Here is a 72,089-nt window from a genome sequence, read left to right on the forward strand (position 1 = left end):
AAGGCTTATAGAATGTTCGTTCATAAAGATGATTAAATATTATGGGAACAAAACTTTTTCTTTTCAAATGAATTGTGAGTTTTATCAAGAATTTAAATAATGAAAATCACTATTATGTGAGAGGGAAATATCATTTACAGAATTAATACCAAATAAATATTACCCGTCTAGTCAAATTAATAACAGTTTTCTTTGCTTCTCTTAACATATTTTTTTACTGCAACAAAAATTAACATTTTCTACAAAGCATTCTAATGATGACCAAAGCTAACAAGGCATGCTTTTGCATTGCACAATCCATTTTCATTACAAAGCGTTTATATTACTTTATACACTCAAAAGAGGCCTCAAAAAATAACAAAATCTCTACTTATATGAGAAGACCCTTAGGTGAAGCCACCAAATTCTCAATGAATATGACGTTAATGTTCAAATCCTATTAATATCTTTGCCTTTAGTTCTCTTGATCACCTTGAAATTTTTTAAGCATGAAAACTATATAAAGATAATGTAATCTAACGGTAGATTTGTCAAAATTCATATCGAATTACAAAATATAGGGTTGGGTTCAAGTTACGCTTGATGTAACTCTAAAAAATGTTATATCAACCAATAACTTATTGTTGAATTCATATTTTGAAAATCCAACCGTTGGATCACATTTTCTATATGTTCTTAACATGCATGCCAATTTTTATGCCAATCGGATGTAATTTACCATTGAGTTATTTTCAATTACAAAAACTTGAATTTAAACAATTGATTGATGACATGACTATTAATCTTTGATCACCTTGAAATTTTTTAAGCATGAAAACTATATAAAGATAATGTAATCTAACGATAGATTTGTCAAAATTCATATCGAATTACGAAATATAGGGTTGGGTTCAAGTTACGCTTGATGTAACTCTAAAAAATGTTACACCAACCAATAACTTATTGTTGAATTCATATTTTGAAAAACAACCATTGGATCACATTTTCTATATGTTCTTAACATGCATGCCAATTTTTATGTCAATCGGATGTAATTTACCATTTGATCTTTAAACTCATCCTTTATGCGTTATTTTTAATTACAAAAACTTGAATTTAAACAATTGATTGATGACATGACTATTAATCTTTGATCACCTTGAAATTTTGTAAGCATGAAAAATATATGAAGATAATGTAATTTAACGGTAGATTTGTCAAAATTCACATTGAATTAAGAAATATAGGGTTGGGTTCAAGTTACACTTGATGTAACTCTAAAAAATGTTACACCAACCAATAACTTATTGTTGAATTTATATTTTGAAAATCCAACTGTTGGATCACATTTTCTATATGTTCTTAACATGCATGCCAATTTTTATTTCAATCGAATGTAATTTACCATTTGATCTTTAAACTCATCTTTTTTGCGTTATTGTAAATTACAAAAACTTGATTTTATACAAAAACCTTACCTATAGCGGCGGTTACAAAAAACGCCGCAATAGATCTCATCTACTGCGGCGGGCCAAAAACGCGCCGCATTAGGCGACATATAGCGGCAGTTTTTGCACCCGCCGCAATAGGTCTGCTGCAATTTCAGGGTCTATTGCGGCGGGTCATTGACCCGCCGCTATATCTAAACCAAAGGCCACTAAAGCAGGTCTATTACGGTGGGTCACTAGCCCGCCGCAATAGTACGCCGCAATATACTAGGTCTATTGCGGCGGGCCATTGACCCGCCGCAATAGATCTCATGTACAGCGGCGGGCCGAAAAAGCGCCGCAATAGGCGACCTATAGCGGCAGTTTTCTCACCCGCCGCAATAGGCCAGTTTTCTTGTAGTGTAAGTGTGTAATTTTAGATTTGTAAAATATTATATATACTTTTACTTTAAAATGGATACGCTAAAAGTTTTGTATTCCAATTAGAATTTTTGAGTGTTTCCAATGAAAACGTTTAAGTTCAAATCCCCTTCCCTCACTATTGAACTATTAGAAAGAAAAAAAAAAAACTACAACTTTGACATGGATTCTCTAGATTTGAAAAATAAATATAATGGACCCCTTTTTCAGTTTTCATCTCAAGCTAATGTATGGTGGTTAAAAAAGTGGGTCAAACTTGTGACGTGCCAAAGTAATGGGAGGCTCTACTTCCATTCTCTAGGCCAATACATTTTGGTCTAAGCTTCACTAAAATTAATTTAAAAAAAATGTTAGGGATACAACAAATTTTTATGTGGCAAACTGTTAGTGGTAGATAAAAAAATAGTGTCAATTATGAGCCGAAATGAAAATCAATAACAGATTGCAACTTAAAGTTTGTTGTAAAAATATCGTGAATGTAGCATTTCTCTTAGTCTAAGACTCAATTTTATACAAAAAGAGCCCATCATTTTTGTTTTTGTATTTTTTTTTTGTGTGTGTATGCAAGTTAGAGTGTTTATATGAACGAGGGGTATATTATGCATCTAATGCATGCATGATATATTTTTCCCATGTTTCCCATGTGAACAGCTAAAATTGCATATAAAGTCGTCATTGCTTATCAGTTTCATTAATATTATTTTCTTCTCTAATGGGGGAGGGGTTTTGAATCCAACTCTCTAGGAGAGGCTGGATAATATCAAATTACAACATTTTTGTCATTTCTTTAATCTCAAGTTAATTATTTCAAGCTATGATTCTTTCATTTTGCTTCTTGCATGCTTTTGAGGTTTCTTTAATATTCTGTTTTTTAATAATAATATTGCTTACCCCTTCAAACCAACCATTATTGACCAAAGGTGATGGTAGCAGTATGCACGCATCAAAGCGTCTCCGTTTTGACTTTCACTAAAATCTCCACAATGACTTGCAAGTTGCAGCAGAAATGGTCATCTGAGCTTGCTAAGTAGATTAGGTATCATTTGATAACATTTACCTCGTTTTATTTATCTATTTGTTTAAGACAAATATAGTGGTGACTTTTTTTTCTCCCTTTATGAGTAATTTTACATCCATAATATTTTCACAACAAATTTTAAATAATAAATTATTACTGATTTTAATCTAAGCATACTATCGACATTATTTTTTTTTTTCCTACCAGTAAGTTAGTAATAACTTACCACTAATTCAGATTTGTTGAGAAATTATTATAAAAATGTTTTGTATTTCTCTTTGTTTATGAGTATAAATTAAAACAATGCTATTTGATGTCTTGTGTAGGGTATATGTGGAAGTGTACCCTTGGGTTTGTACCTCCTCAAAACAAAAAAAAAAGGTTTGTATATAACAATGCTTATCTAGATTACAAATAGGGAACTGCCACATCATAAATATCGGGAAGTATTTGGGCAAGCTGCAATGAGAAAGCATATATATCTTTTTGCTAAATCGGCTAAGTTGACTCTCCAAATTTGGAAATAGAAAGCACATTAAAAAAAAGTTTATATACATATATTCTTTTTCATCATCACAAGTCTGTAAGGTATGAGTACAGACATTAGACAATAAAATAATGTCAATGATGGACTCATTTAAAAATCATGCGTGGAAAAATTATAAAAATTATTATATCATTATATGATTTAAAAAACTAAAAAAATAGTATTTTCACAGTATTTTAATTAATATTTCTACACGTCTCACCAGGGGCAACGTTAGCTTTGGTCCATGGGGATCGAATGAACCCCCTAAGTAGCAAATATATATATATATATATATATATATATATATATATATATATATATATATATTGTTTTGACTTCTTAAAATAAAAATTTGTACATCTTGAATCTATTCTTGCAAATAAAATTACAATTAATTTATACTTTTGATCGAGTTTGCAAGTGGAGTGGTTGAATTTGAATGTATTTTTAATTTGTTATTTGTTAAGTGAGGATTGAGGTATGTGCCAGTCAGTCAATCAGTAGTTAATAAATGTTAACACTAAAGGACAATTAAATAATTAGACAAGAGGTGATTCTAAATAAAAATAAAAAAATTAGGCAAAGGGCATGGGACAGGGGAGTGATTGAGTGAAATAAAAAAAAAATGTTAACACAACAAAATTTTCTTAATAGAATTACAAAGACTAATAGCTGTCAAAGTTGAGTTAAATTGTTAAATAGAAGAATTGTATAGAGTAAAGACAAACTAATTGATAAAAATATTTTAAACAATAATAATTGAAGTTCACTCAACAACAATATAAATATGTTTATTGTATTTTTATTTTTTTAATTTGAAATAGAAATCTTATCCTAGCCTAATCTAAATGTATATGTATGTGAATTTCCCTTCTAGAGACTAGAATCCCGACCCTTACCCTCTCACCCCACAAGAACTTGTACTTATGTAGTGACCATCACGCCAAAGATATGCAGTGAAATTGTATGTATAAACAATAGATTATTTCCAATTTTTAATTTTATTAATTCTAATTAGTATGTTCATTATATGAATAAACAATATACCAAATGAACTTATAGTTTATTTTTTATTACCTTCTTAGTACTATGAACAAATTTATAATAAAACCATGTATATTACAAAATTCATCTCCTACTTAAGGTTTATCTTCTTATTAACCCCCCTAAAAAAAATCTTGAAATTATCAATGCGTCTCGCTTCCATACGATGAGATCCACATATAATTTTAGTGTGAAAAAGAAAAAATGTGCATTCAAAATGTTAAAAAGTGAAGGAAAAATAATAGTGCCACTAAAAAAAACATTTTATAAAATAAGTTACGTGAATAAAAGCTTAAGTAGACAGTTATTTTAATCACTATTAATTAGAATGTTAGATAATTTTTTTTCTAAACTGTTTTGAAGAAAAATTTGTAAAGAAATATTCAATATTTAATCTAAAAATTGCAATAAATGTCTTAATTTGACGTCATTGTTGATTTCCATGTGGCTAAACTTTGACCAAAGTCGGTGCCTGTATGACATTTTACACCTATGAATCTTCAACCTGACTGGTAGATTAAAGTTTTTTTCAAAGTTTACAAGGAAGCGTTGAAATTTGAATATATATATATATATAAATATTTTTTGTTATTATTAATACTTAAATTTTGTGAAGAAGCCAGCTATATATAATAAAATAAAAACGAACTTTTGTTGCTTCTCGAAGTGTATTTACTATTATTTTTTACGCTGCTTGACATTTTTGTCTGAGTAATTAACATGCAAATAAGGATGAGTCTTGGTGTTTGAATTATTAAAAAAATAAAAACAAGAAGAGAAAGTCAAACTCTAGAGGTTTTCCTGCTTATATAAATAAGAATCCAAACTCCTACGGAAATGGCAAAGCGCTAAGGATTAATTGTTACAAAAGCTATGGAGAATACTACTGCTTCGGAGGAAAAGTCTTTTCTTGGAAATACAATTATGGAAGAGAGATCAATGAAATCTAATGGTAAAGAAGAGAGCACTTCAATGGAGATTAACAAGGTGATTTCTTTTACCTACTGCTTGCAACTGATCATACTTTGCCACAATGGTTTTCAACATTACTTTTTTTAAGTTGGTTTTTTACATAAAATTTTTTGTTTTGAATGAGTTAGTTTCGTTTTAGATCAATCAATGGTTTTGGTTTTTGATATAGGATTGTGTTTTAAGTTGGTGTAATTAACTCTATATGTGGGTCGCTAATGCTCAATGATGTCATGAGTTTCAGTGCTTTGAGTGTTGCCCAAGAGGCCAAGATATAAATCCATGATATACATGAATATCTTATGAGGAATATTTATACAAGTTCTTGAACATTTTCAAAATTTTATTGATAAATCTTCAGATATGTTTAAAACTCTTCTTTATGTAAGTTTTTTTTTTTTTTTTTTTCTGGGTTACTTTATTGATTATGTATAGCTGACTATATAATTTTGGGATTAAGACTTTTTTTGTTTTCATTCTTGTTGTATTTAACCTTCTTTTCTCTTTCGAGAAATCCATTGTAAATATTCTGAATATTGTTTCATACTTTCCTTATATATGCATGGATGATGAACCCTATTGTATTTCAGGAAGAACGAGGGAAGCATACTGAAGAAGAAGAGAACAGTTCGATGCCTTTTTCTGCTAATGGAAATACTCTAAGAATTACGAAAAAGGTAAAGAAATCATGAAGTTCACGAATAAAAATGAATAGCCTGAATAAAGAAAAATATTTGCTCATTTTTATATAATAAATTAGACCCTTTTTCGCTTTCTGTAATTAATTAGCTTCAAAGAATGAAGAACATACATATCTTTGTTTCTTTTTCCTTTTTTTCTGTTTTCGAAAAATGGGTTTATTACTATGAGAACGTTTTGGTTTTATCATATCATATGATTCATATCTAGCCAAGAAGAGAGGTGGAGAGATGATAAATTATCTTAAATTCCGCATGATAAGCACGGCACCTTCACAAAAGAGCAAATTTTTACTGCTACAAATCCATGAAAGAATATAAAATATATCTCAAAAAGCTGTTTTTGTACAAAGGCTATTTGGAATTTTGGATGTTGAACAGAAATTATGATTGCTCTTAACTTTATGTGCCTTAATTAAGTTAAAAAATTTTGTCTTCTAAGAGACAATATAAATATATATTGCCAGCCAATCTGTGATTAAAATTCGTATGATTTAATCTATAATCTATATCATGTTGCTTCAAGAAAAAAAAAAATCTATAACATGTGACAAATTTGACTTGTCACAACCTACGACTTGAGACTATGAATCTTACAGACTGGTCTACAAAGTCAAGAATCAATATAAAATTGTCATTAATTCCATTTGAAAAGTATAGGAATCTTTTGTTTTTATTATCGACGTCCAATAATTTTATCTTACTACGCAAGACTACGTATGCTTACATCTCCATTCATTATTTTATAGAATTGTAAAACCAATATACTACTCCAATGATTCAGTAATTAGTTTCTCCAATTCTTGCAGGTACCTTTGACAATGGAGAAAAATACAGTAGACTTGCTTTCAAGACGAAAGAATCAAGTAAGATCTTCTATATTGTTCATTGTTATGTATGTATAAAACAAGAAAATCAATAAATTATCAATTGTCTTAGAATATTAAGTTACTAAAAATAAAAATTATCATTTCTCTGAACTCTCTCTCAATAAGTGTAACCCAATATGTGGAATTTCTAACTTTTTAAATGAAGGTAGAGTTGAAATATGATTTGAAACTTACGATTATATGCTAAGATATCATGATAAATTACTATTATTTCAAAAGTTTAAATTATTAGAAAGAATGATGATCCAAATAAAATCACTTTTAATCATTATCCTAACAGAAATGATAGCATAACATTATAAAAATGTTGCTCATTTATCTTTGTAATTTACTAGAGTGGCACTACTTTAACCTTGTGAGTTGTGAATGAGAACTAAAAAGTCCAATCAATTTTGATTTCCTCTACTCTTTTATGTAATTCCATTGTAAGATTATTCCTAATTTAGCTCACATTATTTTTTGGCACTTTCAGGAGGATCATCTAAAATTAGCTGAAGCTGAAATGGGAGAGGTTAAAGAAGAAAATGAAAGGCTAAAGATGTTATTAGAAAAAACTGTAAAGGAGTACCAGTCCCTACAAATGCAATTCGTTGACATTCTTCAGCAAGAAGCCAAGTCTAAAGATACAGTTCCTAGCCATCAGGCAAAAGAAGAACCTGAACTTGTCTCTCTTTGCCTTGGGATAACCTCTACTGAACCTAAAAAGGAGGATAAAAAGAATAACAGCTTTAGAAATGGCCAAGAGGAAGAGAAATTGAATGGAGCACTTTCACTGGGGTTGCAGGACTACAGATTTGAGTCAAGCTCAGCTGAACATGTGAGGAATACTTCATGCTCAAACAATAGCTTTGAAGAACAAAAGGAAGAGGAGCCCACTGAAATTTGGCCACCAAGTAAAATTCTAAAGACTATGAAAATTGGAGATGATGAAGTTTCACAGCAAAGTCAAGTGAAGAAAACTAGGGTTTCTGTTAGAGCTAGATGCGATACCCCAACGGTTAGTATCAAAATTTTATTAAGTCTGTGTTAGAATAATGATTGAAGGATAAAATTCATCCATTCCTAATAAGAATTTAATAAGTTTTTGAGAGTAATGGTAATTTATTATCTAAATGATCTAGGTACATGTATATAAAAACTATATATTGAAAATGTTCAGAGTTGAATGATACTATAACTTGAAAAGAAAAGGGGGAAAATTCTTAAAACACCCTTTTAAGTTTCACATACTAATCCAAAATCAAAATATTCTATGCCACATATCACTTGATATATATCAATATTTGTATTTAATAAATTTGTGATAATTAATTAAGTTTATACGGTTACATAGAATACATTTACAATTTTCTTATAGATATGAGTTTCTTATATAGATGAATGATGGATGTCAATGGAGAAAATATGGACAAAAAATAGCGAAAGGAAATCCATGCCCTAGGGCATACTATCGTTGCACAGTCTCACCATCTTGCCCCGTGAGAAAACAGGTATATTTTGCTTGCCTTTTTTTTTTTTTTTTTTTTTTTAAATTTGAAACTTTGTCTAACCTCTTAATATTGCTATATATAAACTTTGTAGGCCTCACAATTTATAAGTTATTATTCTTATGTATTTTTAATTAATTTTAAATTCTATTCTATTTCTAAATATTTCATTAAAATTTTGTTATATCATATTTTCTATAAATGAAAGAATAGATAATTTCATATATAAACACAATCACAATCACAATAAATGTCTATTAATAATAAGCATAATTAACCAATTTTATATTTAAAAAATGAATAAATAGAGATTTTTTTTTTTCATATTTGGATCATATTTCCGTCCAACTGCATGGATTATTAACAAGTTATGATAATAACATATATAATTAATCATTGAATTTATAATAGAAGTATATGTCCAGTTATCATAGAATTTCAAAATATGCCATCATTTGTACAAGGAAAATGGGCTGCTTATCTTCCTTGGATCTCATACTTCTAGAATATAAACAATGCACGTTTTAAAGCTGCGTAAGTTTAAACGTGATTATCAATGGCCTATAGTAGGAGGGGGCCGGAACTTAATTTCCATGATTAGCACAGTGAAGAAGTTGAAAGATGGTCCTTGGGCGGTCAACCCAAAGAAAATTATTATTTTCAACCTTAATTCCATTATCCATAGTCCCTTTCATTTGTATTTCCACATGTAATTATGAAATCTGTTTCCTCAAACGAATTTGAAAACAACAAATATCATTTGCCGTTCATAGAGTTTTTCAATTGTTAATGAAAATCTAATTTGAACATGAGAAACCTCATTATTCTCTTCCCGAAAATGACCGTGTTTTCGTAAAATTCCTTCAGGGTTCTTTTGCAAAGGCATTTAAACAGAATGGTTTGGCTTTCAATTTCTAATTTTTTTATTGATTAAATTTTAGGTTAGATATGAGTTTTATTAATATATAGATTTGAAATGTGATTATGTGCAAGATGTCATCAATAATATCAAAATTATTATGTGCAGATTATAACTATATTTGGTTTTTTTTTTTTATAATAATTTTTCTTAAAATCCCACGATTGTGAATCTTCGAATCCAAACACAACTTAACTATGTTGATCCTGAAGTACCTATCAAATGCATTTTCTATATGTCAAGGTTTAAAAAAAATAAATGAATAAATAAGAGAGAGAATGAGAGAAAAGTACATGAAATTCATTCATAATATATAACCATAATTTCTGAACTATATCGAAAAAAAAAAATACATATATTGTTTCACTATATTTCATGTTCTCAAGAATGCAACCAAACTCTGAAGGTCATTACATAGTTATAAAAAACCACTTTACTGTGATATAAATAAATGTAGTGTTTGAAAGTAGGAACAACAAAAATTGATCTATATAATTTCTTTCTCAATTTTCAGGTGCAAAGGTGTTTTAATGACATGTCTATCTTGATCACCACCTATGAAGGAAAACACAACCACCCACTTCCAGTATCAGCCACGGCCATGGCTTCCACCACTTCTGCTGCTGTTTCCATGCTTCAATCTCAATCATCCATAAGTTCACAAGGAGGCATCAACACCTCAGCTATTGTACCCATTTCTACCTCTACTAATTCCCATGGATTCAATTTCACTCTATCCCAAAATCCAAGTCCACAACAACTCTATGGTCTTCCCAACTCTTCAATCTCAACTTTAAATTCACACCCAACAATCACTCTTGACCTCACTACTGATGCACCATCCAGGCTTTCCTCTAGTTTCTCATCTGCACCAAGATATCCCTCAACAAGTCTCAACTTTTCCTCATCATTTTCCCCTTCTTTAGAGCCTAATAACATTTTTCAAACGCATTGGAATAATGGTCCTACTAGCTACAACAATCATGGGACTGTACCAGCTTACAATAAAAACCCTATTGGCAATTTGAACAGTATTGAAAAGCAACCATTTCAAGAACAATTGTACCAACCATACATGAAAGAATCCATAGTAGCTGCAACTAAAGCAATTGCTTCAAACCCGAAATTTCAATCAGTTTTAGCCGCAGCACTTACATCATATGTTGGCGCTAGTAGTGGTGGTGTGAAAGAAAACCAGGGTGCATGTGAAAGCTCAAGCTCAAGCATGAATTTCAAGTGGGGTGAGTCTCATACAATGAATCCTATCTACTCGTCTAGCCAGAATGGCATAGGATGTGGTTCAACTTACTTGAACAAATCTTCATCTTTCAATTCTCCAAAACAAGGCGTCTTGGCTTTGTTTCCACCTAATTCATTGCAACTTTCTGCATCTAATAATTGTGCTTCTGCGGCCCCCCCTGACAATAGGGACCATTTCAAGTTGTGAGGTTTAAGGTTAAGTGTCTTTTTCATCATTTTTAGCTATTTGTGAAGTGAGTTTTTTTTTTTTTTTAATTGATAATTTGATAGTTGGAAAAGGTTGCTAACCAGTTGAGTTTTGGCAAAAGTGTCATTTTATTTATTTTCTTCTACCGATAACTTGTACATTTCATTTTACACATTTATAGGTTAAATTATTAATTTGATCCATTAACTCTCTTGGGTAAAGTTTAATTTGGTCTATTAATTGTTAATTGTTTCAATTTAATTCCTTGGTTTTGAAAATAAAGTTTATTTCATTATTGTATTTCCTCTTACTAAATTTTTAAACAAAATTAGCTGTGACAATTAAATGAATTATACATTCAAAGTGTTAACTATTAATTTCTTTTTTCTTTTTTTTTCCTAGGCATAGGTACAAAGAAAAAATAAATTACATAAGGGCCTTGTCCCTCTTAAGGGCAATTAAAACCCTCTTGGGTAGCACCCCAGATCAAAACCCCCTTACAATCCATAATAATTAATACCCCACTAAGCAAGCTCATGGGCAACCAAATTGCCACATCTCCCAATCCAACAAAACAACGGCTTACAAGAGGAGCTATCAATAGAAGTCTAACTTCTTCTTAGATAATACCATCCATTTCCCAATTCATTAGCTAGCTTGCCAACTTCCGACATTTCCTAATTAGCTTCCACTCGATGTTTTCGTTGAAATTACTATCATTTAACCTAAAAAAAAATACAAAAAAACGGAATATATGAATATAAAGAATGAAAGGGCAATGAGTGAAGTAAAACGAATGAAACTAAATTTTTTAGTTTGGATATTTTAAAAGAAAATAAAGAAAAATAATTAACATTTATTGAGAGAGTAAGAGCATCTCCAACAGATTCTCCAAATTTTTGTATTGTTTGAAGAATGAATAGTGACTTTTACCTTTTAATTACCTACTTTTTCAAATATACTTTCCAATATATTCTTTATCTATTCTCTATTTCATTTAAATATTATTTTTTTATTATTTTAATATTTCTTTATTCTTCCTTTATTCATTCCTAACTGTTATATTTTTCAAATTCCCAACTACTATATTTTTTTAATTTCATAACATTTTCAAATTTTGTAGCAGAAAGAGAACAAGAAGAGGGAATATATAAATATATATATACATATATATATATATATTTCTTTTAGTTGTTTGATTTTGTTGGTTGACTTAAATGATCTTACGGTGTTGGAATTTGAGAAGACAATAAGAGGAATCCAAGAAAAAATATAAAGGCAGAGCCTCCTTTCACTTGTTCTGTGAGAAGCAACGGAGAGTGAGTATGAGAGAAAAAAGAAATCTGGAAGAGAGAGAATTAATTGATATAATAGTAGTCGATATAATATTTTAATCAAAAAAATCTAATTGCTAATGTACAGTAGCCCATCAAACTTGATGAGCTATTGTTCATGAGCAAAAAATAAATTGTGATTTAGAGAATCCACTGGAGACCCTTTTTTGGTTTAATTTGTTGGGGATATTACACAAAATAATAATAGAAGAACAAGATTAACACAAAAGACAAATAGAAAATAGTTAACTTAGAGGCGCAATATCGTTTTCCTTAGACAATATTTGTCCCCCACACTTTTGTTGCTAAAGGGTTATCGCAAATTTGTCTTCAGGATACAACTAAGATGTTGAATTCTATAGATAGCAATTCTGGAGAATGACCACGAGATTTCTTGTGTTTCTCTCAAACTTACTCTTTTGTGGAGTTGATTATTTTTCAAGTGAACATAAGCCTTTATTTATACCCATAGGGTTATGTTTCATGAAAATGCACGTATGGAGACTTAGTTATTTTTCAAGCGAACATAAGCCTCTATTCATGAAAAGGCACGTATGGAGAGTTAGTTATTTTTTCATAAAACGGTTAACAAAGATTGAAACATCTTCAATCTTTTTGAATAGTCACCAGGAATTTCTGCAGAAAATTCTAGAAAATTTCAGAAAATTTAGATTTTTGAATTTTCACTTAGAAAATTCCAGAACTTGAATTTTCACTTTATGAAAACATATTCTCCAAACTCAAACATCATTATTACAACCTATCTTTGTATATACCTATGTATACAACAATCCTCCACTAGGTTGTAATAATATATGTCTCACTTGATTGATATCCTATCATGCATAATAAAAGATGTCTTTCAACTTAAACTTCCCTTTAGTGTAATTGCTCAAGAAATCAACATGGTTAATGGTGGCTTGGTGTTTAAACCAAAACTCTTATGTGTTAAAATCGGAAACAACACACACATGAGAACATCCACAACACATTTAGATATCCAAGTTGTTAGCACTATTATGGCAATGTGTTCTACCTGGTTTAGTGAACAAGTACAAGAGAAACCCTTTTATTCTTGCTAGAAGCGACACCATTCCTATGTTCACAAAGGTGAAGTTCCTTTTTATGTCCCTGTTATACAGAAATTTATAATTTATGAACTTCATTAAGAGTTTAAAACTCATCCTCAATGTCATCATAACAGTCTACACTAATCCATCCTAAATGAAACACAAATTTAGTGTTCTTACTAACCACGTATCAATAGTTTGTTGTTACCCTTTAAACCTCTTAGATATAATCAGTTTGAGGTTGGGTTTCCACTATTGGTGATTCTCTTAAAAGAAGGGTTTTAGTCTCATTCCAATGGATGTTATCTGTATCAAGTCTCGAGACACACTTTGGTAAATGACCTATTTTATATATAGAATTACTTAGGTAATGGATTAGTCCAACCACATTTGACTTGTCTTACGTATTCTTGTCTTAGACTTTTAAGTCTAAGTTCACATTGTATACAACTCATGTATAACATACGCATTGTGGTTTCACAACTACAGTACAAGGAAAGGGTTTACTATGGTCGTGGCCACGACACTTTATCAAAATCTTAGTCATTTTCTTTCCTTGTCTATTACCATTATAATCAATGCTCTCAATTTAATTCTGTAGTAGAGTAAGAAATACACCTTATTTCTTTAATGCTTACACATAGCACCCTCACATGTAGTGATTATCTAACTAGACATAGATCTTATCACTCACATCATTAATAGAATTAAACTTGAATATTCTATATAATAGATATTCATCACAATTAAGTACTTTCTAGTGATCAACCTCAAATTTTAGAAACTTTGAAAGTCTACATACTGTGAAGGCAATTTCTAGTTTAGTTTCCATACATGATATGCAATATGTACTTAATACACTAGCAAACTCGAGCTGTGCATCCACCCTTCCAATAATCTCTTTATTTAATATTGGGATCAAAGTGTCTTTGCCTCTTTAAAGATATTAAAATCTAAGAAGTAAGTTCTCAATACTAATATCAACACAATGAGATAACACAATTTCCAAAAGAATGAGAAATCACTAATTTTAACACAATAAGATTACTCAAATCTCAACAAAATGAGATAACATAAATCTCAAAATGAGATTAATATAGTGCACATCTCCACTATATTTATTTACTTGATTCTCATTCATAAAAATATAAAAAAATAAAAAAATTCGTTTAATTAAGGAAATACAAACTCACAGGTCTTTCAAGCAAACTTCCTTGCTAAGATCACTTTTTTTAAGAAAGTCACTTCACATCTATATGATGCATACTCAAATTATATGTGGAGACACAATCCAATATTTCATTATTGATCCTTGAATGTTCAATTAATGAACTCACTTGTACTCTCTTTATTTCACAAAAAGGTACTTTCAAAATAGGATCACATTATGTGCTTGTTTAAACTCGAGACATCTACCACATATGACATAATTTAATCACAATGAATTTAACATCCCTTGATGTTAATTCTCAATACCTTTATCAAGCACATCTTTGATGCACATTAACATTCTTATGAGTCCATGACTCGTTTAAGGGTTATACCCTTACACTTTCTTGGATATCATAATTCCACAATTTGAGTTTCTAAACCCCACAATTTGAGTTCTCAACCATTCCAAAATTCACATATAAACACACATTATAATTACATATATCAAAATGTAATAATAGAATATAGTGAATTTCCTTAAAATTATATGAATGGTTTTAAAGATATCAAACTAATAACACAAATAGTTATTAGTGTATAGACATCAAAAATCTATCTTTTTCCCTTTATTTCAAACCTTTTATTTTTAACCTTAGACCAAAAGATTTTATAATTTATTCTAATACCCACTCACAACCGATTGGTTTAGAAACTAGAGGTAGATCCATTAAGACCCAATTATTATTAAATAATATCGAGTCTATCTCATCGTTAATAGCTTTTATAATAGAAAACTACATCTTTTTAGAAGCACAAAACTTTCTCAAACTTTAGGATCACTTCCCTCAAAGAATACCGCAGGTATGTAATTAGGACTATACTTTTATTACCTTTAATAAGGTAAACAAGAGCTTCACATGAAATAAAATTTAGATTAAAATTCTTTTTATTTCTCAAACTTTGACTCTACCTTTGTTCACTTGGTGAACCACATTTAAATCTTTAATTTCACTAAATGTGATATTTAAGATTGGAGTAATTTACTCGTGTTTAAGTAGGTATCAGGGTATCCTTGAAATCATCTTTGAATTTAAAGTCAATAAATTCAATACCCTTTGATTTCACTCTTATATTAGACATTAAGTCTAATAAACTACATACCATCGAATCTACTCAAAACCTACATATAAACTTTATATAGCTCTTTGACTAATTAGTCCTCTTTGATCAATCATTTACAAAAAAGTTAAACACCCCCATGGTTTAAAATGATAAGTATTTGGTTACATTCTCATTTCATAACACATATGAAATACCTTTGGGATGGAACTCTATTATGCACATAGCATATACTAAGCAAAGCTTCTTCCCATTGATCAGATAAGAACTTAGCTAATTGCACTCAAGTTTATGACATTCACCATATCAAATAGAGTTCTCTCTTTTGACCAAACCATTTTATTAGGGTATATAAGGGACTGCACTTTAGTGTATTATGACATGTTCCTCACGAAAAATAATATACATTTAGAAATATTTATCATTTCTAATTAATATACAATTCAATTCAAATCATCATGCTTATATAAATTATATCATGTTTTGACATAAATTTCAAGAATTTGAAATTTAAAAATCTCAATCTAGCATGCCACAAATAAAGAATCAACAATATAAGCACAACCAAAACATATTGATAAATAACACTCAGGTAGTAACATATCCATTGATTACTAATATCTCATTCTTGGACAAGACCATTTTTAAATAACAAATTGGTTTTTCTTGATATTAGGTACATGAAAATATAGCATTGGTCAAGAGAACTTCTTGCCAAACCTTAATTTCACTTCAACAATGCACTTTCCATGAACTTTTGTCTTACAGTGAATGTCCATAAGCACCTCTAGTTCTATGGAAGACTCCTCATAAGTCTTGAATTGTGTCTTGTAGTTGTACACATGCAACATTACACTTGAATCAAAACACCAATTAGAAGGATTTGTAATTATAGCTGTAACATTTCAACCTAATTGCATATTTAATATGGGTTTATATACTTATGATTATCTTAATTACTCTAAGTGCATAAAGCTTTGCTATTGTGATATTATAAAACATATATGCTCTTTTAATGTTATGGAAAGAAATTATAAGGGTAATGGTTTATATGTAAAGTTATATTATTGTTTGGGCATTTTTAGAATATAAGCTTATAAGGGGGGGGGGGGGGGGAAGTAAATTTTAAAAAAGTTGAAAGGTGAGTCACCAACCCACTATTCCCCTTAGCTTACACGTGCCCCACAAAACATTTCTCCCTTATCTTTCTTTGGTTGCACCGGAAAGTTCAGCTCTTTTTCTTCTTTCTCTATTCCTTTTTCTTTGTTCTTGTTTCTTTCTTCTCTCTTTGCTCTTACATGGCAGCCCTCCCTCTCTCACCGAAACAATATATCCCTCTCTAAAGAAGAAATTAAAAGGTTAATACTAAAGTTTCAGCTTCAAGGTTGTGGGTAAGTAATCAAAACCTCATTTGATTTTGGGTATGTTGATGGTATAATTGTTTTGTTTATTTTCCCTTCTTTATTCTCTAATCTGATTTTAGAAGCTGAACTTATGATTCTGTTTTATTAATTTGAAATATTGATGATATTATGGTCAATTGGATGCTTATTAATGCATTTTAATATGTATAGTATAGGTATAAAAATACCCAATTGAAATAAAGGTCAATTGCATTTAGTTGATGATTTTGTAAGAAAATCTGTTAAAGCTGTCACTGTGACAGATTTGGTGTTTACAACAAGAAAAATCTGGATTAAATCATATTCTGTGAATTAGAATGCTAGGAGTAGTTTTCATGAATCCGAAGACACATATAGTTGTAATGGAAGTGGTCTCATAGCATTTGGATTGATATAAAAATAATGGTTTAATTTCTAAGTTGCATGAAATTCTGTTAGAACAGATTTGAGCATGTTGTCTTGTAGTATTTTTAATAAATCATGGTTTTATGCTTTGACTCTGAAATTGATACGGTATATACTAGACATCCAGGGAAATAGCTCTGAAAAATTTCATGACATTTGGATGCGTATGGACAACCCATTTGTATTTTTACAAATGAGGTATATGCTGCTGAAATGAGCAATAAACAGTGAATGATAACTCTGACTTTGCGGATTTAATTTTGAAGTTAGAGTGAATATTTTGAGCTATAATTTAATATGCTCACCTTTTGGTATGTCTAGATAGATGAATTTTTATGCATTGTTTTATCTATGTTTTGGTATGTAATGTGTTTGATGAATATACCTTATTTTTGGGGAAACTTTATGTGATGAGAATTAAGATTTTCTTGAGTTTGAGAGTTAGGTTGTGATTGAGGTATAAGTTTATCTATTTAGAAAGAATTTGTTAGTAATAAGTTTCGGTCTTTCATTTAGGTGACGAGAACGAGAACATGGACACTTGAGCTCCTTTTGTACAAATCTCTCGCGTCTTCTGTTTTCAAGTAAGGGATATGTGACATGTTCGTTTGATAAATCATGAGGTTATTTTAAAGTATATTATGCATTAAAAGGTTTTTTTGTTAGAGATACGGCATATAATCATGTTTCAGATAAAGATATGTTCATGAGCTTTTGAAAACTTATGTATGTTATTTAAGCATATTGATGCTATTGTTAATTCCACGAATATGATGTTTAAAGAAAAGAATGAAAATGCTATTATTATGAAATGTCATGCAAACTATGAATTTTAGTATTATTGAGGATGGCGGTACGTCCGCGCTCAATCAAAGCATTATTGAGGATGGCAGTGCGTTCGCACTCAATCAAAGTATGTACTGAGGATGGCGGTTCGTCCGCGCTCGATCAAAGCATAAGTTTATGTTAAAAGTCATAATATTTTATGAGAAGAAGTTATGAAGGAAATGAGTATTTTATATGATTTTAAAGAGTTAATATAAATTTTAGTGACTTTGTAAGAAATGAAATGAATTTAGTTTGAAAGATTTTGTAGTATTAATCTGATAAGGAAAAGGAAAACAATTATTTCCCTATGAAAAATGTGTATGTTGTTATTATGAATAGTATAAAATACTATGTATGAAAATATGTTCTCCTATCTGAATATCAATAAAATATTTGATTTACATGCATTCTTATTAAAAGCCCATGAAGCTTGAACCCTTATTGGGTTTCGCACCTCATCCTATTATATTTTAGTGCACATGTTCTTTCCAGGAAGTAGCGAGAGCATTAGAGGTGGCAAGGATTCTGTGATTCTCGTTTGTTAGAATGTATAGTTTTTTGTTATATAGTAGTTTAGCTCTTTTGTTGTATAGGAGGAATCAAGATGTTCTTGATCATTTGAGCACAAATGTAATTCGAAACTTTAGTTTGGTTTGAACCCCAGTTGTATGTCTTTGGGGTTGGGTTTGTAAATAAGAGTTTTTGCTAAATGTTTAGCTATGTAATATTTACATGAATACCCTAAGTTTCAGCCAAGTGGTAATCTTGCAAAGCTCAAATAAAATGAGGTTTCAAGGTTTTCATCATTTTTGTATATTATGACTTTTATGCAAGAAAATAAACAGGAATACAGGAAACAATTCTTGATAAGCACCTTCAGTTTAGGTTGGTTCGTGTTAGTATTGAGGTAAACTTAATATTAACATGCCGGTCATGCTCTAAATTCTGAAGTACATGTTTGGGTCGTGACAACAGCCATATGAAATATAGTGATCTTTATTACATACATCACTTACCATAGCAATAATGTCCTTAATGACAATTGCTTCATTGGCATTTCCATCTTCATCCTTCTTATTCTTTAAGAACTTACATTCTCAAATGTGATGGTCTTTCTTTCCACAAAGGAAACCTGACATTCTACTTGTCATTGTTGGGATCCTTAGAGTTGTTCTTCTAAAATAATTTACACTCTTATTCACATTCAAGTGTTTATTGTTTTTACTAGAACTTCAAATCTTAACGTTGTTCACATTCACTTTAGAATTGGTGTTAGATACACCTCTAATCGGACTTTCCTCTTCAATTCAATGATGTGGTCTGAATTGATCTAAAGTGAGATCTTCTGACATGTTTCTTAATGTCCTCACATAGTTTAGAAAACCACTTAGGAATATATTCATATACTCTATCACTTTAAGAGTTTAAATTCCCACCATTTAGATTTTCTACTTCACTTTGTAACATTTAAACATGTTAAAATTTCATTCTTATATCTCAATTCAAATAATTCGCAACACATGCAAATATTCTAACAAAGAAACTCATCAATCAATTTGAAATTCAAATTGCCCATGAACAAGAAATTCGTACCTTCAATGTTCAAACTATGAACATGGTTTTTAATGCATTCACAATGTGAAAGAATTATTACCTTGTCTTGCCAACAAATAAACTTGTTTCTTTAAGCCTTTTTCCATTGAATCTTCTTTATGATCGATTCATCATTTGATTCTTTGAACAACTCTTCAAATCCAAGTCAATTACTCTTTCTATTGTGTAAAATTGGTTCCATCAAAAAGATCCAATTTCACCAAACCATAGTTCAACATCTTCAAAGTTGTACCATCATTTACTCATTGTCTTGTAGTCAAATATTGTCTAAGATTGTTGGAGATATTACAAAAAGTAATAATGGAAGAACAAAATTAACACAAAAGAAAAATAGAAAATAGATAACTTGGAGACACAATATTGTTTTCCTTAGACAATATTTGCCCCCCACACTTTTGTTGCTAAAGGGTTATCGCAAATTTGTCTCCAGGAATACAACCAAAATGTTGAGTTCAACAGATAACAATTCTGGAGAATGACCACAAGATTTATTGTTTTTAAACTTACTCTTTTGTGGAGTTAATTATTTTTCAAGTGAACATAAGCCTCTATTTATACCCATAGGGTTATGTTTCATGAAAATGCACGCATATAGAGTTAGTTATTTTTCAAGTGAACATAAGTCTCTATTCATAAAAAGGCACGTATGTTTCATGAAAAGACACATATGGAGAGTTAGTTATTTTTTCATAGAACAGTTAACAAAGATTGAAACCTCTTCAACTTTTCTGAATAGTCACCAGGAATTTTTGCAGAAAATTCTAGAAAATTCAGTTTTTTGAATTTTTACTAAGAAAATTCCAGAACTTAAATTTTCACTTTATAAAACCATATTATCCAAACTCAAACATCATTATTACAACCTATCCTTGTATATACCTATATATACAACATCATTCTCTATTATAGAGATTATTTTGCTTTTACCTAAGCTATTGGTGATGCTCTAACAAGAAGGAAATTAATCATTTTATTACTATTATACCTATCATTTTATAAAAATAAATGAATTTAATTTAGATTCAATGGTGATAATTTTATAGAAATTCTACAACGTATTATGATCCAAGCAACTACTTTAGTCCACTAGTCAAATCAAAACAAAACTCCACAAACCAGAAATCATAGTTTTTACAATCAAAAAGAGTAGACGAATGTTGTTTTCTTTTGGTTGCTCAACAACGACTCCATTGCCATTGCTTTTATTGGGGCTTGTTTCCTATTACAAAATCTTCACACTTTCTTGACTCCAACTAGACTCTGACACTATTTAATTTCCCTTTTCATTAATATTTTCACGTGTAATATGTTTATGGTTTGGCTTAAAATGCTTTATTAAAAAAGTGTAAGATTTTTTTTTTCTTTTGAGAGAGTTTTAACTTATGACATCTGCTTCTGATGATACATTATTTATCATCAAACCAACATCAATTAGTTTTTGTTGTAGGTGAGAATTGAACTCCAGATCTTTTATTCAACCATCAAAGACTTTACTAATTAAGCTAACAGGAACCCACTAAACGTATAAGATTTAATTTATAAATTTTGAGAAATAAAATTTAATTTTAAGGAAAACCACCCCTCTCAATTAAAATGTAATTTGACATAAATTCTTTGTCAGCCATAAGCTCACAGCTAATTTACATTTTTTTAATATAAAATAGAAATTTTATTCTAATTTAATCTAATTTAAGTATATATGTGGGTGAAATTTCCTCCTGAAAATTTGAATCTCGACCCTTGTCCCCTACACCTCACAAGTATAAATACTTGTGGAGTGACCATTGCATCAAAAGTGCACGATAGACAGCTAATTTACATTGAAACCGAACAGTGGGCCCGTTATTGCAAATTGGGCTTCTACTAATCTTAAGCCCCCAACTTGTATTTTCATACTTACGCTAACAAAAAAAAAATCAAAAACAAAATAGCCAAAGAGGCAAATTCCATTGACACATGCGAGAGGTTTGGGCTAATTTTAAGCCTCAACTTGTATTTTTTAATGCTTACTCAAACCAAAAAACAAAATAGCTACACAAAAAAAAAAAAAAGAAAAAAAAAAAAAAAAAAAGATAAATCCCATTGTCATCTATGAGAGGTTTGGGCTAATGGCCTAAGAGCATTTTCATCAACTCTCTTATAAAAAATGTCATTTTGATACACCAAAAGCCTACTTTATTATTTAACACATCATTTTACAATTCCCCATTTATCACATTTTCTATTCTTCAATTCTATACATTAAAATAATATTTATACCACATTACAATAATATATTAACTCCTCCTCCTCATCATCATCTTCATCATCAACAACAACAACAATAATGGCACAACCACCCTGCCACAACAAATGGCCACCAACACCACTGCCGCAACAACACCGATAGCCACCACAGGCACAAACTCACATCCACCAACACCATCTTACAAAAAAAAAAAAACCACAACCAAAAAAAAAAAAAAAAAGATCCACAACAACCCAATGGCACAAACACCACAACCACTCAATAATCACCACCACAACCACCAAATTGCTGCCACAACCACAATACCATTCTCATAACTAACCCACAAGCCACCACATTCACAAACCTCAAAACCCGTCCCAAATCAAACAAACCCACAGTTCAGGTGACGAGATCGGCTTCAAGCGGGAGACGTCAGCGACGAGATCGGCTTCAAGCAGCTTTAGACGAGATCAACTTCAAGCAGCTTTAGACGAGATCCGCTTCAAGCAGCTTTAGACGAGATCGGTTTCAGCAGCTTGAGGTGGCTTTAGGCGAGAGAGAAGACGACTATGGCTTAAGGTGGCTTTAGGCTAGAGGGAGCTGTGGAGGATGACTATGGCTCCGGCAAGATCGGTGAGATAAGCGGCGAGATTGGCGGCTTCAGCGAGAGAGAGGAAATGGCGGGTAGAGAAGTCAAATGAGATAAAAGAGAGAGAGAGTACCTAAGTGAATATATGAGAGAGAAAGTTCGGTGAATAAACAAGTAATAAAAAAATTTGCAACATGCTACAGTTGACACATTTGGAACACCTCAAGAGGCTTGAATAATGGTGTTTGGTGTGTCAAATGTCAAATATTTAGTATTTGACATAATTGATAACAGTGTTCTAATGCCAACAAAATTTAAGATATTTCAAAACTAACTAATTTAGTCCTTAAACCCAACTTAATTCATAAGACAATTAAAGAAAAAAATTGACTAACAATCTTAAGAATGTTTAGCCTAGTTACTAGTTAGTATCAAAAAAAAGTTTTTTTACACGTAAGATACACGTAATGGAACAAGAATAAATCGGCTTGTTTAGTACTGTTTGATAAAAGATATAGGGGTGTTTGGTTGGTGTTTTCAAACAACCACTTTCAATTTTTAAACAACATTACATACATTTTCACATATTTTTTCACCCATACGTATTTTCACAAATATTTTCAAATAACAATTTTCAATTTTTAAATATATACACCAAACAAGCCATAGCTTGTTAAAAAATAACTTTCTTAAAATGAAAACGATTGGCATCAAAAGTCAAACACGATATATAAAATAGGGTAAATTCTACAAATCTCCCCTGAGGATTGTGATAATACTAATTAGGTCCAACGTATTCTAAAACCTACCAATTTAGTCCTCAAAAGACAATTTTGTCCCAAACTTTCCTTCTCTTTCTCTATTCTGTCCTCTCCCCTTCTCTCTTCTCTTTCTCTCTCTCTCTTAGATCTCTCTCTCAAAACCCATCGCCTAACAAACCCATATCACCAGCGGGTTGGGATCCTGTGGCAGAGGAGGATGATTCTTCCTCCACAGTCCTCGGCCTCACCAACTTCCAGCTCCACGATCTCGAGTCAGTCGAGTTGCCCCTGAGTCTTACTGCGAATCGTTTGTCTAACTTGGACTCTCGGATTGGGACACTCTCCAACCTCAAAAAGCTCTCTTTTCCGCCAAAACCTAATCCACGATAACGCCCTCGAACCCATCTCTCGTTGGGACGCCTTGTCAGCTCTTGAGGTTTTCTATTATTCTATTTCATTGTCTTCAACTTTGGTTGGATAAAATTATATGCTTTTACTCTTTCATTTTGTTCTTAATGCATGTGTCTGGTTTTCCTGCTGCTCTGTTTCAAACAAGATAAGCGTTAGCTAAAAGGCTTTCAAGCTCAGACTTCGTTAATTTGGACTTATCAAATAAAATAAATGTCTGCCTTTCTTGGGTCTATGTTTGGATTCTCAGAAAATGTTTGAAAAGAGAAATATAAGTTGAAAACCTTGAAGATATTAGGGTTTCTCAATTTGTGGTGGTCAGTGGTTTTTCTAGTGGCTGTGGGTGATATGGGTTTGTTGGGCGGTGGGTTTTGAGAGAGAGAGAGAGAGAGAGAGAGAGAGAGAAGAGAGAAACGAAGATAGATGAGAGAGAGAGAAAGAAAGTTAGGGACAAAATTGTCTTTTGTGGACTAAATTGGTAGGTTTTAGAATGTGTGGGACTTAATTGGTATTATCACAAATCCCATGGAATTTATTCTATAAAATATTATTAAACTCTTCAAGCCATAGTTAGTGGTTACTGACTTACTGGTTTGACACAGTTTTTTTCCTCAATTGGATTACAATTTCATGTAAATCAATAATGGTTTGGCTTGAAAGTTCAGTTTCGGTTTTAAAAAAACACTTTTAGAATTCTATTCCAATCAAACTTTTAATATATTTATTTGATTCTAAAAAAAATGGTTAATAATGTATCTATTTTATTAAAACTGTAAACCCAAAAATAAAAATAGAAGCTTACAAAATAACCATTGTTAAGTTCTTAATTTTTTTTTAAATTATTACAAATTTTAGCAAAAAAAGTGCACAAGTTAATGTGTCAATGAATGTAATTAATGTCACTTTAACAATGAAATAATAGAAGTGTGTTTTAGTTTTTAAGAAATTAAAAAGAAAAAGAAAAAGATATGAGTGTTTTTTTTTTTTTTAAATTTTAGAAACAAAGATATGAGTGTGTGGATTATGACATTACTTTGTTAGATCTATATAGTAAAACTAGTCACTAATTTGTGTTATACATGGGAACCTATCTATTTGTAAGGTAGACTAAAATAATTTTATAAAATCTAAAATTGATTAAGAAACTACACCATTGCATGATTTGCTCTTGTATGATTTCAATTTGTGTTACAATTTGATGAAGAAGTCATAGCTTGAACGTGCAATGACTTACAAAAAATGTGTAACCTCGCAAACTTGGAGATAAATTATTAACGTTTGAGTTTGAGTTAAAGTTGAACTGGTTAAAGAGATAGAGTTTCACTTTTTGTTAAGTTTGGACTAAACAAAAATAATTTTGTTTAAAAAAATGATAATGATGAGTTTGAATTTAAGTTAAACTTGTTAGAAAGATAGAGTTTCACTTATTGTTAAGTTTGAAATAAACAAAAAAAATTTTATTTAAAAAAATAATAATGATGTGGCAAGCTCTGGAGAGGTCAATAAAGACAAAAGCTTTTATATATATATATATATATATATATATATCATTCTAAAAAAAATTAATTTTGTTGGGATGTTCTAAGGATTAAATCACACTTGGCAAGGGATAAAGGTCATGATACAAAAGTTATTGTATTTATCTTTAAAAAGTATAGGTATATGTTTCTGTATTTTTGTTACTAATTTAAAAAAAAATAAATGTAATATACTCGTATTATACATGTAGTGTTCTTTCTCCGTTTTTGTATTTTTATGCAAATTTTTTTAAACGTAATTTTAAAAAAGATGCCGAATTAAACCCGCACGTATATTTACAGTATCAAACGCATACTGTATTTTACTAACTATTGTTTAGGGACTAAGTCGGCTTCAGAAACTAAATTTGTCTGTTTGAAATATCTTACACCTCGTTATCATTAGCCCAAACCTCAAAATATCTATACTACTATTTAAGGGATTTCTCCTATTTGAATTGAACATTTTTTTTTGTTTCAAAATACCCCTACAGCTTAAATTTAGTAAAGATAAAGCTTGAGGATAATATAGTAAAAATACATTTTTAACTCCCACAAATAACCTTGCCTACAAAATAAGCAATGTTTAACTCCAATTGATTTTCAAAATAAGCATTACTCCATGTTTTTACTTCTTTGTTTCCTTTATCAAGACTTAACTTTTATTTTGTTGCATTATAAAAAAAAAAAAAAAGACTTAACTTTTTATTTTTTGAATATCCGGTTTACCTTGCTCCTTAATCTCATCTAACGTCTGGTTTTTTTTTTCCTCAAATCTCTTTGTTTTGAATCTTTTGATAAATATACTAAAAAGTATAGATAAAACTTAAGGATAACATCCACGTTTTCACTTTTTTTTTTTTTTTTTCCTTATTTCCTTTATAATGATTTAACTCTTTTTCCTTATTTCCTTTATAATTTTGTTTTTGCTTTTTTTTGTTTCAAAATACCCCTAAAAAGTTTTTTTAATACCTGGTTTCCCTTGCTCCTTAATCTCATCTCATGTTTGATTTTTTTTTTTCCCCTTCAAATCTCCTTGTTTTGATTTTGAAGAAAAAAAATATACTAAAAAGTAGAGATAAAACTTAAGGATAATATGCTAAAAATAATCTCTAACTCTCATGTAAAACATTGCCTACAAAATAGGACATCTATCACATTAGTTATTCAACTTCTTCAATTTATTTCTTCTTCAATTCCTCTCAGTTTTATGTTCTTTTTTTCTACACTATCATCATCATCTTTTCTAAATTCAAAATCGAAAAAAGATAAAACCTTACTTACAAGAACAAAACTGCAGTTATAATTGTTCCGGTTCAACAGGTATGTCAATGTGCATTACTTTTTTCTATTTTTTATAAGAAATCAGCGGCCTTCTAATTGTTTGGACTTTATTTGGGTCTTCTTCATTTCTTTATTTTCTTAAGATTATCTTTTGTTTTTAATATGCGTTTGTGGGTTAAAGCTTACTCATTGCTTTTCTTTGATTACAATAGTACGGTGCTTTTCTTTAATTACTATTACAGTAGAACGCACTGAATTTAGAATACAAGCAGTTCGATTTGGATAAGTATCAAATTGTGTAAAAGAAACACAAAAAATAAACCTTTATCAAAAAATGTAGTAATTTCAAATTATAATTGTTGCAAATTATTAAATTTTTACCCAAAAAAATAGAAGAGTTTTTGAGCACACGCGTGAGCGTGTAATCAGAGGTTAGTGTTAATGAAATTAAAAAAAAAAAAAAACAAAACAAAATCAAAAACAAAAACTTGTAGTTCATGCCGTGGAACACAGAGAAGGACTTTTTAGGAGAAACCTCGTAAACTATTATAGAAACTGCCACACTTGGAGGCTAAACCATTTTCACTACTTACACGTGTTGGGCCACAACCCTGCCATGTGTCCACAACATGCCAATGGAACCAACACACTTAATTAACAAGATTTTGAGGAAATGAACACAGAGCCTTTCCCTTAGCAAACCCAAATCTAATCTCTGAACACAGATTTTGTCAGGTATGTCACACCCAAACATTTTTTAACATTTTCATTATTATAGATCTCCCTTTGATTTCAAATTATTCATTTTTTGTTTTAAGCTTCGAGTTTATTTCCTCAAAACAGTGTGTCATATTTGGGATATAGATATGGATATTTGAAGTTATTAAATCTCTTGCTAGATCATGAACATTGTATAGGTTAACATACATCTTAGGAACACAGACGTAATGATATGATAAAATAATGTTGTTTTTATATGATGCAGAGTGCTATATCTAGCAACTGGTTATAATCTGGCAGTGCACTTCAGTTCCTATTTAGGGAAAAAAATGTCATGTCCATGAAGATTTAAAATTAATAGAGAGCACCCTATTCAATGGATAAGTCATTAACCGAAATTAGATTATGATTCCTTTTGGGTAAAGGAATTTAAAGACAATGATTTGGATTTACAATCTTTAGTTTAAATGACTTGAATAGAGTATAAAAGGGTATGATTTTTTTCCCTAGCGATGAAATTCATGAAGGGATTTGTTGAATTGAAAAAGACTAGATGCAATATGTCATTTCAAATCCATTATATCACAAGTTTTTTTTTTTTTCAGCAAACTCCCCAAAGCACAAATCATCATGTATTGTTAAATTTATATTGAACAATTTATATTAATAATTGTTCTATATATTCCTTGATTTTAAATCCTCGAATCTAAACGCAACCTCAATGAGTTTCAAATAGGACGATCAAAATATTTCCTGTTAAACTAATACTATGATTTTTTCTTTTGATAAGTAATCCTATGATTATGTTACTAAAAGGAAGACATTGGGAATATTGGCAAACTCCCATTGGTGCCTTTTGGTGTAGGTATGGCACATGAGGAAATGATCAAAGATAATTCCAAACTTTCAAGCTATGATGCTTATTTTGAGAAGATCCAGTCAAGGAAGAAATTACCACAATCGTTGCAAGAGACTTTGACAGCTGCATTTGCAAACATTCCAGTTTCATCATTCCCACAAGTTCCTGGTGGCAAAGGTGAATGCTTTTACAGTATGGTTCATATACCCAGCCAATTTTCCCTTGAAAATGGGTTCATGCAGTTAGAATGAAAAGAAATGAAGCATATCTGAGTCACTAATGACAGTTTTGAACATTTCTTATTGCAGTGATAGAAATATTAGCAGACACTTCCGTTGCTGATGCTTTGAAGATTTTATCTGAATGCAACATTTTGTCTGCTCCTGTGAGAAACCCAGATACAGAAAATTCTTCAGATTGGAGAGACAGGTACCTAGGAATCATAGATTACTCAGCTATCATTCTGTGGGTGCTGGAGAGTGCAGAACTTGCCGCTGTTGCTCTATCAGCTAGTACAGCAACAGCTGCTGGAGTTGGTGCAGGAGCAGTTGGTGCTCTTGGAGCAATAGCATTGGGTGCGACTGGGCCTGTTGCTGTTGCAGGGCTAGCAGCTGCTGCAGTTGGTGCTGCTGTGGCTGGTGGTGTGGCTGTAGATAAAGGGATGGGAAAAGATGGTGCCACAGCTGCTGATAAATTGGGCGAGGATTTTTACAAAGTTATACTGGAAGATGAACCCTTCAAATCAACCACTGTAAGCCCAACTTTGCCAAGAGTATTACTTGTAGAGGCCATGTTGCCTCTGGTACCTTATTTATTCAGTTTATTTGGACAATTAATCTTGATTCTCCATTTCTCAACCAAATGATGAGCAAGCTTTGTGTATTTTACTGTAAAGTGCTCTGATTGATAAGCAAGTGAAATATCGAATGTGGATCAGTGATACCCCTCATCCATTTCCTAGCCATAAGAAAATTAGAAATGATATTTCATATAATTTTTTTGTTTCAGGTGAGGTCGATACTCAAATCCTACCGTTGGGCTCCTTTCCTCCCAGTTTCAACAGAGTGTTCTATGTTGAGTGTCTTACTGCTACTTTCAAAATATAGACTAAGGAATGTACCTGTAATTGAAGAAGGCAAGCCTGACATTAAGAACTACATTACTCAATCTGCCGTTGTTCAGGGTCTTGAGAGTTGTAATGGAAGGGACTGGTTTGACCTCATTGCTATGCAGCCTATTTCTGAATTAGGGCTTCCTTTCATGTCCCCTGCTGAGGTAAGGTGTGTTTTGTTACATGAGTATTCTTCAAGCTGATTACCGAAATTCAGATATTCAAAATGTACTTCTGTCTTCTTGGCCAGGTTATTAGCATCCAGGGCGATGAGTTGATTCTGGAGGCTTTCAAGCGAATGAGAGATAACCAAATTGGTGGTCTTCCAGTTGTAGAGGGACCAAAGAAGAAGATTGTTGGGAACGTTAGCATAAAGGACATCGGATACTTGCTACTGAAATCTGAGCTTTTCTCCAATTTTAGGTAGGGAAAAGTCAAAATTTAGTTTCTGCCTGTGCTCCAGCTCTACTCTGCACATTGAAATTCAAAAAAATTATTCATTCAATTTGAGAACATAATCAAACCACTTGCAACTAATTTTAGTTTGATTTAAAATATATATATATATATATAATTACATTTTTGTAGCAAATTTTATAAAAATAACCAAATTGTAATTAACTTTATATAACAGTTTGGTCCAATTTTTAGCATGTAGCCCTGTTTTTTAATTATTCTAACAAGAAGTTAGTTTTTTCACTTTTGACCACATAGGTTAGTTTCTTTTTTCAATTATATCAATTTTTCAACCTTAAAGTTCAAGTTTAAAAAAAAAAAAGTTTATAACTTCAAATTTCTTTGTTTTTCTGTTGTTGTTTTTTACCACATATGTTTGAAGGTTTTTAAGAGATGAAATATGGTAAGATGGCTAAGATGTGAATAAACTCAATATGAAAATGGTAATTCTCAAACTTAAATTCAATAGTACAAAATTTATTTTTAAGGAGCTAGAAAGAAATTACTGGGTAAGTTCTAACTTTAGAAAGCATGCAAAGGTTGGAATATAAATTCAATATAAATTAATTACACTTACAACTTATAAGTGGGACTTACCATTTCAAATGAAGTCTGCAAAGTACTACAAGGCACTTAGAAAGTGGGAACTGTTATGAAGGAACAAAAATTCATCTTTATCTTCATGTGGCTCTTGCACTGTCTACTTAAAAAGGTTTGATGTTACTCTTGATGCTGTGACTAAGTTTTATATGCCTTTCATCCAGGAAGCTGACTGTGATGGATTTCATGCAAACCATTGCCTCCCAAGAGACTGGAAAAGTCATCCCACCAATTACATGCAAACTTGATTCGACTCTTGCTAGTGTGATCCAGAGTCTTGCTTTGAAGTCAGTTCACAGGATTTATGTGGTAGCTGGGGAGGACGATGAAGTTATTGGCGTCATTACGCTTAGAGATGTGATTTCTTGCTTCATTTATGAGCCACCTAACCATTTTGATAACCACCTTGGGTTTGCAGTGAAGGAAATATTGAATCAGTGATGCTTCAGGTCTGGAAATCCTTAAAATGTATGTAAGCACAGATATGTAATGAATTCCGGTTTTGGGCCGGAGAACAATTTACTGTCTGTTCAATCAGTACTGAATATGTACTTTCATATTTCTCCTATTAAGCTAGAGCCAGGGAGTTTTCTTATTCCTTTGTTGTTCATTATCCCCCTAATCCTTTCGACATCCCCCCATCTTCCAGATTCAGCATATATATTGGACAGGATCACCAAAGGAGTTGGATTTTCTGGCTCTAATTCTGCAAGCTTCATAGCCATTTCTTCCCCAACTTCAGAATCTAAATGATACTTACAAGCACCAAGCAAAGAAGCAAAAACAGAAGCAGAAGGCTGTGATAATTCTTGTATTAGTTCTTGAGCTTCACCCAACCTCCCAGATCGACCCAAAAGGTCAACCATACAACCAATGTGCTCTGGTTTTGGTTTCAAGCCATAATCTTTACTCATCATTCTAAAAACTTGCCATCCTTTGTCGACCTGACCGGTGTGACCACATACAGATAACACGCTAATAAAAGTTGCTGCATTTGGTTGTACCTTTTCTTCTTGCATCCAGTCAAATATTTCAAATGCAGATTCGTTCTGTCCATTTCTTCCAAAACCAGATATCATTGCATTCCAGAATGCAGGATCATCAGGCTTTCTATCAAACTGACCAAAAATTCTTCGTGCCAAATCATGATATCCACATTTCATATACATGTCAATGAGTGCAGTGGCTATGAACTCATCACTACTAATATCAGTTCTAATTGTATGCCCATGAATCTGTTTTCCACACTGCAGAGCAGACAAATCCGAACAGGCTGGTAAAAGGCTTGTGATAGACTTTAAACTTGGGACTATGCCAGCAGATAGCATTCTTTTGAAGTACTTAATAGCTTCAACTCCTTTCCCTAGTTGTGAAAACCCACTAATCATTGAATTCCATGTTGCTGAATCAGGTACCAATCCTTCACATTCTAACTGTTCAAACAGCTCAACAGCATTCTCACTCTGGGCATTCAACATCATACCACAAATCATCGAATTCCATGTTATTAAGTTCCTGATTCCATCAAGCTCTTTGAATGCATCAAATGCTAAATGCCAACAGCCACACTTGGAATACATGTCTACCAACGCAGTTGCCAGTGTTGCATTGAATTCTTTTGCAGTTTTCATGATGAGTCCATGAACTTGCCTACCAAATCGAAGATACCGAAGACTAGCACATGCAGAAAGAACCAAAACAAAAGTAACTGAATTCGGTACTTCAACTGAACATTCCCTCATGCCCTTAAACACATCCAAAACCAACCGCGGAGCACCATTCTGCAAAAACCCCGAAATAAAAGCATTATAGCTTACTACACTCTTATTACGTGTTCCCTCAAACACCTTTGTAGCTGAAACCAACTCTTCGTAATTTGAATACATAGTCACAATTGAGGTTGCAACATAAACCTGTGTCTCAACCCCCAACTTTATCGCCAAGCAATGCATTTCCATGCCATGTTGAACACTTTCACATGCCGAAAAGAAACAAGATATAGTATCCGAATTTGGCCTGAAAGTTCCAAACCCCACTTGTTTGAACACCGAGAATGCTTCTCTGGAATACCCATTTTGCAAAAACCCCGAAATTACAGCATTGAATGAAGTCGGGTTTCTGTCAGGCATTTCGTCGAACACTTTGAGTGCATCATGTAAGAGATGCAGCTTCATGTACATATCAGTGAGAGAAGTGGCTGCGTAAACATGTGAAGAAAAACCGGTTTTGATGAGATGGGTATGGAGGATTTGGCCCTGTGGAAGTGATTTGAGCTTGGCACAGGCTTTGAGGAGTGGAGGGAAGGTGAATTTGTTAGGAGGGAATGAGGCTGAGTGGCATTGAGAATATAAGGAAATGGCCTCTTTGAAGAACCCATCAGAAACTAGCTTTGCTATTTCGCGCTTCATAGTCATTAATCATTCATGAATTGCTTCTAAATTGGCGGCATTTACCACTCTCTGGTTTAAACTAGTACTGCTCTCTCAAAAAGAGAAAGAAAAAACTAATACTAGCTTGGGTTGGGCTATAAGCTAATGACTACAACTGTGTCCAAATTCCAAACTTAAGATGAAAATTTTTGGGTCTAAAGGCTTGGCCCAATTAAAGATGGGTCTAAATAATTTTTCATAATTCTTTTTTATAACCATTGAAATTGTATTTTTTTTTTCAAAAGAAAAAAATTATGTAAAGATTATTCCGCTATTTGTCTATAAGGCATCTCGAAAGCCCGATTAATCATAATATGATAGAATTTGAGACATTTGAGTTTATGCACGTTCTCCAAAGTCACCATTGAAATTGTACGTTTTGACGGAAATATAATAAAAACTTAAAAATTGGGTAAGTGTGAAATTATGTGAAAGTGATATTGTTTCAATCACAATATAATTTTTAAAAATTTTGTGAAGAAAATTGTCTCTCTAACCATTCTTGAAGTATAGTAGAGAATATATTGAAGAGAAACCAATAGCCAATAAATTAAAATGGGGAATAAAATTTTAAAAATTGGGTGTTCTCTTTTTATGATGGTTTGTAGGTTTGTAAGTTTATAAAAGAATAGAATAGTAGCAAAAGAAATTTGTTATCTAACAATCATTCACATCCTTTCCACTTGAATCTTTGATAAAGTAGAGGTAAGAGTATGACTTCACTCCAACCAATAAAGAAAATCCTTGGTTCATTTCATGTTTAGGAGGAACATAGAGTGCAGAATGATACTGTTCCACCCATTCCTCTCTTTTAAAATGACACCAAAATGGTGGAATGATGGGGCCTCTCTACTCCACTTTGCCATTTTTTTTTTGTCCTTGCAAACAAATTCAACAAGAGAGAGATCCCAAACTCTCATTGGCAATTTGCAATTTGCAATGTCATATCTACTTTACTAATCAGAAAAAGATATCATGTACACTTCCTCTTGTCATCTTCTAATGATGAGGATATATCATATATGTTTATATATAAGGTTAACTCAAATGCCCTACGTGAAGTCAATCATGACTTATGTTTTGCTGCTCTAAAAATATTTAAGCTCTTCATATCATTGGGGTAATTGACTACAGCAAAAGGGTTTTTTCCTTGGGAATTTGGAGTTCAACCCTTTTTTTTTTTTTTTGACTGAAAAGGTAGAATTATAAGAAAATAGTTCAACCCTTAAAAACTCATAGTTTAATTATATTTTTTATAAGAAAATAGGTTAAATAAATAAAAAAAATCTAATTTTTATCACACAAAGCTATCAAGGCTAAAATAAATAGACAAAAACTTATTACTCATATGCAGTAAAAGGAAGAGATCTTTAAGTGCAAAAAGTTAACAGTAGATTCTAAATGTTCCCAAACGATTCCTATGCTTTTTCGATGTGATGACTGATGTTTATGCTGAGAATCTTTTCTCTGTGCACAAAGCTATCCCCACTATTTTCTTATCCTTACATTTCCTTTATGCTCGAATGCATTATGATTGCTACCAATTAGATTGACCAAAAAGCATATAACTCCTGTGTGAAATTACTAGCAAAATTATTTTTTGATGATCCTCTTGTATATATAATCTAGTAACACTATAAAAGAACAAACAATTACAAGCTCACATGCTAAAATAAAAGGAAAAAAAAAAAAACCTCATTGGCTGATTGCAATAGCAGGTCTACCAACTAGAACAAACAAACCAGACTCACATACTAGCTAATCAGCAAAGATGTCTTATGGCCCATTCCTCAACCTCTCACCAAAACTAATTTGTAGAAAAATTGCTTTGAAACTAAGACCTTTGAAGTCTTATGTACCATTTTTCAACCTCTAACCAACATAATTTTGGATTACTAACAAGACAGGACCCCATGATTTCCTTTTAAAATGTCCTTGTAAAGGGCACTCAAAAGACAAGTGATTTCTACTCTCAGCAACACCATATTAATGTAGTTGAATCCCCCCATGAAGTCCTATCGCAGCAATCTGTTTTAAGAGATCTGTCAGTCTTTGAAAATTAACCAACCTATAAAAGCATGGTTAGGTATAACTAATCAAAAAGTTCATAATTGTGAAAATGTGAATAGTATAGCAAATTAATATTTTTTTAATTTTTGTATATCATTTATTGTATATTAATTGTATCCTGTAGCATACAATACATAAACACTATATAAAATTTATATAAAAAAAATTGTAAACATGCATAAATAGAATGTATATACATTTGTTGTTAAAAATATATTTATAACATCTAAGTATATACAATATAAACTAACACAACGTATATATAGACTAAATATGGAAAAGCAGTTGTGCATTTGGTTATATTAACTGAATTAATATAATTATAGTCCACTAGGGTCACAACAAAAATTCACAACCTCAAATTTGTCTATCACTTCGCACATGAGTCGTTAAAAAAAAAAAACTACACATTGTGGTGAGCCCATGTGTGAGATGATAGGTAAATTGGGTAGTGCTATGAATTTTTGTCATGCCCCTAACTTTATTGATACAATTAATTCATGGAACAAACATTTTGATTCTTATTTGAGAGAGAGAGAGAGAGAGAGAGGCCCTAATATCATGTATTGTATATTGTATCTTGTATCATACATTACATTTAAACTATATAAAATTTATCAAAAAAATTATAAATATACATATATAGAATGTATATTTCTTTTATTAAAATTATATTTATAATATCTAAGTATACACAATAAACTAACACCAAGCATACATGTATTAAATATGAGAAAACATTCTAACTTGTTAGAAAAAAAAAATATGGGAAAACATTTGTGCATATTTGGTTATATTAACTAAACTAATATAATTATAATCCTCCTAGGGTTACAACAAAAGTTTATGCACAACCTATTTGCCTATCATTTACACATGAAAAATAAATAAATTAAAAATTTTGGTGGGCCCATGTGTGAGTTGATAGGTAAATTAGGAAGTGTTGTAAACTTTTGTAATTAATGCCTCTAGTTTTATTATATCATTAATTAAAAAAAACACTTTGATTGCTATTTGACGGGGGGAAAAGGGTTTTCTTAGGTAAGGTGAAGCTCTCTAGTAAGTTTTCAAAATTTTAATCCAAAATGTATCTTTTTTAAGTTTGATCCTCTTCATCTTAATCAGGCCAAGGCTTGAAGGCTTCAGTATAGTGAACTTTGGATTTTGTATATTTAAGAATTTATCAATTATTTAAATTTAATGTTTGAGGGTTTTTGTTTATTTGTTCTTTTATTTGTATTGAAAAGAAAATAAAAATAGTACGATCAAGTTTTTTTTATTTACTTATTACTATTATTTTTGCATGTGAAAAAATATGGGTCATGGTGGGTTGACCCGACTTTGAAAGAACTAAGTGTCATAAGTTTTGCAACTCATTTAGGATAACATGTTTCTTACCCAATTTCAAACCTGATTGACTTGACCCATTTGTCATGTCTAAATAGGTTTAAGGATGAGTAATTTCATGGTTGTAGGCGATAGTGCTAAAAATGCATGGTTGGATGGGATTTTTGGTCTTTGTGGTCATGTTTACATGAGATTAGTCAAGGGATTGATGGGTGTTTATTTCAAGGTTAAAGGATGGTTTTATTATTATTCTTATTTATGAAGGACATTGTGGTTTTTCCTTCAAATTTTGTGGCTTTTTAATATCTTTCATGGTTAAAGGTGAGCCCTTTAGTAAGTTTTCAGAATTTTCATCCAAAATGAACCTTTTTAAGTTCGGACCTCCTCCTTTAGTGAGGATAGGCCTCTTGGTACTGAAGTGGTTTTTTAAAAATAAATATTAAAAAAAGTTTGGACTCCTTTTTATAATAATTAATCACATATTTATCCCCTAAAGTAATTGGATATAAAAAAGTCTCCAAATAATAGAGCAAATATATGGTTGAACTATAGTGAATTTGAGTGCCGAAATGGGCAATCTGTATGCCAATCGAGACTTTGTCTCCTTAAGCCTGTTTTATGCCAATCTTAACTTATCTTACCTTTTTGTGTGTGTGTGTGTGTGATTTTTTTGGGAGTATTTTTAGGGGGCTAATTACATGATTATTATCATAATCAAGCCCTTTTCTCATAAAGTTTACCTAAGGAGTAATTAAGTTTTCTAATTACCATAAAATTAATTCAACAACTTGAAATGCCTAGTCATTTACTAGGTTTTATTTCACGCATGAGTGTCTACCATTTTCTTTGGACTTGAACCAATGAGAAGTTTACATTTGATAGTTATAATTACTCTTTTTAAAGATCAATTAATCAACTATTCAATAGACTAGCTTGTAACTTCATGCTTATGCATGGATACACTTAAAGATATACAATAAAATGCATAATATAATTCTTATATATATATATATAATTTAAATACTATTAATGGTCATTTTTATATTTTGTTAACATTTAAAAAAAAAATTGTAAGGATATTATTAAGTATAAAATGTAAATTGTTCATGTATTTTTTTTTTTAAATTATTGTGGAGCATTTTTTTTTTTTTTTTTTACAATTCATTTATTCTAATCTATTTGGTTTTTGTACTTAATAACTCACTTGGATGAATATTTATGATGTGGTCCCACATTTGATTCTAAAATTAAGAAATAAAAATCTTTAAGAATAAATAATTTAGGACACATGTCGCAAAATTGGAACTCTAATTTGAAATTTTAATTTGAATTTCTCTCAGCTTTACTTATTATTATTATTATTATTATTATTATTATTATTATTATTATTATTATTATTATTATATAGATATATAGCCCCAATAGGGGTGGCCTAGTTGGTGGGAGATCCCACAAGCAAGCACAAGTTCCCTCGTTCGAGTCGTGGTGGGTACCATGTGGGGGGTGAGCTCCTAGCTTGCTTTGTGCCTCCTCTGCTGGCTCTCTTGGGGTGCTAGTGTGAGGTCTATGGCACCCCGATCACAGTAGTTATGGCTCAATCCAACATTCTCTAGTGGGGGGTGCCCCTATAAGGTCACGCCCTGGGGGGTAAGTCACATATGGTCACCCCTGCCCCCCCTTTTCGTTCATAAAAAAAAAAGATATATAGATGTATGCATTCAATTTTATATCAAATGACCACCACACACTCTTAGTGCGGTGGTCACTTCACAAGTATAAATGCTTGTAGGGTGTGGGGGGTAAGAGTCGGAATTTAAGTCTTCAGGAGGGAGTTTCACATACATATACACTTAGATTATGCTAGAGTAGAAATTATATCTTGTATTTTAAAAAAAAATTATATCAAAGGACACTTCTCACCATTGAAATTTAATCTTGCATGTTCTTCCAATGGGCAAATAATGACATCACACACATTAGAAAACAGATAGTTTTGTTTCAAATGAAAAATCAAACCCTCCATAATAAGCTTTTAGATACACCATTTTGTAAATAGATACGCAATAATTCTCATCTGTTAACCTTACCGAATATAAATAAATAGCCTTACATGTGATCACACTAATCCTAATTGATTAATTATTGTTCAAATAATGTGATAGAAATCACAAAATAAATACAAATTTTGCCTCTAATCAAATTTGGCAGGATAAGAAGAGATGCTTATCTCAATTCTCAACCCCACATTTCATACTGCTAATGATGTACTAGTCGCTAACTCGTGCTATGCACGGGAGCCTACCTGTGGGGGGTAAAAAGACCCTGATGGGGATGTGGGCCTTTGGGCCATGCTAAGGAAGGCCGACCTGCTCTTGGGTTTGGAATTTGTTAGTACTACGGGTCGGCCCATACGCCGAGGATCCGAGGATCCAGCCGAGGGTGAACTTCCCCTCGGACGGACACCGGAAAACCCGGGACTTCATGGTAAAGGTTAGGGAATGACACGGTCAAGACCAAGGGTTAAAAGGGGTGAACCCTTGAATGTCCTGGAAGCACCGATGTTAGAGAAATACCAAGGATAAAGGCTGCCACCTCCACATTAAAGACCCTGCACCTACCACCCTGGCCGCATTAATGGGGAAGTGACACCTGAACAGTGGAAGGGAAACTTCTGGTTACTATTCAAAGGCACTGAGAAAAGAAATATCTAGGCTAAGGGGGAGTTGGGGCAACACGTGTACAAAGTATCAAAAAGAAGAGTATTTAAAGAGCAACCTAGAACAGAAAAGGGGGACGGACTTTTTTGTAATCCAAAAGGAAAAGAAAAAAAGAGAAAGAGATAATATAAGAACAGCTCTCGGCTTGCGTCCGAGCATGTTGATTTACAATATTCCTTGTTGTTTTCAAGTGTTTGCAATCTTTGACTTGTCATTTAATCCTCAAATACTTCTAACCTGGGTTTCAAGCCCACACTCTACAAATTCATATTGTTTAAGGCTCATTGGGCCTGAGCCCGTAACTGTTCTTGGGGCCAGGTGCAATTGTGCGCTTACACTACCTATTTGTAATGTAGACTAAAATAATTTTATAAAATCTTAAATTGATTAAGAAACTACACAAATATATGATTTTCTCTTGTATGACTTTAATTTGTGTTATAATTTGATGAAGAAGTCATTGCTTGAACATGTAATGGTTTACAAAAAATTTGTCAAACAATTTTAGATACCGTAAAACATAATTTTAAAATTCAGTTATTAAAATTTTGAAAGACTAAAAAATATTAAAGAATCAAATAATTCACAGCTTAAAAATTATTGAAACAAAACAAAATATATATGCCTAAAAAATAGAAAAAAAGAAGAAGATTGAGTTACATTCAAAAGAATAATCCATGACTATAAGTTTGCACCCTATCCTAAAATATCACGTTAGTGAAGTAGAGATAATAATAATAATAATAATAATAATAATAATAATAATAATAATAATAATAATAATTGTGGGGGGCAAAAAGATCCTGATGGGAACGTGGGCCTTTTGGGCCGTGTTAAGGAAGGCCGACCTGATCCTGGGTTTAGAATTTGTTAGTACTATGGGTCGGCCCATACGCCGAGGATCCGAGGATCCAGCCGAGGGTGACCTTACCCTCGGATGAACACCGAAGAACTCGGGATTTCATAGTAAAGATTAGGGGATGACACGGTTAAGGCCAATGGTTAAAAGGGGGGAACCCTAGAACGCCCTTAAGCACGGTGTTGAAGAAATGTCAAAGATAAAGGCTGCTACCTCCACATTAAAGACCTTGCACCTACCACCCTGGCCGCATTTATGGGGAAGTGACACCTGAACAGTGGAAGAGAAACTTCTGGTTACTATTTAAAGGCACTGAGAAAAGAAATATCTAGGCTAAGGGGGAGGTGAGGCAACACGTGTACAAAGTATTCAAAAGAGTAGTATTTAAAGAGCAATCTAAGACAGAAAAGGGGGACGGACTTTTTGTAACCTAAAAAAGAAAAAAGACAAGGAGAAAGATATAATATAAGAACAGCTCTTGGCTTACGTCTGAGAAGGCCGATTTACAATATCCCTTGTTGTTTCCAAGTATTTACAACCTTTAGTTTGTCATTTAATCCCCACACACTTCTAACCTGGGTTTCAAGCCCACACTCTACAAATTCATATTGTTTAAGGCTCATTGGGCCTGAGCCCATAACTGTTCTTGGGGCCAGGTGCACTTGTGCACTTACAATAATAATATCAACTTTTGAGTTTGAGTTTAAGTTGGACTTGTTAGAGAGATAGAGTTTCACTTCTTGTTAAATTTGGATTAAACAAAAATAATTTTGTTAAAAAAAATGATGAGTTTGAGTTTAAGTTGGACTTGTTAGAGAGATAAAGTTTCACTCATTGTTAAGTTTGGACTAAACAAAAATAATTTTATTTAAATATTGTACTGACGTGAAAAATTGTGAGAATTTCAAAAGTTTCGATTATATATGAGAGGGGGGGGGGGGGGTGTGTGTGTGTGTGTGTGTGTGTGTGTGTGTGTGGTAGATTACAATTTACAACTAGATGCATTGTACATGTTTGTTTGACATGAGCAATATCTTCTTCAAGAAACCAGCAAAATACATTCATTGGCACGCATGTTAACAAATATTGTCATAAAATTATTAAGGGTATCACGTGAGTTTGCTTCAAATTGTTATGAATAATTGACCAACTGTTGACAACAACTTTTCAACAAAAAGTCTCTCTTATACTTGGATGAGATGCGATGAGACTACATATTTTGATTTCGGTACCTTGGCTTTATTCTTGTTCGGAAAACTTTTTCATATACGAATTTGAGTTTATGACAATTCCCAAATATTCCACATGACAAAGTATAGACACAAAAAATTTTGCACATAAGATTATAACCAATTAAAACTAGTTAACTCAACAATCACGTAGCATTACTCATTCCAAATTCATCCAATTTGAATTTATTACGAAAAAGTCTATAATCACAAAAATTTTCACACTTTATTGCCACAAGTGGCAAAGTGTGATTGGTAAAGAAAAAATGTGGTTTCGTATGTAAGTGATGATTAACTACTCATAGTTTATCATATCAAAGTTGTGGTAAAAAAATTATGAAATAATTTGTGGTTCTAGAATTACTCATTTACTACGGAGCAATACTACGTACACAACAAATTTTACAACATTTTTTTACATGGTTGAGTTTGACGAACTTTTTACTAATTTTTATATAGACTTATTATTAAGACACCTTTTTGCCACAAGTGGCAAAGTGTGATTGGTAAAGAAAAAATGTGGTTTCGTGTGTAAGTGATGGTTAACCACTCATAGTTTGTCACATCAAAATTGCAAAAAAAAAAATTATGAAATAATTTGTGGTTCTAGAACTACTCATCTACTATAGAGCAATGCTACGTACATAACAAATTTCACAACATTTTTTTACATAATTGAGTTGACAAAATTTTTACTAATTTTTATATAAATTTATTATTAAAATAAAGTCTAGCTACAAAATTGGTTATATTCTAAAGCTACAACCTTACTCAATAAAATAAATATTACTACATATTTTAAAAATATAATCATTAAATTACATATTTTTTACCCTCAATACATATTAAATTTTGTACCAATTAGACGTTATGATCTAATCGTTTTTCTTTGCTATCACTACCAAGTGACATTCTTCTCAAAAATAGAAAAGAAAAAAGCGCATGGTCCCATGCCGCGTGCCGAATCAAATAGGTCAGAATTTCACACATTATTTTTCCAAAAAGTTGCCAATTCATTTCCGACGCGCCTTCCAAATCAAGGAATTCTTTTGATAATTCTAGGAAACTCTCAAACCTCGTGGAAAATCCTTACCCATAGCAAGAGAAAGTAAATAAATATATAATCACTGGAAGAACATAATTGCGTACTTCATACGGTGGAAAAAGTTAGGTAAATTATATTCTAGATTATATACACAAATAAAACGAGTTTAACATTGTTACAAATAAACCGTATAGTTTTGTTAGATTCAATTTGAATATAGAACTTTTAAAATATTATCAATTAAATCTCTTATCAAACTTGAAAATCCAAATAAAAAAATCATTGATTTATATTGCTATGATTTTAAAAGTTTATAGTTTGATTTGAAATTATTAAAACTATAAGATTTAGTTTGTAATGGATAAAGTTCTTTCTAAACTTGTTTGGAAAAAAGTCACAATCTAATATTTTTCTTCAACATATCAATGGAGTTTTGAAAAATTCAAACATCTTAGAGATAGATGGAGAGATAGAAATTGATTGAAAAAACTACAATCCTTTGTATATTTCATTAGCCCAAATGAGAAGGGGATGGGGAAAGTTTGAACCAAATTCTGATAATGATGAACATAAGCACACAACTCATTACATGTTAATTTAAAAGACTATCCATTTATATTTGTAGTCAAATGATCTACTTTTGTTTTGCAATAAAAAATTAGAAAATCATAAGACCTATTTAATAGACATGTAATTTGTTTAAATGATTTAATAAATAATGTAATTTAATACATGTGAATGGACTTATGATTTGTCATGTGGTCGAAAGCAAGAAAGTTAATACCGTATCAATATTGGGCATACTAGTAGTATATATCAGCACCATACCAACCTTAAAACCAGTATCGGTACTTCTCTAAAATGCATAGGATATATATACTGGATTGTTTACCTGAATATTAGTGTTTTGGTTAGAATTAATGTTTTGACTAATACAATAAAAAATAGTTAAAAAAGATTTAAAAATGTTATTTAAGTTTATACATTAGATTAATGTATTTATGCTAATATTTGGGCTTTGCGAAAGTACATGAATTTTTGAATAATATGTCTATATATATATATATATATATACAATATATGTATGTATATACTTTATAAATAGTAGTAATCTTGAAACGGTAAACCAACATCAACCGTAACCAAAATATTTAATTCCCCTTTCCCCCAGTCAAATCGATACAGTCTTGAGTATGAAATTGACAAACTTTGTCCATTTGTAAATAGAAATTTCATGGTATACAAACAAAAAAAATGGTCTAATTAAATTTTTTTTTTATTAAATGGTTTAATTTTAAACCACCTCTAAAATATATGGTTAAAAAAATTAATATTAATATAAATCCCCAACATCTTAGTAGTTTTTAAAAAGACGTTCAGATTCAAATCTTTCATTCTCGTCGTAGTTATCAAACTTGAAAAAAAAGAAAAAAAGAAAAAAATGGTCACAAATAAATACAATACATACAATGCTGGATGAGCCTGTCTTGCCAATAACACAACTTGATGAGAAAAAGGCTCTCAAATAGAAACAAAAAGTAGCAGTAGAATTGAGAAAGAGACCCTTGACCCCATCTCTTACCATTATATATATACACACACATACATATTATATGTATATGTAAAATAATCTTTAACCTAAAAAAACATTTTTCTAATCAAAAAAGCTGATCAGACGGTGATTTAGGGAGATCTTTCTACAATACCACAAACCCATTTTTTTGCTTTTGAATTTTTTGTTTGTATCTGTTTGTTTCTCGAGAAAAGTTTTGGGAAAATATCCCAAAGCTCAAGCTACTCGCCGCGTTTACTCACGGGTGAGCGAATCTCTTTGCTACTGTTGTGTATCTACTTGTTTTGATTTGGTTTTGGTTACGAATTGCCCTAATTTTGATTGCTAATTTTCGATTTTGTCGATCTAGGGTTTTCTTACCCTTTGTGGGTTTGATGTGAATTTTAACTAATTATGCGGTTTTGTGATTTGGGTTTTGTTTTGTTTGCCTGTTGGATATGATTGTTGTGTTAAAGCTTAGATTCTGGGGGTTTCAAGAAATTGGGTTTTGTTACGTGGTGCTGAAATTTTGTGGAAGGATTGATTTAGAACAATATGTTTGAGAAATGATTCTCTCATGAACTGTTAATTGCTGCAATTTTGTTTAATGGTTGCTTTTGTGATTTATGTGTGGATGTATGACAATTTACTGAGCGTGGTGTTTGTTTGGGTTGGATTAATAGGCGGTGAGGATGTCGACTCCTGCCAGGAAAAGATTGATGAGGGATTTTAAGAGGTTACAGCAAGATCCTCCTGCAGGCATCAGTGGTGCTCCTCAAGACAACAACATTATGCTTTGGAATGCTGTTATATTTGGGTATGTTGCAAATGAAAACAATATTCCTTTGTTTCCATTTATTTTACTTTTGGTTTTTGTGTTGGGTTTTTTCTGAATGTTTTGGTTAAGTATAGATCTAATACAGTTGTGCTTATGCTATCCATTGGTTGAATTGCAGGCCTGATGACACCCCATGGGATGGAGGTAAAGTTACTTATCTTGCCTACTTTGATTTACTTTAATATCATGTTTTGATAGGCTTTTCTTCCTTTGTTCTGTAATTCTTAAGTTACATGGAGGGTTTCAGTGATACTATTGTTTGTTCTTAGTGAACCATCAAAGCATGGTTTGAAAGCTTTTTTTTTTTTTTTGGATAAGTATCATGGTTTGAAAGCTTTGTCTAGTTGTTTGGTTGGGTGACCTTCTTTGTTTGGATTTAATTTGATTTTCTAGTGTTTAGGCTGATTTTGATAGCCCACTGGGTTTTGGTTTTATCTAGAGATGGAAAATGGGCTGGTTTGGAGAGGTCATAAATGGGTTGGGTACTCATTTACCCATTTCTTACTCGTTAAACTAATTTTTTAATAACCATATCCAACCCAACCCAACCCAACCCACTTATTCTAGGCAAGACCTACCTCACCCATTAAGAGAGAGAGGGAGGGAGGGAGGGAGATTTACAATTCAATTCATAGAGTGAGCCAATAAAAGGATGTTGTGCCATCCTTAAGAAGACTAGCCTTGGAGCGTAAGCTGATAAAGGTGTAGGTAAATCACCGTCTATGAAGCTAAGTGATTGTGCTCAAGAGCACACAAGGCGCCTAGAATGTGAACTGTTAAGTAATGATTTCTACGCCTATCAAAAGCAATGCAATGCAATCCTAAAAGTATATAATCATCACCCTTTGTTGGAGAGGTTTTGAATATGTTAGAGCTTGTAGAGCTCCTCTGTAGCAAGATTGGGGGTTTGCCTATGACCTATCTTGGTATGCCTTTAGGGGCATCCTTCAAGGTAAAGTCGGTATGGAATCCTATTTTAGAGAAGATGGAACAGAGAGTATCAAGCTGGAAGAAACTGTATTTGTCAAAAGGGGGGAGGTTAGCATTATTGAATAGTGTACACTTTTGAGTCTACCTGCTTGTTATCTACCTTTGTTCACTATGCTTGTTAGTGTGGTGAATAGGATTGAGAAGTTCCATAGAATTTTTCTCTGGAAGGGTATGGAAATTTCTCTGGGGAGGTATGGGGGACGAGTTCAAGCATCATTTGGTGGGTTGGGATATGGTGTTAACCCCTATTGCTAATGGTGGCTTGGGCGTTAGGAAGTTAGTGACATTTAACTAGGCTCTTTTGGGTAAATGGTTTATGGTGTTATATGTTGGAGGAAATGTGGTTATGCAGATGTGTAGTAGCCGTGAAATATCGATAGGAGTGGGGAGGTTGGTGCACAAGGACTGTTTGAGGTACTCATGAGTGTGGCTTATGGAAAAGCATAAGCATGGAATGGGAAACCTTTCCACAATATCTGCTTTGATGTAAGGGATTGTACTCGTGTTCGGTTTTGGCATGACAAGTGGTGTGGTGACCCACAAGGCAACAACTGAGGATGCTTTTTCCTGATTTGTATGATTGTTCATTAGTTAGAGATGCCTTTGTTGGCTCCTTGTCCCAAGGCAAAGTGGTGGGGTACGGAAGAGGTGGGAAATCAGATTTGAGTGTGAGTATAATGATTGGGAGATTGAGATGGATGGCTACTTCTTTCTTTAATCTCCTTTATTCTAATATCTCCTCACTGAGAGGGTAGAGATTGATTTGGTGGCTGAAAGGAAATGGAGATATGATGTGAGTTCCTTTTATGACGCCTTAAGGGGGCCTTGTGCGAAGAGTTTCCCTTGGAAATGCATCTGGTGTGTAAAGGCCCCAAGGAGGTTTTCTTTTTTTGATGGGGCGGTAGAATGGGGAAAGATTCTTACTTGTGATAATCTCATTAAGAGAGGACACACTTTAGTAGGGTGGTGTTGTATGTGCTGTTGTAGTGGGGAGACTGTGGAGCATATTTTGCTACGCTGTAATTTTGCATTCAAGTTGTGGACAGTGTAGTCAAAGGCGCCCGGGCGCTTGCCTAGGCGCCTGGGCGAGGCGAGGCGTGGCTCTAAGGTGAGGCGCCTTTAGTGAGTCGCTCGCCTTTAGAGCCTAGGCGAGCAAGGCGACTGCCTTAAGCTATGAAAAAGGAGGTAAGGCGAGAGCCTCAATTTTTTTTTTTAAATTTTTTAATTAAAATTTTTTTTTATAGAAGTTTGTTGTGAAACCTATTTTTAGACTATTAATTTCAAAAGGCATGTTATAAAACCTATTGTTAGTTAAATTAATTTACAAATTTGTTTTGTAAGACTTATTGTTATATAGAAGCTTATTGTAAAATGTATTGTTAGAACTAACTAATAGAGCCCTATGAAGCACGGGTGCGTTTCGGGATTCGGGTGCGGGTGCGGGAGCGGGTGCGGGACTCGGCAATTTTTGAAAAAGTAGGGTGCGGGTGCGGCGGGGTGCGGCGATTAAAAAATTATTAAAAATATTTTTATTTATATTTTTAATATACTGCTAAACATACTTTTTTCACATTATATAAATATATACCAAATTTAAGAACAATGGTAAATAATAACTAGAATACAGAGAATAGGAGAGAGCCTAGCTGAAGAGTGAAGGTAGAGAGTGGGAGAGAGGCTCAAGAAAAATGAAGAGGGAGAGGGTTGGGTCTTGGTTTTTTTCCAAATGGTGCGTTTGCACCTCTTTTTTTTTTTTTCAGCCATAAGCACCTGCTGCTGTTGTTGTTTTTTTTTTTTTTTTTTGAATTTCGGCCGGTATCGGCAGGTATCGGCCGATTTCGGCCGGACCGATTTCACCCGATACGGACTGATTCGGGCCGAATCTTCCCGATTTCGCGCGCGTCGGCCCGAATCGGCGCCGTATCGGCGCGAATCGGCGCGAATCGCGCCGAATTGCGCCGAAAAAAATAGTTTTTTATTGCCGGACGCGGCACGGACGCGCAGGCAGCGGCGTCGCCTGCGTGTCGCCGCGTCCGGCCGCGTCCGACGCGGGTGCGGCGGCCCAAACGCCGCACCCGTGCTTCATAGATAGAGCCTAAACCATGTTAATCCTATTTTGAAATAATTTGATAGACCTAATTTCTTCATGCTACACATTGAAAAACACTTCATTATAATATTATAATACACTAGGTACATATGATTGAAGTTCTATATGTAAAATAAATATGTTAAGAATTTGGCGCCTCGCTTTACTCGGGCTAGCGCCTTTTTGTCGCCTCACACCTCGGGCAATACAAGGCCTTGGCGCCTTAAGGTCGCCTTTCGCCTTTGACTACCTTGGTTGTGGAGTTTTGTCTTTTGCACGTTTGGACTTTCGTGGGTGTTAACCGAAATGGTCACTGATCGTTTGTTTGGATGGTGGAATTGGTTAGGCAAGCAGTATTCATTTGTTTGGAATCTGGTTCCGTTATGTTTGATGTGGACACTGTGGTGGGAGTGTAACTGTTGTACATTTGAGGATTTGGAAATTTCTAGGACACATTTGATAGAATTGTTTTTTAGGATGTTGTTTGATTGGTCCTAGGTCTGGGGTTTCACTGGTTGTAACTTCATTCTTGAGTTAGAATCATTGTCGTCTTGTACAGCTGTACATAACATCTTGTAATGTTTTAGACTCCTTAATGTACAATTCCATGTGCATGAAGTAGTATCGCTCAATATAATCATCCTTATTAAGTATAGGAATATTATCATTGTCATCACAAGATTTGGAACCCTCGTCTTCTTACTCATTTGCTTTCTCTAAATTCATAGTCTACCTTTGACGAAGAGTATGTTGTAAAATAGAATTTGAATTTGTTGCCCTCCCTAGTGACCTCATTGTTGCTTGAGTCTCCTTTGGTGAGGATGAGCAGTGCATGGCATGTGGTGCCAAATGGATTTTTACCTTCTAGAATTTGTAAAGGGGTGGAAGGGTGAGCTTAGGTGTATGATATCATACAAAAATTGACTTTTGTATCACAAATCCATGGTGTATATCAATAGCATTAAGATCTGAATCACCTGATTGCTTCATTTTGTATATATATTTATATTTAAATAAAAAACTCAAAAAAGCATGCTTTAGGTGCCCTTCTGCAAATGCAACTCGCTTTAGAGGCAAAAATTGTTGAGCTTTTGGTGCTTTGCGCCTAAGCGCCCTTTAAAGCTTGCCAACATTGGCTAGGAGAAGGCAATCACACCTTTAGAACTTAAAATAAACTATTGGAATTTTGTTAAAATCAATCTCACTATAAATGTAATGGACTACGGCAAAGCCTTTATATAGACTATTGCTAAGTCCTTTGCTCCTAGGATTACTAATAACCAAGAAAAAGTACATAAAAACTTCTAAACTAAATAAGAAAAAGACTCAAAACACAAAATAAGACTCATGGGCGTAGTACAGCCAAAGACAGTCCATTCCAAAAATCTGTAAATTACCAATTTGCTTCTATTCTAGTAAAACTCAGTCAAAACTGATCTAGCAGCAAATAAACGAAAACAAGCAAAGGTCCCAAGAGATCTCTCCATCATCCGAAACATCCCAAATTAATGCATGAGCACTATAACCTGCTTTCCTCACCTCTTGTAAGTCTTTAGAGGGGGCTGCCAGTTATGTTCCCCATCATATGGTGTTACACATCAATCACAGTGTACATTCTAGTTTGTGGTAGGCTTTGGGAGGTAATGAATGCTCACTTGACAGTATATTTCTGATTATATCTCAAGTCTCAACAAACCTTCTGTTTTGATGGTGGAAAGGTTTGATAATCCTGATAGATGAATGTGATATGGCGCATCTCTTGCTGTGAACCATGCAATATGTAGTTGTGTGTGTGTATTTTTTCTTTAAATAGTGTCACAGAAATTTGATGGACTTCTCCCATACTCCAAGCATGAGGGAAAAAAAAGAAAAGAAAAAAGAACTAAGGAACTGATATTTCTGTTATGCTAATTTCTTTAATAGTGTTAGCAGTACTACTTTTTTTTAATACTCTATTTTCATGAATTATACCTTTGAGTGCTTCAGGTACGTTTAAATTGACGCTTCAGTTTACAGAGGATTATCCAAACAAGCCACCAACTGTGCGCTTTGTCTCTAGAATGTTCCATCCAAATAGTAAGTTTACTAATTATGTTTAACACCTACAGTTTATTATTCCTGATTTCTTGCTTTACAGTTTACACTTTGGATTTATAAAAAAGGACAGAATTTTCCTCCAAATTGGTTTGGAGGAAAATTCCTCAATTTGGAGGAAAATTCCTCCAGCCCACTATGTGGCATTATAATTGTAAGGGCCTCACTTATTCTTTCTCTTCTTTTTTGTGTGTGTTATAGATACATACAGCTGGGTTATCTGGGTTTATGTTCACCAATTCCTGTTGCTATCTCCAGTGTTGATGTGCTTTCATTTTGAATATATATATATATATATATATATATATATATGCTTCAGCTTTCTGTAATTCTGTCTTTTTCTATAAGACACCGTGCAATGCTAATAGTTATTGAGATTTGAGGCTGATTGGGAAACCTGGTGGTTGTTATGAAGCTTCTTTTCTTATCTTTCTTTTTATTACTTGTGTGTGTGTATATATATATATATATTTTTTTTTTTTGATGAATCTTTTTATTGCTTATTGATTGTATACACCAAACTCTATTAATTATTTGTTGGATAGATCAAGCTTCTAAATTAATGTCCCATTAACTTGTCCAGCTTTGCCATTCAACTCTTGACTTTTCTTTGTTTTTGCTTTGCTTGGTTGTTATTATGTTCTCTTTTGTTAATATCTTCAAAATATTTAGTGAGAGGTTTTGCTTGTTTGTATTAATCCTAGCCATTTATTGCCCTTTTTACAGTTTATGCGGATGGAAGCATATGTTTGGACATTCTACAAAATCAGTGGAGCCCTATATATGATGTTGCAGCTATACTTACCTCCATCCAGGTTAAAACATCATTAATTGTTTGTAGTCACTACTTTAAGAATATCCAGTTATAGTGGGTGATATGTTGTGTTCGTACTAAGTTATGATGCGAGGTGTGAATTATAGCTTAACATATTCAAGTACCTAAAATGTCATAATCATCTTTTAGTTGATCTACTGATGCTTAATTCAAGCCCCTCCCTCCCCTGTCCCATTCTTCCCCTGAACTATCACGTCTCTCCTCCCACTGTCAATTTGGTCCATATATATGCATATAAATGTTCCCCTTACTATTTCAGTTGTGTTTGTGGAGCCAGTATTGATCTATGTGTGCTAAATACTATTCACCCATGAATCACATCACATGATCATTCCTCCATCCCTCCATAGCATACTTTGAGTCTTGAGACTGGGGATTGAAAGTTGGCAACTTCATCTTCTAGACATCTGTGCCACTTCATAAATATCTTTGTTTGTGCCATCTATAAATTTGATAGCAAAATGGACCTGTAAACTGTGAAGTTTCACTTAGCATTTCTGATTTCACTTGTTCCTGATTCCCTATTTGGCAAGTGCTGCTTGGACTGGAGTTGGTGATCCATTGTATTATTATGTGGTTATTTTACACAAATACTTGCTTGCATGCTTCTTTGTATATGTATATTGATAGAGTATGCAATGATGTATATTGATATGTTATAGAAAATAATTGGCAAATGTGCTTTCTGGATTTATGATGATGTTAGTTCTTGTTTTAAAGCAATTGTCATTTTCTGATTGCAGTCATTGCTCTGTGACCCAAACCCAAATTCTCCTGCAAATTCAGAAGCTGCACGGATGTTTAGTGAGAACAAACGTGAATATAATAGGAGAGTACGTGAGATTGTTGAGCAGAGTTGGACTGCTGATTAGTCATCATGGTTAGGTGTTTTGGAACTTCAAAAATAGCCCAATGGTCTGTTTAAATAACGATGGGACTCAACCATGGTGTTGTGAACTCCTTGACTTTGATTATGTTATATGTTTGCTTGGCTTTTGTGTTTGCTTTTTTATTCCTGAATGTTACTTGTACCTGATACTCTGCATTCTTCTTAATATTTCACATATAAAATTTCTGTTTACTATCTCATTCTTAAATTGAGGGAAACACAACTATTACCAATGATAGATGAGTTGGAAACTACAATAAATAAAGAATGGTTGGGACTTATAAAAAAAAAGAAAAAAAAAAAGAATGGTTGGCAGTAACGATACTTAAAAAAATAGTGGACAAATGGTTCCTGCAATATTACTGAATCATAGCGGTGCTCTGATTAGAAAGGTAGGTAATATGTAAATACATGCATGTTCATAATGAGAAATGAAGGCTCTGGTCAGCCATTGGAAAGAATAGTAGAAACTTAATACTAATACGATAAAAAAATGCAGGGTAAAGGGAAGTTATATTTACATTTATTTATATGCTCATTGTGTCACAAAGCATCATGACTGCTGCCAGTTATACAGCAGTATGAAAAATGTTCAACTAAAGCACTACATCTGTGTACTTAGGTTTCCACTGCTGGTCCATCCCTCTTGAACTTGAATTGAGTACTGCAAATTCCAGAGAACATCCTCTATTGAAGGGCGCTTGCTCGGATCTTTGCCAAGGCAGTTGATGGTAATTTCAACTGTGGTCTTTAATGATTGATATGCAAAAGTTCCTTGAATGGAGGGGTCAGTTGCTGCCCGTAATTTTGATTCTGTCAAGCCCTTCTCTAGCTGTTGTGTAGAAAACAAGTAAAATGGAAGCCAATGAATTTCAGGCTGGAAATGTATGATGGAATTGAAAGTACATCTGGAAATAGATGAATAATTGTATTGGACTATTAGTACCTCTAGCTTTAGCTCATTCGTTTCACTAGCTGATGTTATCAGTTTCCCGGTAATAACCTGAAGTAGAATTACTCCCAGCTGATAAATATCCTCCTTTTCTGCAATTTCAGCTCTGTATATATAGGACTTATTAGTGAGATTAGCTGGGTCTTATTGCAGAGCAAAGAAACAAGAAAAGGAAGGAGACGAGGAATCAATACCTCAAATGCTTGTCTTGTCCACCGAGAGGGCTCTCTGAATCTACCTGTTATATTAAAATAGCAAAAATTAACACAAAAAAATAGTTAAAATCAAATATGATATGCAAAAATGTATTACAAGTTAATCCGTATATAATATTTTCTAACCTTAAATGGCAAGGGAATATTGTAGCTACTAATTTTTGCTGTGAGGCTGTCATCCAACAAAATGTTATCAATCTTCAATTTATTCCCAAATATGCCAGGTGCAATCCCTGTGTGCAGGAACTGGACTCCCCTAGCAACACCAATGGTAATTGCCATTCTCTGTGGCCAGTTCAGCATATCCTTCTTTCTCCAATCTGCCAATCAGATTAAAAGATTTACTTCATTGAAGATTTCAAGTTGAAAAATGCTAAAGCTACTATCAATTTTGCTACAAAATATTTGCATACTGATATGACATTAATTTGTGAAGTTTATGTAATAAAATTTCAAAAAGTCCATCATTCCTTCTGTTGACTTTACCATTAAGATAGTCCCTTAGTGATCCATTTGAGACGTGTTCATGAACAATAAAGACAGCGCTAGCTGTATTGGGATGGTCTTGACAAGTGACAATACAGTGTCCGAGGATGCTGACCAAATGCCTATGCCTCAGCTTAGATAACACATCCATGTGCTGCATCAAGCTTTGTGACAAATTTTTTTGCTTCAATTTCAGGCTCTTCACCAGGACCACTGAACCATCTCTTACCCAACCTTTATAGTGCTGTAACAAACAAACAAATTCGCAAGCTTTCAATTTGAAGAGAATCGAATTTGGTGGGTTCCATTACATTGAGACATACTGATTAGGGAAACAGTTTGAATTAAATGCTTTACCTGTCCTTGAGATCCTTCCCCTATCAAATTTTTTGGGTCAAAGTTATTTGTTGCATCTTCAATCTCCTCCAATGTGAAAACTCGATATGGTGGTAGCCCGAGTGCTGCTAACCTTATTGTCTGGGCCACACGCCCTATGAAAATCCAATTCATTCATCACTTTCATGAGACACATAAAATGAGTAAAATCCAAAGTTCTAGACCACCCTTTAAGGGTAACATTGGTTCAAAGCACTGAGCTATAAAAATTGGAAAATCTAAAGTTCTAAACCACCCGTTAAAGAAACTTATTAGGCAATGCAGTCACATGGTTGAATATAATTGGAGATTCTAAGGTACAATACTTACGAAACTATATCTAAGTTCAAAATGACCATTTGAGGAATTGCATTGGTTCAAAGCACTTAGATTAAGTAGTTATCCACATTATGTTCGGTAGATTTAAAGAAAGAAAAGAAAGCCAGAAAGATTGCCTTACTTGCATCAATGTATAATCTTGGGGAGCTACGAATGGACCATTTTTCAGCAACAGATCTGTTATGTATGTTATTATCACTTCTATTCCTTTCTGCCCTTCTGACAATGAACAAAACCAGCAATCCAAGAACCACAGCAATTACCACCACACATCCAATGATAACAAGTACGAGGCCGAAGTTGATGCTGGATTTGGACTCCTGCTCTTTGCTTTTGTTTGGAGGCTTAACAGCTAATGCTTCTTTGTTGCAAAACAAAGATGGATGTTGATACTTTGAGTAATAACTGCTTGACAAACAGTTCCATGAATATAGTACTGACCTGTTTGAAGAGTTTGATCCCAGACAGGATGGCAATTTTCCTATCAATAGGTTCTGTGAAATGTCTACAAACTTGAGCTCAGCATTGCATGATATATTCATAGGAAGAACCCCACTTAGTTGGTTTTGGGCCAAACTAAGATACTGAATTGAAGGCAGAGAGAACAGAGAAGGTGGGATTGGACCAAGAAATTTGTTTGAAGAGATGTCAAACTGTTGCAGTTTAGCAAAGTTCTTGACTTCTGCAGGAATCTCAGATCTCAGAGAATTGTTGCTCAATGTTATACTTACAAGACTGTTGCTTAGTGAGGGAAATTCAGGTCCAATTTTGTTGCCACCCAAATTCAGCTCTTGGAGAAGGACTAGACTTTTAAGATCCGGAACACTTCCATTGAACAAATTATCAGCCAAAACAAGACTTGTCAGATTCCTCAAAGTACTAATTGATGAAGGAATCTCTCCATAAATAAAATTTGAGCTAATATTTATCACTTCAAGTGACCATAACCGATTGATCTTGGCTGGTAATGGACCCCATATTCCTAAGGACACTAGTGACAACACTTTCAAGTTTGAAAGCTTTGCTAGAACAGTAAACAAGGAATCAGTGGAGAATGTTTCAGATAGAGTTTGTTGAGAAACAGTGAATTTCCCCGAAGCTGGTTTTGGGCTATGAGAAGGGGAGCTTTTCTTTCCAATGACAGTAAATTCGGTTATGTGATTGTTTGTGCATACAATCTTGAGAGAAGATGAGGGAGGGAGGTAACAAAAGCCGGTCCAATTATTCCATCCCTGAAGAGCTTCAGGGTACTCAAGAAGCTTTTGAACTTGGAAAAGAGTTCTGGTTTCACTTGGACTCAACTGTGCAGTTGAACTAAGAGCAAGCATAGCAAGAATTATGAGTGATGGAAACAAGAAACAGAATGAAACACAGAAATTCCCCATTCTCTCAGGCAAATACAACTCAATGCAAAGCCTCAAATTCCAACTATATTGCAGGAGAAAATGGTTGGGTTAGTCATGCAAAATGATATAACTTAACAAGAAGAACCATATCTGCAACTACAAGTTTACAAGTTTACAACTACAATCATTTGTTGAAAGAAATGAAGCATGAGTTTGATCTCAAGAATCAATAAAGAATAATTTGAGTGATTTGGATTTTACTCGTTGTTGCAGAATCTCTAACAAAGTTGCAGATGCATCCAAGAAATGTTTAAAAAAAGCTGAGGAGCAAAAAGGGCATGCTTAGTTGTACATACACTACCAAGAAAAGTTTTTCTTGGGAAAGTATGAGGCCAATATTTGACCAAGTGAAAATTTTTAAAATACAATGAATGTTTTCACAGTATTTTTCATAATGATTAAAGTGTTATATTGTTAATAAAATGGGTTGTCTTAACGGGTTCTTTTAGGACTTAACCAAGAAAACACACAAGTGGAGTCCATTCCTGATCATATGCTGCGGAGACTATCATATTAAATTGCTAGAGGGTTCTCTAAACCGTTGATTTCTCTTGATTCTCACCACTGTAATGCAAAAGTCAAAGAAATTTTTGGCTCTGACTTAAATACACTATACATAATTACATATATAGATGCTCCTCCATGCGAGAACCTCTGTGTTGACCACGTTATTTAAGGTAGACCCGCAAGTATCTCAAAGTAACGTGCCACAAGCACGTGACATTTGTGAAAGGGGTAGCCTCCTTTTGCTCTTTCTTTTCACTTTCAGGTATATCAAAGTCATGAATATAATGAGCACAATGTCCATGTCAATATAAAGAATTTAACGGTCCAAAATTTGTGGCATGCAATTACATAATAGGCCCTTGGTTTTTGTGACAACGAGAGTTGTGTCGGTGATAGGTGCCCTTAAAAAGTGGGGTGTTGAATTTGATTGAGAGGCAAAAGTTTGTGGTCACAAACATACTTTAATGACTTATTAGTTATACCTAATCCTTTGTATCATATCCATATATATATTTTACTTGGCGCTGCTCTTTCCAGCTTAATGTCTTTGTTTTTTGTTAATTGTAATTACCTATTTAGGTCTCATTGGGAACAAGATTTTGGTTGTAAAAGACAAATTGCAAGCAAGATTTGATGGGGTAGTATTGTTTATTGAAGAGGTTTAATTTCATGCAAGGAAGATAATTTGGATTCTTTAATTGGATTGCTGTACCCATGATTATTTTTGAGCTATATAATCATTCACCTTGAGATTTATGATATGATTGGATCTTGAACCACTATTTTTGGTTGCAAAAAGGACCTTAATATAAGATAAATATAGATGATTCTTTTTGTTCTTATATATTAAAGTGATAAAATTGGCATTTTGCAAGCAAGATTTGAAGGGGTAGTTTTGTTTATTGAAGAGTTCTAATTGCATGCAAGCAAGATAATTTGGATTCTTTAATTGGATTTCTATACCCATGATTATTTTTGATCTATAATCATTCACCTTAAGATTTATGATATGATTGGATCTTGAACCACTAGTTTTGGATGCAAAAAGTACCTCAATACAAGATAAATATAGATGATTCCTTTTGTTCTTAAAGTGATAGAATTGGCATTTTATAATAAAGAAGCACATGAAATGCCTCGAAAGGAATGCATTCTTTTTAATATACTGCAGTTACTAGCTAAGTCCTCATATCTCTTGAATGGCTTCATCTTCCAAGCTAGCATAGGGGTCACTGACACTGACTTACTGTCTAGGGCTCTATAATTCATCACAGTTTCCACATTATTATTAGTGTATTAAGAACATTGGTCACATCTAAAAAGTGATAGATCATAGAATGCCAAACAAAAGCTTGAAAAGGGTATGTTGGTAATTTACAGCAATTTATAAGCATATTAAATATTGAGTAGTTAGAAGGAGCTTTCAATGGATCAAGTATTGATACCCTAAATTTCATTGGATTCGGATGGAAATAGAATAATATTGCCAGCATGATTGCATCTCATTGTTGAATTAATTATTTTACTAATTAATCTTATAGATGTCAATGGCTTATTGGCCTAATAGCATCTCTCCCCGGATGTGAGATTTAGTTCATCGAATTATCTTACTTACACTAAACAAAACTAGTCTTAGATACACTAATTGGTTTTATATTAAGTGCTAATGTTTTTTTTTTTGATAACACATTAATTGCTAATGTAAAATCATTATTCCTTAAACCATTATACTTAGTTTGACAATTTGGACCCAATTAATAAGTCATGACTTGATTATGGTATCGCTAGTTAAATGAATAAATCATTATTGCATTACAACATATTTATGAATGATGAGAGAATTAAATTTCTTTGAATTTTTTCTATTTGTTACTATATTTAAAAAATAAAATAGCAAAGTTAGGATGAAATTTTCTCAAATTAATTTCAACTATATATCCAGACTGGCAAATAAGGGGAAAAAAGGGGAAATTTAAGTGAAACATAGGGTTTAAAATGGAAGAAAATGACATTGGAGAGAGAGAGAGAGAGAGAGAGAGAGAGAGAGAGAGAGAGAGAGAGAGCATGTGGTTTGAAATTTTGTGGCAAATAAGGGGAAAAAGAGGAAAAAGGGGAAATTTAGGTGAAACATAGGGTTTTAAATGGAAGAAAATGACATTATAGAGAGAGCGAGAGAGAGTATGTGGTTTGAAATTTTGTGGAAAATAAAGGGAAAAAAAAGAATGAAAAATTCAATTTAAAATATTGGAGGAGGTTGCTAGTCTGCTACCGTTTATTTCAATGTGAAATATTCAGCAATCCCCTTTTTGGAATAAATTCACAAATTTAATTTAATTTATTATTTTGCACAATAGGGAAAAGTAAAAGCTCTCCAAGGATCCCAGACTTTGCAAGAAGACTTCTTTATCAAGCAAAATTGCTCAATAAACCTTACCCAAGGAAATATAAAATCCCACCTTCATCCTTTTTTTATGGGCATAAAGGAAATGTCATTGAGCAGGTGAGAGAGCTAGAGTATCTAAATGTCATGGGACCTCACGCTTAAAACAAAAATTTATGCTTCAAAGAGTTCTGAAAGTCTCTCACTGATATTGGGCATATACACATGGTGTATATACCGCACTAATAAGGGTCCAATGCAACATGCGAAATGACATGGTGGAGAGTTTTTGCACCAAGTACTTTCATGCTGAGGAAAGAATCCAACTTCTCAACGTCTACAACACCCGTAGAGGAGTAACGAAGATTTACTATGTTGAATACGGCCTCAAATTCCTAATTAGTTTAATTTGGTTTGAGTTTCTTTTTTATAAAATGAAATATTTTTCCTTGGTATGGCACATAAGGATTCTCTTTAGTATAGAAGGCAAAATATTCTTTATTGAAGAAGTAATATGTATTCTTTGTCCATCAAGGAATATGATTGAAGTCTTATAAATAAGTATTGTTGCAAAGGTTCGAACTCTTTTACCCAACGTTCCTCCCACATGAGAGAGGAGCAAGGCTTCTAAAAGAATATTAGTTTGGTAGATTTTTGGAGTAGTAATTCATATTGTTGATAGTTGATATTTTGATTGGTGTTATCCGTGAAGGTAGGTATAGAGTTGGTTGAACCATATTACATATTATTGTCTCGTGTGGATGTTTTATTTTCTTGTTCAAGTGAATGCGCTTTTGCTAGCCCCAAATAATAATAATTTTTTTTGAGCTCTCAAATTATAATAATTGATTTTAGAGTTTCTGCGCACAACATACTAAAAAAAATCACATGTTTTAGAGATACGACGCTGGGCTGCTACGGCAAATATGGAGACCATGTGCTAGTGGAAATATGTATAGACAACTGACAACATGCTCGCTCAGTATCGTGCTGTCTTGTTAATCTAGACATAATTCATTTCACACAACTTTTGCAAAAGACAACAGCATCAGTAAAGCTAGTCAAATTCATGCATAACCAAGAAAATGAATGATAAATGGGAGCAAACAACCCACTGAGGAAGAAAAGAAGTACTCGTAATTTGCTACTTTCATCACTATCATGCCACTGCTGATTGTAGATTACTCTTCCACAGCACAAGGGCAAAGTTATTAATCATCCATTAAAACATCAGTAATGTTATGTTCTCCATCAAATTGAATGAGGTCATGACAAGGACAAATTTAGTTTAAAATTCTTGAGAATAACCTCCACTTCAACGTGAAATATTTAACAATCCCCCTTTGAAATAAATTCAAATAAAACTTAAGTATAATGAAAATATGGTATGTTTTAGTAAACCCATTTAATCTCCAATTTAAGAAAATTAAAAAAAAAAAAATCATTTTGGAGTACATTTTACATATTATACGGTTGCTCTCATTGCACAATCTCACTAAATAGTAAATAGTAAATACAACTAATTTTTAACAATCTTTTTGGTTGAACATATTCTTAGCCCTTCACTATTTTAATTTTAATTTTATGTTTACGAGTCCCAAGTATATTTAGTGTTTGATCCTAATCTTAATTAATTGATACTTATGGAAACATCAATTTTTGTTGGCAACATTAAATGTTAAGCCTCTTAAAACAGGATCAAGCACATACTTCTAAACATGCAATTTGTTACCAACATAAAATCTGAACTGACATTCACTTAATTATCACCATGATTCGTTGTTGGACTTGTTAGTTCCTACTATGAAAAGGTCACAAAGAAAGCACTTCACTCATGGTTACTATAGAAGATGAACATTTGCCATAATTATTTTATTCCATGTATCTCAACATGAAATGTAAATGTTGGCACTAGACACTTTCTTTCCATGGCTTTATTAAGGGTGATGAGGCTCTCTCACACAACGCAGAAAGCATAGAGTGAAGTTCCAGGAGTCCAAGTAGTGTGGAATTTTGCTAGGCCAACTGTATATCCATTCCCAAGGTAAATGCACCCATAGCTTACTGATATACCTCCATAAACAGTAGCACCTGTATTATTTGACCATAGAATTTTCCCAGTGTTGGCATCCATGGCATATATAGGACCATTAGAAGCTACGGACCCCGCAAAAACAACACCATTGGCCACCGAAACAGGTGCCTGGGCAGTGTCATTACTAGGGTTTTCTGTGGACCACAAAATTTCACCAGAATTTGCATCCAATGCCACCCATGCACCTACTGTTGTAGTCCGGTTTGATGGTTTTAATGTGAAGTTCTGTCGGTTGCTGTTGGCAATGTTTGTGTACACCCTTCTTCCATCTGTGGCAGCACCCCATTGCCCTCCTCCCTCCTCTCCACCTGGTCCGGCCAACTAGAAAATTGTCAATTTTAGTAACACATTAAAATAAGGACACGTCAATTATGAAAATAATAAAGAGTATGACATAAGATAGAATAGAAAGACGGAAACATACAATATATGTGATCACCCTGTTTAGTCTAGGCTACCAAACTTTTGGGGACTAAAATTTGGTTGTTTTATTTATATGTACTATACGGATTTTATTTTGTAAATAGAACTTGGTCACTGCTGCTATGTAACATATTGTATTGATTTCACTTTACCTTGAACCAAACTATGTTGCCAGTGTTACGATCTAAAGCCCAAGCAAACCCACTTTTCTGCACGGCTACCACTACATCACGTTTTGTTCCATTAGCTAATATGCTAAGCAGCATTGGAGCCTCACCAAAGTCTGCATCCACGTTAGGCCCTGGTGGACAATCAGGGTTATTAGGTGTTAAACAAGCAAAATAGAATATGTCATAGCCACCCAATTGCCTTGACCATATGATCTTCCCAGAGTTCATGTCCAAGGCCAAAATTGAATTGAAATGGATGTCTCGCCCAATGCACTGATCAGGTTGAGTAGGTGGTGTCGTTTGATTGTTCTGCTTTTCTTGACATTCTGTCACATTGGCTGGAGCTGTGTACAGGTTTCCAGTTGCTACATAAACATGTCTTCTGATTATGTCAATGGAAGGGCTACTTCCCCATATAGCAGCACCAGCGTAACCTCCTAATTTGCCACCATTGTCAGGAAGCATATAAGTCTGCCAAAGGACTCTACCGGTTCGAACATCAAGCTTTACCAAGCTGCCTCGGAATGTGCAACATTGAGCAGCTGGTAATGCTTCTTCTAGTGATGACACCCCAACATAGAATGCCCTACATAGTATGATTAAAAGTAACTAATTGTTTTCTTTATGAGAATATATAATTAGGTTCGAATCCCTTTCCCAATTGTTGTTAATGAAGTATAAAGAACTTTATATCTTCTAGGTTCGTTTCAAATAAGGAACACACACGTAGACTATTAAGTTCACGAGACCAATAGGGTTGGCTCTTTTAGGCAATTGCATAAATACCTCGAGTGGAGTAAGATTCCATAATTTTGGTTTTATAGGTTCTTAATTAGGTCTATATGATAGTTTGAAAAAAAAAATTATTTTATATCTCGAATGTTTTCTTAATTAAATATGATAGATTTATTAGGATATTGATGATTTACCTAAAAGTCTAGAAAATGTTTTAAATTAAGTAAAAAAAAACTAAAATTGATATATCAAATTATATAATAAGGCTATATACATTCTATTTTAAATGATGTAATGCCAACAAAATTTTTTTTACAATACTTGTTATAGTTGTTTTTACATAATTTTTTTGAAGGAATTAAAATTAATAAAATCTTACCTAAGATTAATTATGTCATAATAAAGATTATTGAATTATTCATATTATCAATTGAAAAAAAATATAAAAAAATTAGAATATAAGAACTTAATTATAATTTTCCAGCTAAAAAAATTAGAATAGTAACTTTTAATTAATTTTTTTATAATATAACAAGTTAAATTAGTATCATTTGATTTAAATTTAAGCACACAAAAAAAAAAAAAGTTGTTTTTAGCCTCAAATGGAGACTAGCTAACTTGTAAATCTGTATAACATTTGAGCACATTTTTTTTAGAGAGTTTCAACCTATGACGTCTGCTCTTGATGATAGCTCTTTATCATTAGATTAAGATACTGATTAGTTTTTAGTGTAGGTGGGGATTGAGCCCCAAATCTCTTATTCAACCCAAACCAACCTCAAATTAAAAAAATCTTCAATCCAACTCAATCCAATATAGCTCTAAAAATCAACCCAATAGAACTTGTAAGTATCAAGTTGGATTGGGTTGGGCCACGTTTCATTTTGTCATGTGTGGTAAAAAAAAGTTAAGTTTTTATTAAATCATTGAAGCCCACTATCCTATATATAATTTTAATTTACGCAAATAGTGCGTGTTTGGATATCAATGAAAAATTAAAATTATTTTACTATTCAACTTATTTTTGCTACTATTTATGGATTTTACTACTGCACTTTTTGGTACTATTCATGGGTCCCGCTATACTATTTCAACTAACTTTTACCTTTATCTACACTACTTTCAGTAATAAATTTTCAATTTCAGCAAAATAAACGGTATCTAAACAGACTCATGGTCTTAACATTCCAATTTTATTAAAAGTAAAGGTTAAAAAAAAACTAAAATCAAACGAACAAATTTAGATTAGATAAATCAAATGAACAAATTTGAATCACATATAATTTTCAAATTATATATAGCGTGGATTGGGTCATTTGGATCAATTTTTGCCAATAAAAACACCGCACGACCTTATGCAAAAAAAAAAAAAAAGCGCAGCCCAAGAGGTTTACAAAAAATATTTTTAGTCCAACATAAGTTATACAAATCATCACTTCACGAAAAACATATCCAAGTTATTGGGTGATATACACAAATTACTAAACACAATTTTATACACATCTCAGTTTTGAATTAAAGTCAAGAATTTGAATTATTGTAACTTTAAGTTACGATTTCAGTTCAAAAGTCAGATGTGTATACTATTTTTATGTATATTCTAATAAGTATTATTGTTCTCTTCACAAAAAAAAAAAAAAGTCAGATGTGTATAAAATTGTGTATAATAGCTTGTGTATGCAAAGTATTACCTGATTAATATATTGGGTCAGATTGAATGATCGATAGGATGAATACACAATTACACACCCCCATGTCCCTATCTAACAGTATTGAAGAGTATATGACGGATGACTAACCCCAGGAAGGCTGTTCCAGACATGGTGATCTGCACTCGAGGACGAGGGTCAAGTTGAGTCGACCAAACGAGCTTCCCGTTTGATCGTTTCAAAGCTATCACAACAGCAGGCCCATAAATTCCAACAATTAAGAGATCATTAACTATCGTTGGTGTTGATCTTGACACAGTTACATTCACAACAATTCCCGTTCCATTTAGTCCGGTTAATTCACTAAGGTTCTGCTTCCATATTGAAGCACCAGTGAAAGCATTTACAGCATACAAATATCCATTCCATGATGGGAAATAGACCACTCCACTGTCTACTGCTGGGGTTGCAGATATGTCTTTGCCAGCAAAGAACTTCCATTTCAGCCTCAGTCTTGACACTGTCAATGGGTTTATCAGCACTTCATCATTCGCGTACCTTCGGTTAGTAATATCTTTCCCATGATTGAGCCACTGAAACCATATTCCATATACATCAAAATTGAAAGCTTCATATTAGTATTCTTGATGAAGTGTGAAAAAAACTAAAAAACTATGAAAAAATGAGAAGGAATCTCATGCATTGGATATATACATCAATTTTAACCGTGTATTACATGACTGTACGTAGGATCATATATCTGATGCATAACATAATTATCCGTGAAAAAACCTTTTTTGGTTTCTTTGGTTGGAAATAATAAATGAGGCTTACAATTGCAACTGTGTTATCCACCACTGCAAATAAGCAGAGTGCCAGGACAATGCTGTTGACGGTGGCATGATATTTCTGGGTCTGTTTCTAAGCCATGGATTGTTAAATTAATAACATCAAGGATGAGAAGGTATATGTGACTGCTTAGCTAAGCTAATTTATAGTTTGGTGAACTGTTGATGTGGCTTGAAATTACTTTAAAGTGTAATAAATATATTATTACACCTTACTTGCGGCACATGGCATTGAATCAGTAAATCACATTAAAGTCTGCTACATCTCTAGCCCAACAAGAGTTGTATTATTAGGAGTCCTTTTATTCAATAGTACTATTTGTTACTTTCTTTTGTTGCTGAACTTCTTTATAACCTAGCCAATTTTAATCAGCCACTTATTTTCTTTCTCTAGGTAATTGATTAAGGGGAGGGGGGCTAGCTGGTGTGGTTTGAAAATTTTTTTCCTTCTAAATTTGGTTATTTGTGAGAGTATTTGAGTTTTGGGTTTGAGAGAGTTTTTATATTTTGTATGGATGTAGGTATATTATATCCAACCACTTAAATTCTTGTATATATAAGTATAACTATTGATTTATATTTTCTTTGTCAATATTGATTTAAATCTTGGGACTGTCATTACACAATTTGAACTATTTACTTTAGTAAATTTTACTGTACTATTTTTTCCTCTTCTTAGACGTCTGACTTTCTATATTTGGAAATTGAGGTTGTTTATACAAATATAGCATGTGATGTTTGCAAAGTGAACTTTATCAGCTTTAAGGCAGGTATTATTGAATTTTAAGTGATTGAGATATTCCATTCAGCTTCTTATCCGGAAGAGCAGTTACATAGTTGAAATTTGGTCAGATCTAATAGAATGGTCCTCATAGTTGAAAAAACTTATCTTTAAAGCATATCCGGAACCTTTAGGCCAAATCTCTTTTATTTGAATGTGGGGGTGGCTATTGGAGTTCAAGGTGGCGGTGGTCATCAGTTGGGCTGTAAATAAACCGAGCCAAATATAAAAAGTTTAGACTTATTCATTTAATTTTATTTTGAATATGAGCCAAGTTCAAACTTATCACCAAACAAGATTATATGTTCAAGCTTGGTACATTTACTTGTTGAGTAAGCTCGAGCTTGATTATGAGCTATTTGATTAACTTATTCTTTTCCTATGTATAGTAAAATTATGACTAATTAAATTGTTTTACCCCTTTACAAATTTATGAATTTTTACTATAAATGGATTGTTTATGTTATAAATAAACTACAAATGTTTATATCATATGAACCAATTTACAAACTTATACAACTCAATTTCAAGTCTATATAAATATATTTTTAGACAAGTATACATATAAATATATAGTATTATATATAGTTGATTTGAGCATTCATGTTCACAAGCTTGTCCACAAACACATTATTATGTTTGAGTTCGACTTGTTTAATAATTGAGCTTAAAGTTAGGCTTGAGCTTGACTTGTTTAAACTTGTCTTTTCTTGATACGAAGTATAAATATTTTGATTTATTTATAGCCCTACCGACAGGAGTTGAGCAAAGAGGTGAGAGAAGTAACTGGTTGAAAAGAAGATATTGGATTTGGTATACGGTTGGGGATCGATTGAGAGTTGAGAGTTTGATAGAAGAATTTTTTAGTGTGTGCTTGTGTGTGTGTATATCGTGATCATCGACATCCTCTCTTTTAGCAGTTTGAGTAGTGTGAAATCCAATCTATTTGTTGGCACCAAACCGGTCAAACAACCCTACTTTAAACCACTTGTTGGAGTTTTTCTTGTAAGCCTTTTCCCCATTGTGACCATATTGCCTACGTTCAAACTTATTTTTCCACTGCATGAAACTCTAAATTGGCGATGTGGTTGTACCTTAAATAATTGAATTGGACATTACATAATTAAACTTAATTATTCAACTTGATTAATTGATTAATTCAACCAGATCAATTTCAATATATCCAACAACATGTACTGTTCTTAATTTTCTTTTAAATTTAAATTTATTTCTTACTGGCATGTGTGGTACGCAAACATGTTTTTGTTTTTTTTATTTTGTATGCTTCAATGTTTTTTTTTTCATACTAGTTAGAAATCTCTTGATCATGTTATCCTAGTCTCCAACTAATATAAAAAATAAAATTTATATTCTATTTCCCCATTTATAATTCCAAATTTAGATCATAAATTTTTATATAAGTTTATTTGAAAATTATAACCATATTAACTGACATTTTTGTACTCATTTTTCTTTATTTTTTGATATATTTATCTTCTTTGTAACTCACTGATCCACTAAGCCTATAAATACTATGGTTCTCTTCTTCCGCCTATTAGAGAAACATACATTAGTCTAATGCCTAATAGTTAGAAATATTTCTACGAATTCTTTGAATTCTTCATAAGTGTATTTTTTTTACTATGTTACCTGGTATAAAGGATAGTACCTTTTATTTTACTTAGTAGTGCTAAGTTGTATGATAACAACACGGGTGATAGTGTTGTATCTCGAAGACAACGAATCTCAAGAAAGTTTGCTGCATCGATTGATTTAGCATTTTGTAGGCGGCATGCAGGTAAATGCCAGCAACACAATAAATTACGTAACTTTTGACACAACTCACCTATGTGGTGAGTTGTGATTAATAAAGTTGTGGACTCACATCAGTCACATAAATCCAAAATTTTTTTTTCTACCATTCATAACTGATAATGTGAGCTAATAATGGCAAAAGATGTGTAATCTTTTGAGATCTTAATATTTTTTCAGCATATATTGAGACTAAAATATGAAAGTCCCTTTCGAATTCCATAGAGCCAAAGCCACTTGGGTTGCCATCTCTAAATACTTTGAAATCCAATTTTGGCTCTGTGATTCAAAGAGGACTCTCAAACTATTGTCTCGACTCTTGACCCGTCTGCATAGTGATGGTGTTCTTGATTAGAACCGAGCTCTTCTCTCGTGTATTGGGTACCCACTTATCTATTATACCTCCAAATTTTTAAACTTTCTTGAACATGGGTGGCTTTGGATATGAATTTTGAGCCCCAGCCAATCTCCTCAATCATTAGTTGGGTTTTTTCCTTCCCGGATGGCGATAGATTAGGCCTGAACAGCCTTACGTAGCCCCTTTTTGTCTCAATAAAAAGTATTATTAAGTCGAAACAAAAAAAAAGTCACACAATGTTGTTTGGAAAACATTGGGCCAGAAAGCCCATTGGAATAAAGGGACAGACGTCACAAAACCCAATTGAGGTACCCATGGTGTTAGATACATCTGAGTGTTTTGCCCACCACCCTCCACGGCATTGGTACCTTTGATTAACTTTGGCCGATTTATAACACAACTTCTCGGTAAAGATTGATCATGTTTGAATAGTGAATACCCATTATAACCATGGAGGCTGGCCGAAATGATCACTTGAGAATAGTAAGGTCGGGTGCTAATGTGGGATTGACGGTCCTGAGGGCATCGCTATACATGATATGGTCTGAAATATCCCTATCATTCAAGTTGAATCATTGTTTTGCTTTTCTCTTTCATCTTTTTCAATTACATAATTACATAATCACTCAATAAGTTCAACAATGTCAACATTATATCATAGAGCAAGTATGTTACCCTTAAAGTTAGTCCTAGGTTAGCCCAAAGTTTTCTAGTATATAAATTCTAAAACTGGATTCATTTTAATTAAATACATATACAAAAGATATTAAGGGTTTTCACAATGGATATAAGCGTTAGGCTAAACCATAGTAAATCCTTACTTTGCTTCCAAGTTATTTATTTTTTTTTAAATTATTTTTTGTTTATTTATTTTTCAATCACTCAACAATTTCAATAGTACATCATTTCTGCTTTCTATCCTTAAAGAAATACTCTCCCTTTTTTGCTTTGTGAAAGAAAATCTCAACGTGAAACGCTAAAGGAGGGTTCATTAATTTTAATTTAAAATTCTATGGTGAAGAATCTTTATAAGTTCTTATATATCATAACATAACGTGAAAGACACTATTTAGCAATCATTAAAAAAAAAAAAAAAAAAGGAAACAAAGAAACACTTTTTAACATTTTATTGGTATATATATGTTAATAAAAATCTCGGAGCACAAACTTCTAGTTCATGCTAGAAAGATAGTGTACAATATTTGAAAGTGATGTTTGGATCTTCCATTAAATTATCCACATACTTTCATTATACTAGTATTTAATTGAAATTGAATATGTTTCATCGATGGGAACATTTGATTAATTTAGTTTTGATAGGCTTTTGTCCAGTGGCGGCTCCAAGAATTTTATTTTGGGAGTTATTAAGAAACTTAAATTAAAAAAAATTTAATAAAAAGAAAATTTGAATATATCAAGTTATCGACAAAAAAATAATAATAAAACATGAAGTTTTACAATTTCTTTTTATAAGTTTTCAAATTTTGAATTGTTACGTGATAGTTCATTATGAGTGTCTATTACCAATGTGGGTAGCTATGAGCCTATGACCATTTTATTTTGTTAAGTTTGCCTAACATTTTTTTTATCTTTATGCAGTTGTTATTATCTATTTGTTTTTGTTTTTATAAAAATATTTTAAACTAAATGCCTAATCTCAATTCTTTTAATTCATTGGCTCCGTATTAATTATTGACACACACAACCATACTTATTCATATTATGTAATATTATACACTATGTGTCTATTTAACCAATTAGATGTTTAAACAATCACTAACCTTACAATTTTTTTTTCTTGAATTTTACTAACTTTATAAAAAAAGTTATTATAATATGATAACAATACACAAACATGTAAAAAAAAAACACTCTCTATTTCCTAATTATTAAATTATATAAAGTTATATCATATATTTATACTATACACACAAACATCTACACACATCATAATTCACACAAATTGCATTATAATAAAAAGTAATGTATTTGACACACTCACGCACATATAATATAAATTTATAATAAAGAGTGTCACTTACAATTCACAATCGCTTAATCTTTACTCTTAGAGTCTGAAATACTTGTAATAAGGGTGTACAAGAATTAAGTCAAGGTGTGAAAAAAAATATTTTTAAGAATAAATTAAAGTATTAAACTAAAAAAATATTTTGTATAATTAATATATAAATATATAAATATATATATATATATATATATATATATATATATATATTAACTCAGGGGGTTTGAACCCCCTGAATAATCTGTAGCGCCGCCCATATTTTTGTCAATTCTCAAATTGGCAGTCTTTTTGGGCATAACATTGGGCAAATTATTAATGTCGATTTTCTTCACTTATTATATTAATATGATTTTATATATAAGATATGTTAAGTTTTAAATCCCTGTAAAGTAGATTATTTAACTTAGGCTCTGTTTGTTTCAGCAGTAAACAATTTCAGGAAATTATTTTACATCATCACATGTGTTTGGATGTGTATAGAAAATATGGTCAACTTGAAAATGATTTCCTTTGATCGTAAAATACAGCCCCTTCACTCAGAAAATGATTTCCAGTTTTATTTTACCTTCAAAACCCATTTTCTGGAGTCTCACACTAGAAAAGAGAGAGAGAGAGAGAGAGAGAGAGAGAGAGAGAGAGAGAGAGAGAGAGCTAGAGGGAAAGTCACAAATTCCGACCACCCACCCCCGAATCCGGTCAGATCATGCCGGTGAAGCCTAAATCGTCATCCTCAACCCAAATCCCTGTCGTCGAGCTCGCGCCGGCGAGATCGCGCCGTCGAGCTCGTGCTGGGCGAGATCGCGCCGTCGAGCTCGTGCTGGGCGAGATCGCGCTATAGAACTCGCGCCGGTGAGACCGATGACCCATCGACCACTGATCTCTCTTCCTCCTCCCTCTCTTAGTTTGACCAAATGATTTATTTGCCCAGAATGATGTTGTTTTGATTTTTGTTTGTTTAAAAGTTGATGGATTGCAATTTTCTATTATAAAATTTGTTTGGAATGTGAGAAAATGGCTGATAAAATGTGAAAAACTAGTAGAAAATTTGCATTTTCAAAATGTTACCAAACACTTGAAATTATTTTCTAATATAATTTTTAAAATGCAACCAAACACTAGAAAATATTTTCCTTTCCTGAAAATATTTTCACCTGAAATTATTTTACACTCGAAAAATATTTTACACTGAAACAAGTGAATACTTAGGTTTATTATTCAGATTTAGGTTAAAACAAAACAATCATATCGCGCAAAGCAGCGGAAAATAAAAAACACAATGATATGATTACCCAAGAAAACAAAACCGATAAAAAACCTGGGGAGAATTTAACCTAGTTATCCTTAAGGTAAAAAGCAAATCCACAATAGAGAATCGAAGTTTATAATAAGACTTAAACCACTAACATCCTATTGCTATCACATGTAGAACTTACTAAAACGACCATGTGCAAGTTCCGAATTCACAGACTCCTTCTCTATTAGGCCTTTGCAACACAAACACCCACACTTGTGACTTTGAGACTCTACTCAAAGGTTTTGGATCTTCTTAGACATTAATCTTGTATGCAGCAACTTCCAGAACACCGGATCTTGAGATTCTTCAAGGAATAACACCGGTAGAAGACTTTATAGAGTTTTTGGGTACAAAACCCTAGATCTACAAAAGAGGCACAAGATGCACTCTAATCTCTCTAAAAAATCTGAAAACCCTACCTAGGGTTAGCTTATGATGTCTTTTAAATACTGGAAAAAAAGAGATCACGATTTGGGCTTCAAATGGATAAGTTATGGCTTTTTTACGTTTGCTGATTTTTACTGATATGCGACTTTCGATCGATCGAGTCTTGCAGAAATTAAATAGTAATTTCCTGCAATTACTTGATTCCAAACTTAATTTAAACTCAACTTTGAGCAAGTCTAAACCTAGACTAAATGTTTTGATCATGGTTTACCAACATATACAAATTGAAGTTCTAATACATTAGTTCCTAAAATCTTAGAACCTAACAAGATATATTAATCTGAATTTAATTACCTGGTAAAAGAATATATTTGGGGGGGGGGGGGGGGGGGAAGCTATATAGAAGACACTCTTGAAACATCTTTAAATATATAAACCAAGTTTTAAGCATGGAATAATTAATTATCCATTTTTTCTTTTTCTTACTCTTTTTGTTTTTGTCTTTCAAGGCAATACCACAGCAGGCTTCATTTTATAGTACAAAAACCGATGGACGTTGTGATCTCCACAACCATCAATTTAGCATTGTAGAAGTTTGTTTGTCCTCCAACATGAAGAGTGGTATTATAGATCGTTACTACACTACAAACACCATGACCTGTTTCAAACCTTTTTTTTTTTTCAAGGGTTCGCTAAAATTTATCCAAATAAATAACACTAAAGTATGTCTATTACTAAATTTATTAAAGACCTTTAAAATAATTAACACAGCCCTTGAAAAATAATTAATACAACCCCTGAAAGAATGACTATTACTAGATTTATTAAAGACCTTTGAAATAATTAACACAACCCTTGAAAGTATGACTATGACTAGAGTTTTTCTTAGTTTTGACTTTATATATCCATAATGCCCTTATAAATTCCCTATAAAAATACCAATGCTAGATTCCAACCAAGGTATGACCCAGGGATGGTCCCAGGATTTAAAGCTAGGTGGAGCCGGAGATAAGAGAAAAAAAAAAAAAAAAAATTCACAACTACCCTCATATATGTTGAATTTGAATATTTTCTTTTGAAAAAAAATCATATATTGTAGTTAATTTTCTAATGATCTACAAATAAAATAAAAATTATATTTATTGTCTCACAAAAAGACTAATCAAACGTTGACAATTTTATTTTGATAAATTTGTGTCACATATATATTATATTATTTATTTCATTTTGTTTCTTTATCTTTGTCATTTTGTATCTTTATCTTTGTCACCCATTGTTCCAAACAAACGGTACCCCCACTACTAATTATTAGTCGCTAACCCGTGCGATGCACGAGATAATTTAATAAAACTTATATATATTTACTTTGCTCAAATAAATATTTGTTTCAAAATGAATATGTTTCACCTTGTATTCAAAATATGGCTTAAAGCGTTATTATGATTTTTTTTCTTCATCTTTTTAATCCAAAATTGTAAAAAGAAAATGAAACTCTAAACAAATTTAAGTTAAAAAAGAACAGTTGTGTATATAAGTCTTTCCATTTAAGAACATTCACGG

The 72,089-nt window shown here is 32.6% G+C and overlaps 6 protein-coding genes and 2 long non-coding RNA genes across 8 annotated transcripts in view; 4 read left to right on the plus strand and 4 right to left on the minus strand.

Moving 5' to 3' along the window:
• Window positions 1-5,291: 5,291 nt before the first annotated feature.
• LOC142628918 (WRKY transcription factor 72A-like) lies at window positions 5,292-11,059 on the plus strand. The gene is made up of 6 exons (XM_075802945.1): window positions 5,292-5,425; window positions 5,998-6,084; window positions 6,915-6,971; window positions 7,468-7,992; window positions 8,372-8,485; window positions 9,916-11,059. Exons 1-6 carry the CDS (start codon window positions 5,312-5,314, stop codon window positions 10,846-10,848), a joined length of 1,830 nt encoding a protein of 609 aa, XP_075659060.1. The 5' UTR covers window positions 5,292-5,311; the 3' UTR covers window positions 10,849-11,059.
• A 5,711-nt stretch (window positions 11,060-16,770) lies between these two features.
• On the plus strand, window positions 16,771-18,896 carry LOC142629428 (uncharacterized). The gene is made up of 3 exons (XR_012843056.1): window positions 16,771-16,914; window positions 17,848-17,915; window positions 18,652-18,896. It is a non-coding gene; the product is annotated as an uncharacterized LOC142629428 (long non-coding RNA).
• A 4,525-nt stretch (window positions 18,897-23,421) lies between these two features.
• On the plus strand, window positions 23,422-30,903 carry LOC142629296 (SNF1-related protein kinase regulatory subunit gamma-1-like). Its single transcript, XM_075803257.1, has 6 exons — window positions 23,422-23,789; window positions 28,148-28,318; window positions 28,450-28,892; window positions 29,150-29,416; window positions 29,503-29,675; window positions 30,473-30,903. Exons 2-6 carry the CDS (start codon window positions 28,150-28,152, stop codon window positions 30,747-30,749), a joined length of 1,329 nt encoding a protein of 442 aa, XP_075659372.1. The 5' UTR covers window positions 23,422-23,789; window positions 28,148-28,149; the 3' UTR covers window positions 30,750-30,903.
• On the minus strand, window positions 30,471-33,017 carry LOC142629295 (pentatricopeptide repeat-containing protein At2g02750). The gene has a single exon (XM_075803256.1). It carries the CDS (start codon window positions 32,720-32,722, stop codon window positions 30,863-30,865), a length of 1,860 nt encoding a protein of 619 aa, XP_075659371.1. The 5' UTR covers window positions 32,723-33,017; the 3' UTR covers window positions 30,471-30,862.
• Window positions 33,018-43,482: 10,465 nt separating this feature from the next.
• On the plus strand, window positions 43,483-51,486 carry LOC142629298 (ubiquitin-conjugating enzyme E2 2). The gene is made up of 6 exons (XM_075803259.1): window positions 43,483-43,821; window positions 44,240-44,373; window positions 44,513-44,538; window positions 49,460-49,549; window positions 50,294-50,382; window positions 51,146-51,486. The coding sequence occupies exons 2-6, from the start codon at window positions 44,249-44,251 to the stop codon at window positions 51,272-51,274; spliced, it is 459 nt and encodes a 152-aa protein (XP_075659374.1). The 5' UTR covers window positions 43,483-43,821; window positions 44,240-44,248; the 3' UTR covers window positions 51,275-51,486.
• Window positions 51,487-51,643: 157 nt separating this feature from the next.
• On the minus strand, window positions 51,644-55,401 carry LOC142629297 (putative LRR receptor-like serine/threonine-protein kinase At1g14390). Its single transcript, XM_075803258.1, has 7 exons — window positions 53,780-55,401; window positions 53,302-53,435; window positions 52,945-53,188; window positions 52,585-52,778; window positions 52,438-52,481; window positions 52,238-52,349; window positions 51,644-52,123 (listed from the first exon to the last, which is right to left on the minus strand). The coding sequence occupies exons 1-7, from the start codon at window positions 55,041-55,043 to the stop codon at window positions 51,896-51,898; spliced, it is 2,220 nt and encodes a 739-aa protein (XP_075659373.1). The 5' UTR covers window positions 55,044-55,401; the 3' UTR covers window positions 51,644-51,895.
• A 4,476-nt stretch (window positions 55,402-59,877) lies between these two features.
• LOC142629140 (uncharacterized) lies at window positions 59,878-64,103 on the minus strand. The gene is made up of 5 exons (XM_075803121.1): window positions 64,083-64,103; window positions 63,858-63,944; window positions 63,174-63,616; window positions 60,622-61,225; window positions 59,878-60,367 (listed from the first exon to the last, which is right to left on the minus strand). The coding sequence occupies exons 1-5, from the start codon at window positions 64,101-64,103 to the stop codon at window positions 59,909-59,911; spliced, it is 1,614 nt and encodes a 537-aa protein (XP_075659236.1). The 3' UTR covers window positions 59,878-59,908.
• A 7,947-nt stretch (window positions 64,104-72,050) lies between these two features.
• Window positions 72,051-72,089, minus strand: part of LOC142627554 (uncharacterized) — a 5,485-nt gene continuing 5,446 nt past the window's right edge. Inside the window, exon 5 of the long non-coding RNA XR_012842877.1 lies at window positions 72,051-72,089. This exon is cut by the window's right edge and continues 166 nt beyond it. This is a non-coding gene — a long non-coding RNA (uncharacterized LOC142627554).

Source organism: Castanea sativa, chromosome 3 (genome assembly GCF_040712315.1).
Source record: "Castanea sativa cultivar Marrone di Chiusa Pesio chromosome 3, ASM4071231v1".
In the NCBI taxonomy this organism is placed as follows: Eukaryota; Viridiplantae; Streptophyta; class Magnoliopsida; order Fagales; family Fagaceae; genus Castanea; species Castanea sativa.

Excerpts from the sequence above, each read along its gene's own strand:
- LOC142628918 (XM_075802945.1), top strand. The coding sequence starts at position 5,312 with ATGGAGAATACTACTGCTTCGGAGGAAAAGTCTTTTCTTGGAAATACA. Across the intron at positions 5,426-5,997 it reads CTTCAATGGAGATTAACAAG|GAAGAACGAGGGAAGCATAC; the intron begins GTGATTTCTTTT and ends ATTGTATTTCAG. Across the intron at positions 7,993-8,371 it reads CTAGATGCGATACCCCAACG|ATGAATGATGGATGTCAATG; the intron begins GTTAGTATCAAA and ends TTTCTTATATAG.
- LOC142629296 (XM_075803257.1), top strand. The coding sequence starts at position 28,150 with ATGGCACATGAGGAAATGATCAAAGATAATTCCAAACTTTCAAGCTAT. Across the intron at positions 28,319-28,449 it reads ACAAGTTCCTGGTGGCAAAG|TGATAGAAATATTAGCAGAC; the intron begins GTGAATGCTTTT and ends TTCTTATTGCAG. Across the intron at positions 29,417-29,502 it reads CTTTCATGTCCCCTGCTGAG|GTTATTAGCATCCAGGGCGA; the intron begins GTAAGGTGTGTT and ends CTTCTTGGCCAG.
- LOC142629295 (XM_075803256.1), bottom strand. The coding sequence starts at position 32,722 with ATGACTATGAAGCGCGAAATAGCAAAGCTAGTTTCTGATGGGTTCTTC.
- LOC142629298 (XM_075803259.1), top strand. The coding sequence starts at position 44,249 with ATGTCGACTCCTGCCAGGAAAAGATTGATGAGGGATTTTAAGAGGTTA. Across the intron at positions 44,539-49,459 it reads TGACACCCCATGGGATGGAG|GTACGTTTAAATTGACGCTT; the intron begins GTAAAGTTACTT and ends TGAGTGCTTCAG. Across the intron at positions 49,550-50,293 it reads TAGAATGTTCCATCCAAATA|TTTATGCGGATGGAAGCATA; the intron begins GTAAGTTTACTA and ends CCCTTTTTACAG.
- LOC142629297 (XM_075803258.1), bottom strand. The coding sequence starts at position 55,043 with ATGGGGAATTTCTGTGTTTCATTCTGTTTCTTGTTTCCATCACTCATA. Across the intron at positions 53,436-53,779 it reads AAGATTATACATTGATGCAA|GGCGTGTGGCCCAGACAATA; the intron begins GTAAGGCAATCT and ends GGATTTTCATAG. Across the intron at positions 52,779-52,944 it reads ACTAAGGGACTATCTTAATG|ATTGGAGAAAGAAGGATATG; the intron begins GTAAAGTCAACA and ends TCTGATTGGCAG.
- LOC142629140 (XM_075803121.1), bottom strand. The coding sequence starts at position 64,103 with ATGCCATGTGCCGCAAGTAAG. Across the intron at positions 63,617-63,857 it reads TGGATAACACAGTTGCAATT|TGGCTCAATCATGGGAAAGA; the intron begins GTAAGCCTCATT and ends ATATGGTTTCAG. Across the intron at positions 60,368-60,621 it reads GCAACATAGTTTGGTTCAAG|TTGGCCGGACCAGGTGGAGA; the intron begins GTAAAGTGAAAT and ends ACAATTTTCTAG.